This window comes from Hirundo rustica, chromosome 4 (assembly GCF_015227805.2).
Source record: "Hirundo rustica isolate bHirRus1 chromosome 4, bHirRus1.pri.v3, whole genome shotgun sequence".
NCBI classification, from domain to species: domain Eukaryota; kingdom Metazoa; phylum Chordata; class Aves; order Passeriformes; family Hirundinidae; genus Hirundo; species Hirundo rustica.
In genome coordinates, this window is record NC_053453.1 from 53,998,440 (window position 1) to 54,070,106 (window position 71,667).

At 40.2% G+C, this 71,667-nt stretch overlaps 3 protein-coding genes across 4 annotated transcripts; 1 reads left to right on the forward strand and 2 right to left on the reverse strand.

Moving 5' to 3' along the window:
• Positions 1 to 7,120: 7,120 nt before the first annotated feature.
• CSF2RB (colony stimulating factor 2 receptor subunit beta) lies at positions 7,121 to 22,159 on the reverse strand. Of its 2 annotated transcripts, XM_040063326.2 has the most exons (14): positions 22,031 to 22,159; positions 21,017 to 21,373; positions 18,768 to 18,891; positions 15,252 to 15,436; positions 14,775 to 14,923; positions 13,732 to 13,903; positions 13,509 to 13,641; positions 13,249 to 13,409; positions 12,234 to 12,379; positions 11,959 to 12,133; positions 10,877 to 10,967; positions 10,536 to 10,605; positions 9,648 to 9,751; positions 7,121 to 9,371 (listed from the first exon to the last, which is right to left on the reverse strand). In XM_040063326.2, exons 2-14 carry the CDS (start codon positions 21,078 to 21,080, stop codon positions 8,183 to 8,185), a joined length of 2,763 nt encoding a protein of 920 aa, XP_039919260.1. In that variant the 5' UTR covers positions 21,081 to 21,373; positions 22,031 to 22,159; the 3' UTR covers positions 7,121 to 8,182. The 2 variants fall into 2 exon arrangements, with proteins under 2 accessions (XP_039919260.1, XP_039919263.1); XM_040063329.2 differs by lacking the exons at positions 21,017 to 21,373; positions 22,031 to 22,159 and having other exon boundaries at positions 18,757 to 18,876.
• Positions 22,160 to 23,862: 1,703 nt separating this feature from the next.
• On the reverse strand, positions 23,863 to 35,127 carry NCF4 (neutrophil cytosolic factor 4). Its single transcript, XM_040061642.2, has 10 exons — positions 34,917 to 35,127; positions 32,943 to 33,027; positions 31,620 to 31,773; positions 31,181 to 31,251; positions 29,680 to 29,807; positions 28,645 to 28,702; positions 26,927 to 27,025; positions 26,052 to 26,182; positions 25,893 to 25,958; positions 23,863 to 25,068 (listed from the first exon to the last, which is right to left on the reverse strand). The coding sequence occupies exons 1-10, from the start codon at positions 34,946 to 34,948 to the stop codon at positions 24,840 to 24,842; spliced, it is 1,053 nt and encodes a 350-aa protein (XP_039917576.1). The 5' UTR covers positions 34,949 to 35,127; the 3' UTR covers positions 23,863 to 24,839.
• Positions 35,128 to 58,737: 23,610 nt separating this feature from the next.
• PVALB (parvalbumin) lies at positions 58,738 to 68,550 on the forward strand. The gene is made up of 4 exons (XM_040061643.1): positions 58,738 to 59,107; positions 61,056 to 61,188; positions 61,586 to 61,695; positions 66,980 to 68,550. The coding sequence occupies exons 1-4, from the start codon at positions 59,047 to 59,049 to the stop codon at positions 67,006 to 67,008; spliced, it is 333 nt and encodes a 110-aa protein (XP_039917577.1). The 5' UTR covers positions 58,738 to 59,046; the 3' UTR covers positions 67,009 to 68,550.
• The last annotated feature ends 3,117 nt before the right edge of the window (positions 68,551 to 71,667 follow it).

Consider the following 71,667-nt stretch of genomic DNA (forward strand, 5'->3'; position numbering starts at 1 on the left):
CTTGTGTCTTGGTTTGAAAGACAGCTGTCTGCTAGGGAAGGCAGGAGCCTCCCTTAGAATGGAGAGCATATACCCCCTCCCTGTTAATTGTAATTTTGTAATTAAGGGGTTCTCAGGCAAAGATATGATAGGAATAACAGTTCTTTACTAGTATGTATAACAAGGCAAACAAACAACAACAACTATGGCATTAACAACTAACAGAACCAGGAACCACATGACAGCCTTCTTGGCTGAGATGGGAAGGCATGGAGGAAAGGCTTTGCTTCACGGAACCCTGGGGGAGTCTGATCCTGGTGCCCCAGCAGGAGCACCAAGCTGGAGCAGCAGGAATGAGCAAAAAAAATTGGGGTGGTGGACAAGATGTATCAGAAGGTCAGCAATGGTAGCTGGAACTGCAGGGACATCCCAGCAGGTCAGGGAGTGCAGGGCTACAGTGTAGAGAAACCCAGAGCAGTGCCAAAAAAGCAGCGAGGGTGGGATAGCGGCAGCCCGGCTCCCAGCAGGGCAGGAACAGGCAAGCTCAGGATCCCGAGCACACAAGCAGATGGTGATACGTCCCTGTTTTAGTGAGGTCCCAGTTCAGTGCCTGCTCTCATGAGCAGAGGCTCATCCCACAGAAGAAGAAGCTCTGGGCTGCATTATGACAGTGGCAGCGAATTCCTTTTCCCAAGCAGCGGCAGCAGCTCTGACTGTCCTCCTCTGAAGCCCCAGAGTGAGAGAGCTAGTAGCTGCCCCAACCTTCCTTTATCTGCCAGTTCCCGTGGTACCTCCCTGCCTTGGAGGGAAACTTCCAGTGCAACCAGATGCGCTCCTCCCATGAGGCTTGGCCACTTTGTTTTCTTAAGTACCTAGTTGTTAAGGTTTCCTAGCAAGTTATGGGGAAAATTCTATAAGTAAAAAGGAACAAATGGAAGAAAAAGCCTAACCCCCAATTGTTGGGGAGGAAGAAGCCAAAAAACCCTATAAATATGATTGCCTCTATTCTGAGAATGAGAAACCTGTAAGTGAGATAGAATTGAAAGTAAGTTTTGATGTTTGAGATGTATTAGATACTGGATGTCTGGGAAAACAGTTATGTGACCATCTGAAGGTTACCTGCAGCCAGACCCAGAGGTCAAATGGAATGTCCTGTCTCACCCCTCAATGTTCATCCCACACCTGTACCCCTCCCCTGAAGTATCAGGTATCTGTAACCCCATTGGCACAAGGCTTGTTCCAGCCCACCTTGAAGACCCCTGATAAGGGGTCCCAGGGGGGCTGGACGCTCTCTTTGCTTGCACCCTTTCCCGAAGACTTTCCTCTCTTGGAATCTCCTCTCCCTACTTCCCCCTTCCCCCACCTTCCTAGGCCTTGCCACGAGCTGCAGCCTGGCAGCTCAGAGCAAGGCCTCACATCCCTTACAATAAACTTCATCTTCTAAAACCTAACTTCAGAGATCTCTCGTCTACATTTATCTACACCGTCCTGGAGTCCTCAGCAGCAGGAGGAAGCAATTTCTACACCCAATAGTTTGACACCAACCTCATACCCATGCAGCTTTTACTGCTCTCCCTAGGGTTAGGGTTATGTCTTGGGTTAGGATTCAAATCAGAGCTCCAGGGACTCTGCAGCTACAAAAGGCATGCCAAGGGGAGCACAGGACTGCCACAACATGGCCCCCTCCTCACCTGTCTGCTTTACACCAGCCTCATCCCCATGTGGCTTTTAGTGCTCCACCTAGGCTTAGTGTTACACCTACAGTTAGGGTTCCGGAAATCGTAAAACCCAGAGCTCCAAGCACACTGCAACTGTAAAAAACGTGAATGGGAACACCCAACTGCCACAACATGGCTCCTGCCACTCCTTTCTGATTGGCACCAGCCTCACCCCCATGTGGTTTTTACTGCTCTGCCTAGGGTTAGGGTGACGCCTCTGGTTGGGGTTCAGAAAACAATAAAGCCCAGAGCTCCAGGTGCACTGCAGCTGCAAAAGGCACGTGGATGTGTTGCTTTGATGTCAGAGACAGGAATGTGACATAACACACCGAGGTTCATACGTAACAGCCCACTTTTATTGAGTTCTCTCCCCCTTATATGGGTCAGAAGGTCCGTGCAGTCAGTCCCTGTTGGCGGAACCAGTTGCCACCCGGCCAACCAGCCAATAGCTGCTCATGTCCCCAGTGGCCCAGGCCTGCTCTCCAACAGTCCACGTGGGTCAGGTTGTATAACTAAAGTACTTACATAGTTACATTTCAGTTATAAAATAAAATTTGGATTAATTATAATCATGAGGCCTTCAGTCCAGCTGTTGGCCACCACAATACGGATGGGAACGCAGGACTGTGACAACATGGCTTGCTCCACACCTTTCTACTTGGTACCAGCCTCATCCCTAGGCTGCTTTTACTGCTCTGCCTGGGGTTAGGATTATTCCACAAATACAGAGATGAAAAGAGGTGCACTGGAAAGACAGAAACTTGCTAAAATTATTCTGATTAAAATCCCCAAATCTGGGACAAAAGGAAAACAAAGTGAGAAGTCATGGAATTCAAGGGTTGAATCTTCAGTTAATGAAATAAACTCAAAAATGTGTGTCAACATCTTATGTAACTTTGAGTGCTGCAGAAGGACAAACATCTTAGAAGATTAAAAAGTACTCATCCCAAATCTTTGCAATATATATGCACACTGCAACAAGGAACTGGAAAAATTTTAAAAAGAGAATAGGAAAAGCTGTCCAGTTGTTTCAGATAGCTTTACAGCTACGTCTCTAGACAAACAAATTCAAGAATTTGGACCTTCAAGAATGAGGACCAAATGGTTCCCTACCAACAAGTTGGAAAGAACACAACCAACCTACAAAGGTTTTGACCTAAATCTCGTTTATGTTGTACAAATTTGTGGAGGAGTTTGGGTTCACTCACTGAACGTCATGGTGAAACATCCCTTGTGTAGTATGAGAAGCTGTTAAGGTCAGGGTTGGAACACAGAGAATCCTGGAATACTCTTGAAAGAACTTATAAAGGGCAAAAAGAGGCATAAAATCATAGTGTTACTTATTCCCCATGTACAGAATGTGACAGATAGAGTTTCTTTTAATGGAAATTTCATCTCCACAGTTAGAGGGAGGAGGTTGAGAGTGAGGAGAAGAGATAGAGTGGAATGGGAATAAGATTGTGTGTACAATGTGCTTGTAAACAAGAAGCTAGGCAGGGACTGCAGGATGGGTTGGTTTGTTTTCCATTACCCAGCAGTTATTCTCTGAAATTCTCCAGCTATTGTTCTTTGAGGTCTTAGAGGGCTTTCCACCACAGGTTTCTTTTTCTAGCAAACTATTCAGCCCCATTTTCCTTCCTTACATAGGAGACAACCCCCAAGCCTACAGAGATACAGCAACAGACCAGTTCAGCATTGACCTTAATTAGAACTACTGAGGTCACAACAAACTTCCTACCCTATCCTCATGCAAATTCGAGTAATAGGTTTCTGGTTGATGAAGATTATGATAAGGGAATAATAAAGTGATTACTTGAGAACAAGGAAAAATGCTTGCTGTTATAACATGGGCACAATCTTTTATATTTGCGTATGCATTAAGGAAAGGGCTGCAATCATCCCATAACTTGTTTTTGGACTATATAAGAAACACTGGTGACTCATCATGCAGATATACAGGCTGAGGAGCTGGAACTACTTAGTAAGAAGCCCTACAGAGAGGAGCATGTCATAATTGCCTCCTGAATCATCAGAATGATGATACCTCTCCTGTATATCAGTACCTAGCATTGAGGAAAGGAGCAGCAACTTGCCTTTGCACAGTAACTTTGTGGCTCAAGCTAATAATCAGGAAGTTGAAGACATGGGACCCATGACTGCTCCTAAATCTTGAATCACCAGGCTACAGGAGCGTAAAATGCTTTTTACCACCCTCACTGCATCTGGACTGCATGCAGAAGAGAATGGAAAATTCGCAGGATCAGCAACAGGAGAAATTTATAGAAATTTTGATTCCAGTAAGAAGTGGATTCCTCTGGCAGAGAAGAACCTTAGATTTTAAGTTCTGTTTCCAATTTTCATTACATATTTTATTTAATGATACTTAGGTAGATATTTGTTGTTTTGTGTTATTTGGGTTTATATTGTATTTCATTTTTCTATTGGGTTTTGTAACGGTTTCTTCTGTACTCCCCTGTTCCCCTGGAAAGTGTACCATCCCGAAGTTTGTCCCTGCTCCTTTTCCCTGCCCACTCCCCCACACTGGAATGTAATCCAACTCTGTTCCACTCCCACCTTGTCCCTGATTGGGTAGTGGCTTGTCCCCGGCTTTAGCCCCTTCCCGTGGATATAAGTCAGAAAAATCGTGTGGAACCTGTTTCGGCCAGGGGTTGGGCACCGGGTTCCTGCCCCAGGCCGGGGCAGGACCACAGGAGAATGACTGAATAAAGCCATGATTTCCCTTGGATCAAGTGCAGACCTTCCTTTGCCATCGACAGAGACCTGATCTCTCTAAAGGAAAAGGTTCACAGCTACTCCTGGGATTTTTGGGGCCCTGAGGGAAAAATCCTTCCAACTGTGGTTAGTCTCTCGAGCTAGCCAGGGCTCTGAGAGAGAGACTGCCACAGATATTGAAGAAAGAGTCTCTAGAGCAGAAACTCATTCTGCTCTAAATGAATTGTTATAGCTGGAAAGCAAACTGCTGCTCAGCGCCTCTATCCTGACAATGGCATGTTACTCTGCAAATTCCAGGCTCCTTCAGATGATAATATTGTCTCTGTGGGATCGTAACAAAAGTGCTTTTATCTGTAAATCCTGTCTCCAAAATCAGCCTCTGCAAATGCCCAGTGAAGTGCAGAGGAACAGAAGGAACAGAGAGCTGTCAGAGTACTGATCACAATGCAAATGGGCTTTATCTAAAGGCCACCTAGTTGAATAAAACTTCTCCCACTCATTATTCTTCTTGATTATTAAACCCCAGCAATTCAAGGCCCAGTAAAGTGATATATATCTAAGATATTAATTCAGATACAACATTTGCACATTAATTTGAACATCTCCTTTTAGGACATGCTTTGATAGAACACAGTTATACAGCCTGGAAGAAACTAATTGTGCCACCTATAAAAGGACAAAGAAGGGATTAACCAAAAAAATAAAAATAAATCCATTGATTACAAAAGGTCTAAATTGCAAATCTCTCAGAAAGCGTTCATCACTATTCTCTATCAGAGGCTGCAACTGCCTGCCTTCTGCTGTGAAGAGTACCAAGTTCAATTTGCACACCTTTCAGATTTAAAATGGTATTTACAAGGAATAAATTCTCAAAAATCCAAATAATTTCACTGTCATTTCTGAACCAGCACAGGTCCATTAACCCAGCAGGAGGAATTGGGAGGCACAAACATAGAACTCATTTTCTCTGTCAAGTAATACAACAAAGTCAGGAAAAATGTCCTACCTCATATGGCATAGCTGAACCTATAGAATTGTAATGGTTTTAATTTAATAAAACTGGGCGGAAACACCAATTAATGTAGGGGTTTTAGTGTTAATATTTTTGTGGGAGGGAGAGATTAGGAGAAAAATAAACAAAGCAGGCTTAATCTTAAAATGAACAAAAATAGTTTATTACCATATATTAAAAGACTGAGAAAAGAAAAAAAAAAAAAAAAGTTGAGAAACAAGGAAACTTAAACGAAAACAGAATGATACCTTAAAACACGCTTCTTTCTTCTTACAAACTATTAACCTTCTTATTGAACAACATAGAAGACACAACTTAGGATTTTCAGTCAGTTTCACCACTTAGACATAACTACTCATTACTCTAGGAGAAGAGTCCTAAGATCTTTTTATGAAGATGTTTGCTACAAGACAAAATAGTCCAGTGCTCTCATTGTTACACCTTCTGCTGCCACCCAGAGTTTTCGCAGACTGTGACGTTCTATCCGCAGAGCTTCTCAGTGTATCTGGGGTATTATTTACGAATACTTCTTCTGATCTAAAATTATCTTTGTCTCAAAAGGCTGAGACCTCCTTTTGACCCAGGAGCGGGGGTTTCAAAGTTCCCAAATAAATCTCTATTGCATCAGTCCTTAATTTTTATTAGAATAGCATTCTACCCAAATAATACTAAGATGCTGTAAAGAACAGTTCATTTCTTCAAAATTTACCTTAGAAAAGTCTGGTTAAAAATGTCCACTTCTTCAATCCTATTCCAATATTATTAGTTCTTTCACTTCTCATCTAACTGACTTCATGCAGTGTCTGTTCCATGTACCTTCTGTTTTTCTTTCTTCTTTCTCTCGAGGAAGAATTGTGCTTTAAAAGTTCTGTGTTGCTAAGAAAGGGTTAAATTTGCCCGGGCTTGCAAAGGCCAGGTGCACACGCCGGGCTGCAGGGCTGAAGAAAAAATGCAAGGCCGTGCTGATGGAGGAAGCTGGTAAAGGTCCTTTTTTCCACCCCTCGGTCTCATCCAGGGCGGTCCAGCTCAGAGTTGTTATGGAGCTGAAGGCTTGCTTTCTCCACTGCCAGCAGTGATTAGGCTGGGCCATGTTTTGGCCCTTTCTGCCATGGTCTGAGCACATGGCCCCGCACTGCTGAGCTGCAGCTGCCCCTCTCCCCTGCCAGCAGCAAGGGAAAGGGGCTCAGCCGGCCCAGGCTCTCTCTGTGCGGGCAGCGGCCCTCAGACCCCCGGGCAGGCCCGGCCCAGCCGCCCAAAAGGGCAGCGAGGCCGGACCCGAGGCCGCCCGCCACCCCCGATGTTACCTCATGGCTGATCCTAAAGCGAGAGAGCCGGCGGTCAGCAGCAGATCAGTTTTAAATGTTCCTTCCAAAGGCGCACTGACACTTCTCATTGGTCAACTTGGCTGTCAATATCCCAGCCTGCTTTCTGATAGGTCCTTGTCCTCCTCCCCCCAACCCACTCTACGGTCAGGGCAGGGAAAAACATTTTACATTTCTCTATATCTAGACAACAAAATTGTGCTAACCCATGATAAGAATTTTTTGAGACCCAAGCAAATAAGCTAATAGTAATTTTATTGTAAACACAATATTTTTAACATATGAAATGAAATACTTATAGGAAGAAATAATATGTTTACTAATACAGACTTTATATTTCAAATAGAAATCAGATTTTATATTTCAAATAGAAATATGTTTATTTGGAAGTCAAGTCCACCTTCAGGTTGGAAACCAAAGCCTTTCCACTGATTACAGAGTAGCAGTTCTGGACAAATGCTCCTACCTTGCACCACTTTCTATACAGCAAAACTTAACTCTCATTATTTAAGGAAAAAACCAACCTAAGAATCAATCAACACATTAGGATGAAGTATGTAATGCATAAACCTAAAGAAAATCATATAGTACTTCAACACTTAGAAGAACCCTAGGAGTTACAGGCTAGTGCACCTTTCCAGCATCTCTTACCTGCCATTTTCTGTTATCTACCCCTCTCCCTCTCACTGAACTTTAGGAGCCCTTGGGTTTTCTTTCAGTAACATTTCTTCTTCCACATGGTTCTGTACAACTTGCTTCATGTATCCCAGTAATGTTTCCTTCTTATCCTTTGAATCCACCATGATATACTGCACATAAACATTAAGAAAGCTTTCCTGAATTTCAACAACTTTTTTTCTCATTTTTTATTTATGCTTTTATAACTGTCTGGGTTTTTTTCACCCTAGACAATACCTATTTCATGCCATAGTGGAAAGGCAGAGATGTAGAAAAGCAAGAAGTTCCTTGGTGACTTTTTGAGCTATTTTACAAGTGCACAGAAATTAAACAAAATTGCTTTTAAGGATAGAACTTTTCTTTCCAAGGTTTCCAAGCTTGTCTTCTTCTGATAGCATTTCAAGCTGTTAAGTCTGCATTTCCTGCCATGAGTTTTGCCAAGCAATCTGATGTAATTGCAAGATGATTGTGATGGATCATGAGGATAAACTGTTCATCATGGATGGGCCAAAAAGTTTGAAAAACACTAAAGGGGAATATTTGTGTTGTCTTTCATGCCAGATCTGTGAAGACCACCAAGAATGATGTTGAGCTACTTCAAGTTTTTTAACACATTGGACTAAAAGCTTGAAAATGGAACTGGTATTTATTTGTGCCTAGGTTTGAGGGTTAATTTTCACCAGATAGTTGCAACCTCTTTCAGTTACCTGTCTCTTTGGTATTCATTAATATTAACCCATTTAACAGATTTCTTTGATTCTTAAAGATTGCTGCCAGGAAAAGTAATCATCTGATTTCAGGTTTTTGAAAAGCTGAATGGCCTGTATTTTTTCCCTGTTCCATACATCCTTTTCCTTGCCTGTGATGGATTCGTCATCACATACAGGCTGCCCAAGTGCTGTGTCACCTTCAGAAAGTTTCTGGACTTGGTGATCTTCATGACTGTTAGCCATCTTCGCAATGGATTTTAGGCTGTGGAAGCAATAGTCACCAACCTGGCAGAGGAAAACTGGCTCAGTGCTGTCAGGGTTTAACACCACCAAGTTATCTTCTGACAAAGATTCCTTTCTAGGAATACCATTTTCCTGCTGTAAGACAAGCAAAGAAATCTTTGTGGGTTTTGAATGTTCGTGGAGACTTTCAGGCACAGTAAGATAGTCGCTAAATGTATCCAGGTGCGATTCAGGAGATGAGGTTGGTGCTTGGCCTGAAACTGGGATCATGACACCTGTTTCCCCCAGGGAAAACTCATGGCGAGAGTGGTCACTGAGAGGCTGAGGCTCCTGTGAGCCACAAGGTGATTCCTCAGCTGTGACAAGTGGAGGACGAGCGGACAGTAATGGGCTATCTGTGGCGATGTACTCCAAGGGGCACTGTTGAGGAGGCGTGGTATAGCTGAGAGCCACTGGAGAGTTCTGCTCCTCTGTTCCCTTGTTGGTGCCTTCCCCACAAGCTTGTGAAGCCTGTGAGACTTCTTCCTTGTCATTGAGGTGCTGCATCATTTCCTTCTGATCTGAGAGCATGTACTTTGGAGGAGCTGCTCCTGGCTGTTCTTGCCTCTGTGGGGCCTGCATATAGTCTTCCCTTGGAAGAGTCACATACTGAAGGGAAACTGATTTCTTGCTGAGTCCCATGGGGGCCATTTCCAGGGTCTGATGTATATTGGGGTGAGAGGACACCACTGGACTGTACAAGTATGGACCATTGAAAGCAAAGCAAGGGATTGCTGTGTGGGAAGCAATACTTGCATCAGCACTGTTTCTCCTTGAGATGGGAAAGGAATGACCAGCACTCATACTTGAGCAGGCAACTGGGGCGTGCTCTGACTCATTTAAAGCATGGTATGAGTTCTGTAGGTCCCGTGTAACAGGGGAAACATCTGTCTTCTTGGTCTGCCCTTCAATGCACTCTGCCAAAGTCTTCACCTGTCTGAATGTGGGAAAGTTAAAAGTTGCTCGTGAGAGAGGTTATTGTTTTAAATACAAAACATAAACCAATCTTAGTTGAAAATACACATAGCAACAGACATGCTTAGAAAAAAAATTCTTGCAGATGCAGTTACCTCTGTAGTAAAAAATTTAATTTCCTCCTCAAAAGCAACTTGCATAGGATTTTTAGTGACAGAACATTTGATTATATTCTGCCATGACACAGTGAGGTCTTAGAGACCATCCACTGTGTCAGTACCATGTGCTTTTCACTCACCTGTCCAGAACTTGAAGAAGGCTAGCATGCTCCATCTTCTCTGAAAGGCTGTATTTGTTGAAGTCCAGCTCATTGTTTGTTGGCCAGCTTCCCAAATGTCCTTTCTAAAAATGAAAAAAGCAGACAAGACCAAAGAGCAGCATCTCACTGGCAGTAGAAGCAGGAATTGTACATTCCTTGTGGACAATCAAAACAAATAGAGAGAGAGCCTATAGCACTTGGTTACAGGGATATAACTTCACAAATATAACTCAAAGGTATGTTCTCCTCTCCAGAAGATGTTTTTTTCAAAGCCATATTGCCTTACCACTGACATACAAGTACTCAGTGACCAGCTAGGAAAGATGCCCTCCTAAACTTGTTATTTGTGAGTAGAGGACTTAAGGGACTTGATAGCAGGTGGTTGTCTTGGCCACAGTGATCATGAAATGATTGAGTTTAAAATTTTCAGAGTAATGGGAAAAAAGAAAAAGGAACAGTAGAGTTGCTACTCTGAACTTCAAGAGAGCAAACTTCGAGCTGTTCAGGGAGGTGCTTTGCAGTATCCTCTAGGAACCTGCTTTTGAGAGTTGGTGAGTCCACAAATGCCAGGCAGGTTTTAAGAATCCCCTTTTTAAAAGCACAGGAGCCGGAAATTTTAAAGTACTGAAATTTTTTCTACATTGATTTTAAATCACAGTTGTACTGACAAACACAGCACAAAGAGGTCTGCTAAATATAAGAGCGCTATTCTGTTGAGTAGAACCAGAACTTCTCTGAAAAACAAGTAATAGATAAATGAAGATATCTTCATTGTGGACTAGGAAACAAGAAGAGTTCTTAAGAGTTCTTGGAAGTCCTAAAAAAAAAGAGAAATAATGAATCCTTGAAGGTACAGTTCCCTCTTACCCCCAGGTAGCTCTGGATCAGGATACTCTTGCTGGGGTTTGGAATCTTTTCCTCCCAAATTTTTTTCTTCCTGCAGCAAGAACACAGTTTTCAAGATTTGCTTCTCCACATGGCTGCTACCAGAAAAGGCTGCACCCCATACACTGTGCTGCGAGGCACGGCGAGGCACAGCCGAGGCACTGGCACAGCACCACCCAACCCTCTCCCTTGCACAGCCATGCACAAGGCTGCCCACCAAGGCCCATCTCCACACAGACCTCTCTCCTGAGGGACAAGAAGTGCCTTAGACTTTTTGCCACCTGCATGGACTGCTAAGTCTCCATGTTGCAATGCAAGCCTACCTGAGGAAATACTTGGAGCTGCAATAAGCAACTATCAGCAAAACGATGATGAGAGCTGGGAGTGTCACTGGGAGAACCACAGGCGGCAGAACTGAAACAAAGAAAAGAGAGAAAGGTATCCACATGCAGAATGACTCTTTCCTGCAACAGGTTTTTCAGTCTGGCTGCTATTCAGGGAATTTGATACGTGGAGGAACAGGATCATAGAGCCTTCAAACTTTTTGAATTTCCTCCAAAGTGGGACAGGCCAAATGTGACCTGAACAACATACTGACCAAGGGATTTCAGTATTTCCTTTACTGATATCAGAATTAAACATTTTAAGCTAATAAAAAGATGGCTATGAACGTTACTCCACCATGAACAGGCATCACTAAAGATATCTTAAGTCTGCCTGATTCTGCACAGTTCTGAGGAAATGGGGTCTCAGTGATTTTCTAAGAGCTCCCCCTGCTAACAGTCACAATAGCACACTAATTTCTTCCTGAATACACACATCAAAATTTGCCCACAGTATAACCACTACAACCTTCCTCAGGACAAGCCATGCAAGATCATATTACTTTGGGCAAAAGATTGTATGATAGCAGACATTCTGTCTCTAAGTCCATAAACACCAAAAACATGTAAAGATTTTATCTCCAGCAGACTCCACTGTGTGTTTTACACAAACTTATAGTCACTCTGCAAATATAGAAAAGCTGATAGGTTGTGTTCTATCTTCTTAAAGTATCAGGCTCTTTAGTCAGTAACAGCAGAATGGATGACTGGAGTCAGAAACTAATGATAATCTTTCAGGCAGGATGTCTTTGATCCATTCTCCACATGGAAAACTTTATAGGTAGTTGTACTTACCTTATGAAGGCAAGTAAAAAAGAAGATTAAAAGATCACTCACTTCCTTCCCTAACGTTGATATACTGCAAGGATGTAGGAAGGGCAGCTGCCTTGGTAAGTGATTCCAACTAGGCCATGGCTGCACCTCACTCCAACCCCAGCTGAGAGAGTGTGTTATACTAAAGAGCCATTTCCAGCCATTAACAGTCCACCAAAACCTGACAGAAGCAGCTACATCAAAAGTACCATTCTCAGTCTTCCAGGTGAACTCCTCACTCCATTCACTCCAAGGTCCCTCATATTCCACGGGGCTATTCACCCTTGCACGCATTTTCCCCCTATATTCTGTAGATGCTGCCAGCATCTGCAGGGTGAAGGTGAAGGAAGGTTCATCATTGCTGATATTTAACTCCTGGAGAGTCTGGGGAGAGGGGAGGAGAACAAATGACAGAGGTGAGAAGAACTGTCTTTCCATTTGACCAGCAAAGATATATCCATGACACTTGGACTTTGTAAGTTACCTTTTCATATCGGTTGTTTTCCCAGTACTTGACTTGGTATCTCTGTGTTATGAAGTTGTAATTCATACTGTGTTTTATCCACCTTAGTTCATACTCTTGATTCCCCGTTGCTGTTACTGACACGTTTGCAGGCGGCAGCACCTGAACTGGAACACACTGAATGTCTCAGAGAACTTACCTACCTACTGGTCCAGTGCTTTCTTTCCACATTGGGAATCATTTCCAGTGACTGAAAACAAGGTTGTTTTGTGCAATGTAAAATGGCTCAGCTTTTTAACACTTCTTAACTCTCTGCATCTTCATTTCCTAGTCAAATACCACAGTAGACCACTAAATAACAGAAAAGCCATACCTGTGAATACGAACAGCACTCTCTCTGTACAGAAAAGCAGCAAAACAATAGTTTTTTCTGTACTTGTCCAGCACATTTCCAGAAATTTTCAGTTCTCTTGGAGTGACCTACTGATACTTTCACCCACTGCAGGAACTTGCCTAGTTTTAGAGTTTGAAAAGTCACCCAAATACCTTGAGATACATGTGGGCAGAGATCGCCTACGTGGTACACCTCACTGTGCAAAGGTTTCCTACTTCATCCAGCGTTCCAGGGGCCATTGCACAAATCTACAAGAGCTCACTGGCTTCTTGAAAAATCACATAGTGCAACACTCCTACTCACCACAAACACCTCTCACCACAGTCCCCTGTCACCTGGGACACTCAGGAATGTGAATCACAGAGAAGTTAGCAGGGTAACAAATGCTCACTGAGAAGCTCCAGGTCACAACTTGGATTTTGCACAAGTTTCCATCACTGTCACATTCCTCAGATAACGAGTGCCACTGCGGAACTCCACACCTACACCCCAGAGCTCTGACCATCCCTTTCTTCATCAATGATTGTTTCTTCCATTTCCCACTCACTTTTCCTCATCACCAGTGTCCTCAGCCCCACTTGCTCAGACAGGCATCTCTCCAAGAAACAAGAAGGAGAAGCAAGAAACAACACAGAAACTCACTGTTTTTGTAGGCTTCTATCACCTTGTCCTCTGTCTTGGCCCGGACAGACACATGGTACTGGCTCTGGCTGCTGGAATTGCTAACAGGAATCTCGCAGCTCTGGACCACATATAGGGTGTGAGGCAAAGTCTTCTCTTGCACAGGAGAGCACTCCTCTTCTCTGAGGGGAAGAAAGAGGATAAATGGAAATCAGGGGAATAGGACAGGCAGAAGCCCCATGGGAGAGGCACAGACACACTGCCATGGGCAGAGCACATACTCTGATGCTGGGGTGGCCCTGAAGAACAAGCCAAAGAGGACAGAGGTGGTGATCACTTTTCTCACTTCCCAGCTGCATGTCAGGCGATCTCCACCATTGAAGAGGCAGCGAAGGTTCCTAGGCTGAAGGCCACCTTCAGAGAACACAAGTGCAAGGTTAGTGACAGGGAAGTTCTGGCTACTCAGTTTCCAGCCCTGCATGGCTCCACTCCATCCCATGCTACCTTCAGTGGTCTTCCACAACACCTCCATGCTCCACTTGCTGTACTTCCCGGAGAAGCCACTGGCCTGCCCTGGTCTGGCTCGCACACGGGCAACGTAGCTGCTCCCTGGGACAAGGTCCTTATGTCTGAGACTGCAATGTGTGGTATTGGGGAGCAAGAGCGAGACAGCTTCCTGTTGTTGGGGGAGAGGAGGGAGAGGAAGGGGCAGAGGAAATTGGGACATTGGGGAACAAAGAGGTGGAGGGAAGACAGGGAAAGAGTGAGAGGAGGAGTTGACAGCCAGGCTGCATCTCCAACAGTCCCACAAATTTGATGGTCCATGCACATGCTGCCATGCGGTGCTTCCTCACTGCCACACAAGAAGGGCTCCAGCATATGCTGCAGCACAACTCAGAAAGGGCAAGGCATAGCCACTGTCAGGCACAATCTCCTCCTCCTCAACAAGTAGCAAACTCCTGCAGCTTGCAAAGTCCAGACTGTCTTCAGCTACGGCTACACATGTTCATAGCACTGCTCAGCACAGAATAATGCGGGAATCTGGCCAAGATAATTCCCTTAAAATCTAAAGATCAGGCTGACAGGTACAGAACAGAAACATATGCATATCTAGAGAAATGATAGGATGATAGTCGTAAATGATAGTCCAATGGGTATGGACTCCTAAAAACTTAAAAAAAAAAAAAAATTTACTGTTTTCACCACATGAACCCACAGCCTGCTGTTGGAACGTGATTTAATTCAGTTTAAGAGGGATTCAACTCCAACTCAAATCCAAGTACAGTGGTTGGTGGTTTCTTTGAGTGGCGAAAAAGATCTTTGCATTCAGTTCAGCATTAAATTCAGGAAAAATGGTATTTCACTGGACAAGTCACTTGCTAACAGAAAGAGAGCCCTTTCCACCTGACTCAAAACAACACTGGTTGTATCTCTTCTTAGTCCCTGAGAATGGAAAGACCATTCATTTGCACAACTTTTACCACAGACTTTCAGCTGCCCAAAATGGTTCAGCCAGAACCAGGACAGCTCAGCTCCTCTGCTCTTACCTCCCAGGACTCCAGCTCCCGCTTGTAAGTGACTTCATAGTCCAGTGCATTGCCCAACTCTTGGCTTCCATTGCCTGTTTTCCAGGTCAGCAAGAAGTCTCCTGATGTCAGTGAGCTGACTGAGAGGTTTTGAGGTGGAAGGGGCTGAACTGGAAAGTGGAAGTGCAATGCATGAGAGGAGATAATGAGAAAATTACACAAAGAGGGGAAGAAAACATCTAGGTAAGCTTCCTCATTTCCAGAGTATCTTATCCCTGACAGACCAAGTACCTCCTGCTTCACTAGCTCCTGAGATGATACTAGGTCCGGCTGCTCTCAGAAACTTGCCTTCTCCTCTCCCTGTCCAACCCTCTCAATGTGGAATTCTTCGGCAGTTTTCAGAATGGAAGTGGAATTCACTTCCAGATGAACAGGAAATACATTCTCAAAAATCCTTGAAATTCATTGGGAAATGAGAATTCGGTATTTAAGCCTTACCATTTTGGAAAAGATCAACATCCAGTTCTGTCTGAAGCTCCTTTTTAGGTCTGAAGCTGTAAGTATCATCTACCCCTATTCCAAAATAGTCTGTAGTCTTGTGGCAGACCCAGTGCACATACACATCTGGAGTTTCATGTAAGTAATTTTCTGTCTGGCGTTTGCAAAACATCTCCTTGTTCTCCCTGTGTACAGAGAAAGTCATCTATAAGTGTAGAAGATGTGTCAACGAAGGATGTTGGGACAACAGGCTACTCTTCAAAATGCTGTTTATTGCATAGACAATGTTAAAGCAGTCCTGGGTCATGGGTGACAGAGCCAAGCCTAAAACTGCCAGCTACAGCTTATAGGCATGCCTGAAGCCACCATAGTTCTGGTTACAATGCATTATATAGGGTTTTTTTTGCCAAGCATTTTAATACATAATAACCAATCAGCATCATACACAATACCTTTACCATTACCTACAGCCTGTCATAACTACTATCTTAAGTTAGCATGTTACAGTTTAAGCTTAAAGTTTTTTCTCTGTTTTCTTGCAGTGGAAAATTCTTACTTGGTAAAAACATGGGTTTTGTTTGCCTATGCTTTTCCTGAGATTTATCTTTACTTAGTAAAAACATCTTTTTTTCTGTTTCTGGTCAACATATCCTTTGCTCTAGCCATAAAACCTCCTTCCAGCTCGACTTAACCTTCGCTTTTTTAGTTGTCTAGTAACTACTGGATCAGCAGTCCTTAATTTAAACATCTTTTATTCTTCTATATCAAAACTTGCTTCCATCTCTATTCTGCTCACAAGTTCCACACTCAGAGAGCCTTCTGCTAAGCATACATGTCTGTAGTTTCCCCCATGAGATTAGACTGCCGCCAATGGTAAAAGGAGAGTCTTGACTCTCTGGCTTCGGGTTGGATATTTCTGCTTTTATTCCTAACTCCTGCTCAGCTTTGGAGACCTCTCCCGATGGCTCGCCGATGCCAGAGAGCGCTGGCCCCTCGCCTGCCATGGCTTTTTCCCCCAGGGGGCAGGGCCCATAGGCGAGACCCAAAGGCACCACCCAGTCAGTGATAAGTGGGAGGAAACAGGATTAGGTTTGAGGGGGATGGGCACTGCTGGGCAGGGACAGATAGAAAAGTACATTACAAATCCGATGGAATATAAACCCAATTAATGCATTACAACACATATCTGTGAAACTTTCTTGTCAAACTTTCATCTTTCCCAGCATCTAAAGATCTGATCTGAAGACCTGTAGTTAGGGCAAAATTAAACACCCGAAACCAATTTCATCCCATCATGTTGTTATAATTCATGAAGGCACTTACATCCTCTTCTCACTGTTCCTATTAGTCCAGGTTTGCATCAGTTAATACGAGAAACATTTTTAACACCAGAATTTCGCCTCCCCATTTCAAAGTCATGCAGCAGAATGTTACAATACCAGTTCATTTTTGTTACTTTTTAGCCTAGCTTTATGCAATCTCATATTTTTAGGTGACAAATAGTATGATGAAAATGAATATAATGTAAAGACACCTTTTACTCAGAATTAAAGGCCGTAAAATTTCTGATGATCCTAAGCTTCTTGAAGGCTTTCATTTTGTAGTACCAGAAAAACACTTAGAAAAAGATTCTCAACCAAAATGTACTTCAGTGTCCTTAGTAGTTCTGTTCTGCCAAGGGATCTTAAGTATTCATTAAAGATTTCATCCACAATGTTAATCGTCCTCGCAGATGGCCTTTCTCCAGGCCAAGGAGCATCATGAAAATTAGAAACAATTTTTAAACTAGGCAGGAGATGATAATCTTTGTGTGGTTACAGTAGCCTAAGCTGCTGGAGAGGTGCGTTGCTTCTTATATACCCTGAGGAACTTTGTTTGTGCTTATGGCTTCATGCCCAGTATATTATCTTGTTCCAGCTCAGATGAGAAATCTTAAGTTGTGAATACTTAAGGCCAAATACTCTCTTCCAGGAGAGGATGGAGTCTTCTAGCCAACTATATGTCAGCAAGCATTATTCAGCACTATTGCTGTTTTTCTAAGTTGGGTATTAGCAAGGAAACCAGGGATATTGCTGAAGTATGGATTGCACACTGCAGAATGTGTGTAGCCTTAAGCAAAAGAGTCAGCCCAAGGGATGTGAAGCCCTGAAGTTATCTACTCACCAGCATTACGTTACAGTTTGGGGTTTAGTCAACTATTCTTAATCTGTGAGCTGATCCTGTTTAATTGTTGGCTATTTAGATTTCAGCTGTGTGACTGCCCTATTTGTTATTATTATGTTTAATACCTGCTTGTCTGGTTAGTTCCTCTCAGTTATGTTTCATTATCCACAGGCTTCATCATGTAACAATGTTTCAGAGAATCCTTCAAAAGTCCAAAGAGCTTTACATCGTCCTTTCCCAGAAGTGTTTAACTTCAAGGTCCTCCTGCAAAGTTCTTCCACTGTTTTCATCTGCTTATAGGTCTATTAATTCCCTCTTGTTTGCAATAAAATAAAGAGTTCTTCCTTTTCCCTTTTCTTCCTGTATCTTCAGATTCTAAATAATTTTCTCCTCAACTATCCATCTTTGTCTTCCTCTCTCTCTTAACTATTCCTCCATTTCTGTCCTTTCTTATCCTCACCAATGATTCAGTCTGGTGATTTGGTTCCCTTTTGAAAAGGAAACATATGTAACAGAGAGATACTGTCGTAAACACACTAGTATCTCTGGGAGAAAAACTTATGGCACAGATAGAGAACTTAGCAGTTCTCTCTATCTCATAAATATACAGTCTACACATATTTCTCAAAAGTTATCAAAACCACACTCTCAGTGATGCTCCCAAATGAGCAAAATGACGGGGGGAATGTCTCCTCCCTTTAGAGTTTACAAACAATACTTGTTCTGACAACTCCTTCTCCCCTAATGCTGATTATTAGCTGCCTATATACCCCATCTTATTTCATATCAATGATCCTACACCAAATTATGGAAAATAACTGTAATAGGGATTAAAAAATCTCCACTGGCATAGTCTATTCATTCCTCTCTTCCTGCGGCCTCAGAGCAGTCACAGCTTTTGCTTAATTCAAAAAGAGAGGTGGATATGTGTGGATGCTGAAAGCTGGTCAGAAGAGAAAGCCAGATAGACTCTCCCAGGCATTGCTCTGGAGGAGCTGTGGGAAAGCATTCCAAACAATTTCTAATCTTTACAATTTCTAATCTTTGCATCTGCTGCTTTTCCAACTTGTTTACTTGCGAAGATGTTTACAAAGAGGCGTTGTTTTGAATGACCAGTCACATCCAATTGTACCAAAACAGTGTATAAAAAAGAGTGTGTCTTTTAATAAACATTGATAAACACTCTCCAAGAAGATTTGGAGTCTTATATCATTATTCGCCATCCCAAATACATAATGATAGATATGCTTTCTAAAAACTTGACTGCTTCTCCCCAGGCTTCCAATTTATGGTCAGTTTCCCTCTCGACTTTTATCTAGCCCAGCATATTTCAGGTACTTACATTTTACTTACATATTATCTTTCTGGTAAAGAATCATACCAACGAGGTCATGAGCCTCTGAATGCTCCATCCATGTGCAAGTCACCTGCGAACTGTAGTCATTGTAGCACTTCAAGCTTTTCATTGGGATACTCTCTGGGAAAGGAATTCAGGCAAAAAAAAAAAAAAAAAAAAAAAGCAGTGATTAAAAATATAAATGGTGAGAGATAGCAGGAGGTACAGAATGGGTAAGGCACTGATAACAGTATTCTCCTCTTGGCACCAGAAAATCATAGACTCATAGAAATGTTTGGGTTGGAAGGAACCTTAGAGATCATGTAGTTCCAGCCCTCCTGCTATGAGCAGGGACACCTTCAACTGCACCGTTTAACTCAGATCTGGCTCTGAACATCTCCTGGGATGGGGCATGGCTCCATGAAAATATGTGCAGAGTTGTGACCATTCTGCACATCTCCACAATACAGAAGTGTCCAAACCAAGCTACAACTAACAACAATTAAGTGAAATCTTAGTGCCTGAACAGCATACAGTTCTAGCCAAGATAGCACTTTTCACACACTGAGTATTTCCAAAGATTGGTAGATACCATGGTCAGCAGACACATGGTGATCTTTTCCTTCTTATGTGTTGCTGTGTGAACTTCCTTGCTACTAACTTCCTAGTAAAGTTTATGCTAGAAAGGTCTATTTAAAAGTGACATGCTCTGGGAGTAGCCTTGTTATGACTCAGAAGAATGTCCAAACTAATTTATTGGAACTAGATTTATGATCCAGAGATGGCCAGACCTCTCATCAAGGATATTTTTTTTTTTAGGTTCACAACTGTGAAGCTGAAAAATGCAGACTGCCTCTGGCACTTGCACTATGAAACAAGCGGCTTTCTTATCCTTTCTTATTTTCTCTGAAGGTAATATCCATGCTGCACTACTGGTATATTGCACCTTCAGATGACAAAGATGTCAGTGTGCATACATGAGTGTGCTCTCTCAAATAATATTTCTTGAGGAGAGCTATAATCACCTGGTTTGAGGGGCTTTTTACAGGCAAAAACCCCATCAGAACAGAATGATGCTGTCTTAGCAGGCATAAGAGGGATCTTACATTGATCTGCTGAAAACCAGTACAAAGTAAGTTCTACTGCATTCCTTGCATAACCAGAAAATCGAGTATCCCACATAGAAAAGGATGGCCTGAATGTGGGGCTAAGGCTCAGAATGCCAAGAACACAGTCTGACCTACACAGTAATACATTTTCCCTCAGAGACCTCCAAGGAAAACATCCTGTAACTGATGCTCGACCAGGCAGCACAACTCCTCCAGCTACTGCAGACACGAGGCATCTGCATTAGAAAAGATAGATGTCCACGGGGCACAACCCCTGACAGCACTCTTCTTCTGCTGTCTTTCAGATGGCTATAGGGCTAGTCTTGTGGCAGGTGTGGTGTACTACCTATTGCCAGCTCTGTTAAATCAAACTACAGGGCAGGGGAGGACAGGGAAAGGACAGGGATAGGAGGGGAGGGGAGGGAAAAGGGAGGGGAGGACAGGGAAAAGAAGGGAAGGGAAGGGAAGGGAAGGGAAGGGAAGGGAAGGGAAGGGAAGGGAAGGGAAGGGAAGGGAAGGGAAGGGAAGGGAAGGGAAGGGAAGGGAAGGGAAGGGAAGGGAAGGGAAGGGAAGGGAAGGGAAGGGAAGGGAAGGGAAGGGAAGGGAAGGGAAGGGAAGGGAAGGGAAGGGAAGGGAAGGGAAGGGAAGGGAAGGGAAGGGAAGGAGAAATTAGCTCTCATTGTATAAGAAAGGAAACACAAGAAATGGATATGGCAGATGGTCCCTTTATCTGTCAGCTATTCCACAAGAAGAAAATCAGGTCATCTGGATTTTGCTCTTGGTAGCCCCCACCACACTGTCTTGTGTCTGGCCAAATGTCTCTACTCCTGTGCACTACCATCTGAATTATGCAGCCTTTCATTTTCATATGTTTTCACTAACTGTCAGGGTCTATTGCTCCTTTCCTTCACTCATTATCCAATCAGCTTGTTAATCTCATGCATTTATACAGTATTTCACGTGTCCATACCGCCAACATACAACTGATTTGGCTGCACATGTACCTGCTACATGCTGGTTTTGATCAGGATATCTGTTCTCTTACAGCTTAGAAAACAGAAGAAGGAAGCAGAACAGCAGCAGAAAATGAGGAAGAGCATTAGCTGAAAGGAGACACATAATGGAAGGATAAAAGAGAATATAAATTTGAATCTCACCTTGAATAGCTTGAACACGGAAGACCAAATACAGATCCAGCAGCACGATGAACATCTCTTTCATGTTTATATCGTCCTTGGCACAAAGGCTTGATCCTAACTCAGAATTTCAGAGTTTTCATTGCCCACTGGCTACTCTCTTGCCCTGCTTACTGTGGAGCTGTTTGTTTTCGTTTCACATAAAGAGAAGTAAAACTGAATAAGGGAACTTCTTTAAGATCACGTTGAAGTGTCATTCAGGAAGAACTTCTACCAAACATTTCTTGTAGGACAAAATCCACATCTTGTGTGTTGTTGCAATGCAAGCAAAGGATGAAGTAAATGTACTTTTCCAAGGAGGTGCAGGGATTCAGTCAACTGAATAGCAACAAGAAGAAATCCTAATTTTTTATGAGAAGTCATCCTTAAAATTAATTTCATTCTGCTTTTTATGCTTAAAGCCTACCTAAAGAACCACAACAGTGGGTAATTTCCACAAAAATATGATCTGAACCACACAGTTCCTAGGAGCTGTAATCCAACCAGCAATCCTGGTTGGATTTCTGTATTCATTTGCTTTGAGAATTTCCTTCAACGTACTACTTTTGTAGGTGCCCCCCAAACAAGTTGCAAATTGTAGACATAGTACCAAAGAAATTAATTTATTTTTTTCCTGGTGATTGTAGAGAGTGAAAGTAGATTGAGCAGTCCCAGGACCATGGACCACACTGTTCAATACTGGAATTTAAGTCCTTTTGGCCATCTCTCATTGCTGTCTCAAAATCATAATACACACACCTGCTGAAGTACACCACAGATCTGAGACTTTTTGTTACTTCAGAGGAGCATGGAAAAACTCCTTTTAAATTCCTATCGACTTATAGATTCCCAAATGCCACTTCCTTGGACTGAAAACAGCTGGCTGAGCCCTTGAATAATCGTTGCAGCTAAGGAATCCCTCAGTAACTCACAAGTCCTTGTATGAGAGCTGACTCTGCCATTCTGCTTCCCCCAGAAAGGAAGCCATTCCCTTACCTGGATCCAGGGGTGTCTGTGAGGGAGATGATTCAACCGATGGGTGACTCTCCCTGCCTAGCTTCCCCACCAGCACCAGAATCCTCTGATGCAGAAATCAGCAAACCCACACTTGCCTAGAACTGGATACAGAAGTATAAACCAACCACAGAATTTTCTTGGCAACTAAGTCTTCAAAATAACTGCTACATCTTTTGTGAACCTCAAATGCCACTTTCAGAGAAGCTGACACCCCCCCTTTCAAGGAAAGTCTCTGCAATTGCACAAAATAGGAAGTCTGTACTTCCTATTTTAGCCCCCAAAGCACGCACTTAGATGGGACTGTTAGGTTAACTGGGAAGGGAGGGAAAGGAAGTTTGTCATTGCCAATCTGTGTGTTAGCAATTACCAGATCATGAGACTTACGTATTTTAAGAAAGAGAAAGGACTGACTGCACCAGAAGTAAGAAAGATGAAGAAAGAGTTCTCTTCAGTGCTGTTTCTTGCTTGACTCTAGGCTAGACAGTCTTCATGGCAGGGATCCCTCTGGACTTTCATTTGTCCATCTATATTGGGGGACAGTGAACTACCTCTTTATTCTGAGTAATATTTCCAAGTGTTACCCATTTCAACAACAATTAATAATAAATTATAAGTACTATAGTACAGAGGAAACAAAAGAAAAATGGTGAGAATAGTTGATCTGAGGTTATCCTACATCCAAGGCAGCCTGGTCTTTCAATCCAACCATTAAACTTAGCCCAGTAGCCATCAAAAATAAACCCTAGGAAAGTTAGGTCGCCATAATGGGGAGACATGCTCAGGTTTGTGTTCTCAGGGATGGACTGTGTAGGCTCAGATGAGACCTTTGATACAGAATATAACTGCCAGAGTCTGTCTGTCCTGAAGCACTACTCCTCCTCTCAATCCCTATGCTACTGACCAAAACCACAGTTCGCACAGTTATTCTCTCATCAGAACTGCATCAAAAAACAAGGGGAAAAAAAAAAAAAAAAAAAAAAAAAAAAAAAAAAAAAAAAAAGCATGTGAATAAGGGAAACATGCAAAACAAGATCAAGAATATGGAGAATATCTGGGGAAAGTGTGTGTCAGAAGGTGTCCATATAAAACCTGCAGACAGTTAGGGGAATATGTAACTTGGCTGGGTGGGAAGAATTTATATTGCATTGCAGTTTAAAGACAGAGGGGGACCATCCTGCTTTGATTTTCAAAGGCCAGTGTGCTCATGTTCTTCCAGCACCCTTATAAGAGAGGACAGCTGCTTCCCAGCAGACATTTTCCCTCCCTTTCCTTTCTCATTGAAAATGTTCTTCCATTTTGAGAGAGATATGCTGAGTTGCTGGTTACATCACGGGATGTAGCTGTCAGTGAAAATCTCAGTGCCACTTGCTCTGTTGAACTCCAGGAACAAGTAACAAGGAATCCTGCACACCAGAAGCTTTGCAGGCCATACATGCTGTTAGGTTTCAAACTTACAATGCTTTTTCTTATGTATCACAACATGTAGTATCACTGACACGATCATTGCTATTACTACATCTCCTTTCTAAACTGCATTGCTACAATGCCTCTGAAGCAGGAAGTTACATTTTGTAATATTTTAGTAATGTCAACAAGTCATCTCCCCCCCCCCAAAAAAACCCCCCCACTTTTAAATAAAAATTGACAAACTAATATTTATCTTTATTTGTTGAATAATCTGACAGAGTAATTTTGTCACCCTAGTTTTTCTGAATTTTTTAAAAGCTTTTTGATTGTTCATAAAATGGAGTCAGACTTTTAGCTACTGTACAATATTAGGAGCAGTTTCTGCTCTTTCTCACACATGTAATATAAACAAATCCTTTGTTTTTCATTCCCTGTCCTTTGTTTGCATATTTCTAACCTGAAAACAATTGTAACTGACAGTTGGTCTGGCCATTTAGCTGGAAGGTGAAAACTCCAGAAGCCAATCCACAGCCAGACCCACAAATGTATAAAAAGTAAGAAATAAACAGGCAGAGGGGCTCTGGGCCTCTGCTCAGGCTTAGAGCTCTCTCGGAGGAACACTCTGCCCTGTGAAATATCTCGTCTCCGTGTGATTGCTTTGCGTATCCCGATCACATAATTTCTTGTTAGTTCCACTTTGAAATGCAGTGTCAGAAAGCAGAAGATAGGGAAGAATTTGCTTTTTGAATATATATCCTACACATTTTCCCAGAACATGAAAATAAGTAGATTGTACAATTATGTAAATGTCTATAAGGAACACCACAGGTGTACTAGGTTTGCTTCACAGAATTCAATATACTGGTCAGTGGAAAAGAAGAAAGCTAAGACGGGATGCAATTTCTTCACTGAAATCCAAAAAAGTTTTCTTGATGCTCCTAGGACAAACTGAACACCCAGTCAGACTCCAACATGAGAGAAATAATTACACACTGGCACAGAAACCTTCAGATCAGCAAATGGAGAGAAATTCATTGGAGTCTAGGAAAAAAAGAAAAGCTTATAAAGACATTCTGGACAAATAATGAGCCTTGGGAGTGAGAACAGAGACTAGAACAGGTCTGAGGGCTAGGGGGCCTCTACTGCAGGCTAACACTGACTTGCTTTGTAAACATGGTCTGTGATTTTATTTTTCTATTCCTCACCTTCTCTGGTTTCTATGTAGATGTCTCTCTTGCAGATCAGTGCTAAAAGCTGAAGAAGTTAACAAGTACAGATTTTACACTAAAAGGTAATATATTACTAAAATTTACTCATTTCAAGGACACTTCAAAGACATGTTGAAGGAAACTGCCTGCAGAGAGGGATATCTATATAGCACTTATATTGCTCCTACTGTTTGAGTAGCACCTGTTCCTGGACTAGTGTTGTAGACACTCAAATCATCTTTGTGAGTGATGTGCAACTTCCAAGGGAAAAAGTACTTCTCAGAGGGACTTCTTCTGCTCTGAGACACCATGAGTTCAACATCCTGATCAGAGAGCAAGCGGATCAGATCACCATCAGGGTCCCGGTAATTCAAAGCAATGTCATCTCGGTTAAACTCCTTCCTGGGAGAAAAGAAATGGATTGATCCCCAACAATCAAGGAATTCCTGGGAGGTGCTACATGATGAACAATATACTGACAATCTAATTAATTTTGATAAAAGCCACACATAGCCTTGGGTGTCTTGGCTTTCTTGATACAGCTAGAAATCATATAGGCACATTCATACTCTGTTGTGTTTAAGGTAAGAATTCATCAGAAGCAAGAACTGTTTCCAGTAACACCACATAAATGGCACAATTAATCTGTGTGTTTGATAGAATTACCATGCAAAAGAGCTGGCTGTTGTTGCTACCCACTTTTGCCTACTTATTTTTGCTCTTTCTGAGGAGTGCAAGAATATTAGTACAGGTGTTCTATTACCAATATATACTTTATATTTAATGTTCTAAATTGTTGATGTTCAGCACCTGATTAATTTAGTTTAACACTAGTTTAACAAGTGCTAGAAGGCCATGTCCTACATCCTGAAGAAATGTACTAGACAAAAGATGCTTTTGTGGGGGTATGGCTCTTATCTTACTACAAGAAATGGAGATTTCTAGCTATCACAGTCTGACAAAAGAGTCAGAAGTCTGTGCCTACACTTCTGAGCCTACACTTCTACACAGAAGTCTGTCTCATTCCCTACTCATTGACAATCCCAAGAAGGACTAGTGTCTGCAGAGATGGCCCTGAGTGAAGTCAAAATGCAACTTCTTCAAGACACTTGAAGAGTATTTCATACACAAAACGTGTTGATGACCAAGTAGAATCTGGAAAATCTCAAACTGGAATGAACTTGACTGTTAAGCATCAAACATATAACCAAGTGCTTGCATTGTACCTCATCAATTCCATTAGATCTTTGAAAGATGGAATGCTGCTTAGATCCTCTTCCACTGAGATATCCCTGTATTTGGAATACATCTAATCATTACATGTCATAACAAGAGAATTGTTGGTGTTTCTTCAGCAGTAAACTGGAAGACTATTTTGTTGCTACCTGATAGTGCTCACTGTCTCATCATAATAATAACAGCGAACTTTATTAACTGTGTCTTCCTGCTGTGGTAGATCTTTTATGATCTTCACAAAAGCAGATGGGAAAATCCCAGTGGCACCATCAGCAGTTCCCTGGAATGATAGGAAATATTAGAATCAAGAAAACAACGCCATTTTGGCCACATGCAATAGGTTCTGGAATTCAATTAATTTACATACAAATAATAAGACTAATTTTTCCAATTCAAGAATCAAGAAAAGAAATTCTATGAAAGTGACCTGATGGCACCCTACAAAGAGATTATACAATTACATAGTCAAATACCAGGCAGGGGAGTGAAACTGTGTGTAAAAAATGAAAGTCAGATGGTTAGCAAGGAAGGCTGTGGTGTTTGAGCAAGCAGAGATATCATAACAGCAAACACACAGTATGTTCCCCTCATCCTTTTTTCAGAACACTGCTGCATTACCCAAGTTCTCTCTAATCAGGCTGACGTGTGTTGTGGTATGAAGCATGAAGCATACAACAACTCACCCTGAGGCAAGAAAACAATTAATGACTGAAATGGAGTTTCCATTTCCTTTCTGTGTCCTTTCTGTGTTCTAATCACTTCCAAAGAATTAAAAAACATTCCAGCAGAAGCAAATGCAAATGAAAACTGAAGTCTGGAGAGCAGAAAATTTGTGAGGTAAAAAATTTGTTCCATCAAGGAACCAAACAATTACTAATTTGGAATCAAGGATTTATTCTTGACAGTAAGATCAGATACAGTTTCTCCTCGAAAGGAAGAGGCAGGTCACAAGGACCACGAGAGCCATTTCTACTCATATATTTCAAGGTATGCTAATAATTCAGTACTGCTATTGCAGTCTTACCTCCAACCAGTCTTTGTTTACTTTGCTGAGTAGATAGATCAAATCTCCCTTCTTGAAGCTGAGTTCCAGTTTATTGGTTCCAGGAAAATCAAACAGTGCCTGTGGAAAGTAATAACCTCAAAACTATCAATTCACAGAATTATAAAAGCAAATCTTTCTGTTGTGTTCTTGAGGAGAAAGCATAAAGCAGCAAGGTAGTGTGCACTTTGTCATCACATATGTATTTCTGGGATAAGGTCACATGTATTTGAATGTAGTCTTCTCCTACTCAGCACACACGAAACTGCTTTGCAGAAGCAGTGAAAGCACTAGGATAAACATGGCCCTGAGAGAGCCACATACAAGGACTCCTAAAGTGGCAAAACACTGAACACCAAAGAAAGGAAATTCCATAAGTTGAAAGCACTTAAGAGCAAGTAAAACAACAGACCTGAAGGCAACTGACAGCTTGAAATCCAGAGATTTGAAAAAATACATTATTTCTCGTTGCAGCTTTACAGCTTTTAGATTTGCTCAAAATATTGCAGAGCCTTAAAAAATTTGTAGAAATGTGTCTTAATTTAAGGGTAACTAACTGTTGCTTTTATGTCTAGCTTTCAGGTCCCTATGCTGAACTGGGAGATATGGGAAGGCCTGGGAAATTGACATATTGTTAAAATGGAACTTAGATGCCCTCTTCATGAAGAAAAAAAAAAAAAAAAACCAAAGAAAGAGAAGTACATGCTATCACCCTAACAAAAGCTTGGATAGTTAAAGTGGCTGAGTTATCAAAAATGCACATTTCTCCCTTAGAGACTGTACATTGTCCTTAGAGAACATGGTAGCCATTTAAATGGTCTTAGAGGAGCAAAATGAGAAGGTGTTCGTTATTCTGTGTTGCAGTGGTTCTTTTGGTCTTGTTAATGCCAAGAGTTCTTATAAACATAAACATAAACATAAACATAAACATAAACATAAACATAAACATAAACATAAACAGCTAAACGATGGCTACTGTTGTAGTTCATGTGTCTACTTATCAGCTCTTTCAAAAGCCTTTTTTCACCTATTGAAAAGTTCTAGTAGGTATACTCAATATTCATAAATTAATAGATAAACCCCAGAGATATGACTGTTCCAAGACCTGTAATTCTCTGTGTAAAGAACAAAACCAACAAAACTCGAAGCTGATGCATGGGGTTTTTAATCTTATGTAGCAAAGTCACATGTCTCAGGAAGCAAGACCCTGCTCAGATAAATACTAGTTACAAAGCAGTCTCATGTGCCTAATACTGAGAAAATATACCACAAAAGACAAGAGTATGGGCATTTTTCAGCAGAACATTTATGTTACAGAAAATACTAAGATGCCTCACCTGCAAAGCTTTTAAACATAAGCTGAAGTCAACGAAGCTGAAGCTTATGCCTGTTTTAGATTTAACTTATGGGTAGCACTATGCAAATGTGGACCATTTGGCAGTAAGCTGTACATGTCTCAGTTTTGAATCTCCTGTCATTCTGATTTCACTGTGGACCTTTGTATTACTCAAGTGATGAGAAGCAGAACACCTCTCTCTATGCTTTATTTCATTCCCTGTTGTTAAAATCAATTGTTTTTCTCTGTTGATTTCACTTTCTTCCCCCAAGCTCTAATTGAAAAAGGCAACTTGATGGATGAGGTACCAAAGTAAAATAGAGTTTAGCCTCCTGTCCCATGACAGGTTGTGCAGAGTACTCACCTCAGCCCGCGGAGCTGCGGTGCGGTCAAAAACAGGCACTTGATCTGAAATGCTCTTACTGCAAATAAATTATACAACAGGGAGGTAAGCATCCTTCTAAGTCATTAAAAATGCTACACAATCAGTAGTGCAGTGCCTGTGTTTTTACAGTTTAAGGGGCATGTAAGCCATAAATCACTGGAGAAACTGCATGAGAATCTGTGTGCAGCACTGAAGTACATAAATATGCAACAACACTGCCCTAGTTCCCTTGGTTTCAGTGCAGAACAGCAGCAATCTAATGGTGTCTGCTGCTGAGAACAGATGGAGTTTACCATACAGTCAGTATTCTGGACCTCTCTTCCACAGCACTGCTCAGTCCCCCTACTCTGCCTTCCGGGCACCACTGTTTCTAGCATTTATGGCTTTTAGTTGAAACTCTGCCATCATATACACACATGCAGTTTTTGCACTGCTTCAGGTAGGTGAAAAGGAAGCAAGTCCATCCTTGGAATGCTGAAAGGAGAATTAATTTATCTAAAGGGTAATGAGGTATGACGTCTACTTAGCAGTTCTCCAAAAGGGTGTCAATGCTGCTATGTAGGACAGGCCCCTGTTTAGACAAAGAAGAGGAACAAATTAAGTATTCAGTTTCATTTAGTGTCTGAACAGATCTCACTGAATTCAGCACCAAAACTCACATTGACTTCAGTGGTGCAAGCCTATGTCCTTAAGCTTGGCCTGTATATTCTGCACATTATAACAGAGATTACCATTAAAGAAATAGAGGCAGATGGAGCTGGACAGTATTTTTAAAAAGCAAGGTATACTCAAATTTTGAAATCTTCCTTTAATGCAAGTACTACATCCACTTTAAAAATCTGAGATTGTTGAGAACAAGAAATACTGTGTTCACTCCACCACAAAGACCCTCGCATTAGGGCTTCATGGATTCACTTGGAAAACACAGTGGTGATCCTCATCTCTCACTCCCCCCAAAACTGGACAGCATCTCTTATATCAAGCAATGCTGAAAGACACACGTCAATCACTTACACTCGGCGTGTCCGTGGGCGAAGCCGTCTCAGTCTGTGAGGCACCTGCTCACCATCAAAAGTTGAGTGGTAGAAGAACAGCCGTACGTCCTCATCCATCAACACCCAAGCAGGGAGGCAGAGCAGGTTCTGTGCCAAGAGCAAGCAGGAAGCAGAGTGTAACAGTGGGAGAGTCTCTATTTATTTACATGTAGCAAATATGCCTCTCTGACCTACAGGATCATGAGAGATATTCATTACTGCCAGAAATCTCCCTCCTCTCCCTTCTCACTCAGCAGGACACAACTGAATAGCTGACAGTCTCTCCTCTTTACTCCTGGAGTTGGCTGATACATTGCTTCGCTGTTTTTTGTACCTCATTTACTGCAGGAGTAAATTGTTTTTTGCGTTTCTCTTCAGAACATGACTGTGGAAAGAAGGCAATCTTAAGTAGTGGAAGTCTTGGCCAGTGCTTCAGACTTTCACTGAGTTGAAGTTCAACCCTTCAGTTAACCTGCACACAAAGAATCTCTCTCCTTGATGGATGCTGCATCTTCACTGTAATTCAGGTATTCTCAGAAGCCCACCTGTCCTGATTCTACCTGTGAGAGAGTCAGTATTCTTCTTAATAGCTGGTACAGTGCTGTGTGTGGGATTTAGCATGAGAATAATGTTGATAACACAGAGATGTTTTAGTTGTTTCTAACTAGTGGCTTATTAGTCTAAGCCAAGGGTTTCTCTGTTTCCCAAGTCCTACCAGTGAGGAGCTGCACAAGAAGTCAGGAGGCAGCATGGCCAAGACAGCTGGTCCAAACTAGCCAGAGATATTCCATGCCATAGGACATCATACCCAGTATGTGACTGGAAGGAGTTGCCCAAGAGCCACTAATCACTGCTCAGTGGACTGGCTGGGCATCGGTCAGCAGGTGGTGGGAAATTGAACTGTGCATCATTTGTTTGTTTTCTTCAGTTTTATTTCTCTCTGTCTTTTTGATACCTCCATTCTAATTATAATTATTTATTAGCATTATATTTTCCCCTCTTTCAATTATTAAACTGTTCATATCTCAACCCATGTGTTTTACCATTTCCCGATTGCCCTCCCCATTCCATTAGGAGGTGAGGGAGTGAGCAAGAGGTTGTGTGGCACTTAGATGGTGGGTGGGGTTAAAGCACAACCCACACACCATTCTCCTAATCCCTTGGATGCACACACCAACTCTGTGTTCATGCAACACCGGGAGATTCACCATTTCCTCATACACCTTGGGAGGTTTTGGTAAGGATATCTATCTGTATATGAAGACAGAGGACGAGCCTTTGTGAACTGCATACTCCAGCAGATCCTACAATCAGAACAATCTGGGGAAGAGGACTTCAGGTTGTACCACAGTGTAGGCACCATGTCTTCAAGAAAGCAGTACAGAGAGAAGCAGATACTTAGAACTGTCTGTCTTAGTTGATTTCAATGGCCAAGTATCTGCAGTGATCAGTATATTCTTTACTTTAAAATTAAGTTTTACCTTCATGTAGACATTTAAGATAGGAATCCTGTTCTCGGCAATTTCCTTTTTGGCACCAACAAAAACTTTTCCTGGAAAATATAAAATTTGTGACAGTTATTGAAGGGAAAAAAAAAAAAAAAGAAAAAGAAAAAAAAAAGAAAAGAAAAAAAGGAAAAAAAAAAAAAAAGGGGGCTGTCAGAGAAATTAAGCAAATTAAGCAATCAGGAAGAAGTAAGAAGTAGAAGCTCAAAAATTTTACATATTTTCTAAAGGATTTTAGGTTTCTAAATGAACTTTTCCACAAGTGAAGGGACTGTCAATAGAACGTGATTTCTCTGGCATCCATAGGCAGGAATGAGTCCTTGTCACAACTACTCCTTTCACTGCATTCCTCTTTAGGACAGCCTGGAGCTGAGAAATCTGCTAATTATGCAAAGGTTTGGTAGTAACAACTTACCTGGCAGTACAGGGAGTGTGCAGGTAAATGGGCTGTTATTGCTCTCTGGACCATATCTCTCCTCTAGTTTGGTGTGCAGGGCATAGAACTCACGATAGCGCCGGAAAATTAGGTATCTGCCACCACCTTTAAGCTTTACTTCAATAACAAACATCTGAAACAGAGAAGAGGGATTCAGGCTGATGTTCATACTTACAAATACTCACCAAATGAATGTGAGGAATAAAATAGGAACATAAGATCAATGTTCCATTAGTGCGAATATTCTCTTAGGAGTAGAGAGGAAAGCAAGCCTTCAGTTAAGCATCTGCAAATTCAGGAACTAGGAAATAATAAGGTAGCACCAGAGTGGTATTTGTGTGGGTCCAGCTTGCATATGAAGCAAACTGCTTTATATTGTATAATAACTGTGGCTGCCTTATATTATATAACCTTAAAAGGAAACATGTAATTACTAGATTCAACTTTATGCTTGCACACTTTCTCTCACTGACAAACAAAATACATTAGGGACATAAATACAAATATTTTACAATAAGATGCCTTGGACATCTAAATCTAGAGACAGACATCTGAATGAATTGATTTTCAGAACTGAAGGCATTCATACTTCTTTTTGACTTTAATGTACACAATTGCAGAAATTATGGTCTGACCTCCTTCAACCACTGTATTATTTATCGCTTGACAAAATTGCTTTGCTCTAAAAGAACCCCAAATTTCCATGTACTGACCTCTGAGTCACATTGCAGCCAGATTCTTCAGCAAAGATAAAGACAGAGCAACCAAATATCACTCTATTCCAGAGTAAAACCAGAATTCTGCAGTGGGAAGGTTTTTATGAGCAATGTCTCCAGCAGAAGTCAGACTGAGCTGGTCATATTCAAACCTTCAGAAAATCTTAGTGCCTTTCCCTACTATTCCCCTCCTATGTGCTCTTTTGTGTCTTAATATGCTACCTTCTGTGAAGATGGGAGCATCCTAACTTGACAATACCAGGAATAATGAAGCAAGACTCTGCCTTTCTACACTCTGAACTACTATTTTCACCAACAGTACAGCACTCCAGCAGGAAACAAATCAGATATTAGGAAAGAATTACTATGTTAGAGGATATCTCCCATATTTCATTCAGACAGTAAATTTTTAGACTGAATCTGGAATAACTATACCCCATTCCAGAAAAATAAAGGACTGAGAAGTCTTCCGCATGGAACTACTCATGCCAAAAATCAATTATGCCAAAGTGACTGCATTTTGTTTCCCACAACCAACCAGTCGCAGGGGAAGGCATATAGAGGCAGGATAAATCTCCCTTCTTACATAGTAATTAGTAAAGCCTTTCTTCTCTTCAATATCTGCAATATTAGCTGAAACAGGTACATCATCTGGAAGCTGGTCAAAATCACTGTGAAGCAAGAACAGAAGTTTTAGGTTACTCATACTGATAATAGCCTTTGAGGTATCCTATGCCACACAGAGCAAAGATAGTCAACATCACATTTTCTAGTATCAAAATCAAGATGTTAGAAACTCATGGTGTCATTCTCTTCCTCTGGAGGTCTGATCTTGAGGTGTCAAGTTTCAGTAAGTTCAATAAGCACAAGTCAGTGACCATTGTGAAGATCCCCCATGCCTGAAAAATACCCCTCCCATTCCTAGGCTTGCTCAAGGAACAGGACTGCAAAGCAAGCACTTGAACTGCTAAGCTCTTCCTGAGAAATGTGATCAGCTGTGGATGCATTTTTAATCCTTCCCTAATCTAGGAGATTTACAATAAGAACTCTGCATCTGTAGGTCTTATTCTAAGGAGATCATTATATATCATGATTTATGCTGCTATTATTACTGCATTACTGTAGGGAATAGGAAACAATTCTGAGAAGAGCTTGTTATGTGAGGCGCTGTAGAAACTGACAGAACAAAGCTAAATCCTAAGAACTTTATACTCTGTGCAAGATGTGTAAAATGTACCACACACACAGAAGAAAAGAAACAACACAATAAGCATAAACAGAAAAATAACAAAGAAACAAAAGCATAGAATTGTTCTATATCAAAACTAGTGGTACCTAAACCAGCTGTCAAAATGTTGTCAAGTTTTCTTGTAAAAAAGCAAGTTCTTAAAGAGGCTTGGAAAAAAAAGACTAGGCTATCAAATATTTGGAGAGAGACTGCCCAGTCACAGCAGGTAAGATACAAGACAGAATCACAGAATATTTGGAGCTGGAAGGGTCCCACAAAGATCATCCAATCCAGCTCTTAAATGAATGGCCCACACGGGGATTGAACCTATGACCTTGGCACTTATCTCCCTGTCACAACAGATAACCTGAAGAAAGCACAAAGATACTTGCTTGAAAATGTCAAAAATTTGTGAAGGAACACATGGTAGTAGGCAAGGTTAGAATAAGCTTTGCAGATCCTAGAAGAATTGGATTTGAAGTGAGAAGGATAGACCCCTGCAGGAACACCTAACAAGCAGCCATATGACCACAGAGTCATGTTACTGGCCTGTACTGTCTACACAACAAAAAAGCATGGCTTGGCAGGTGCTTTTTCCTCTATGACCTTCTCTTTGGTGCAACAGCTTTGACAAGCAGCAGACAAATTCACCTTTGCTTCAATCTTATTGATGTGTTATTAGAGGGCTATTTATATTAACATGTGAGTAAAAAGCATCTAGAATGAGGGAAAAATTATAGCAAATGAGATAGAGACTTTAAAAAGGATCATCATCAAGAAATGCCAAGCTGACAAAATATTAAATGATAATACAAAAAAAAATGTTAGTTTCCTCAGTTTATTCTGCTAGGAGGCTATCCCAAGCAGGGGCTTCCACAAGACGTAGCCCATTTGAAATGCTGAAGTAATGATGCAACATCTTGCAATAGTTTGCTGTACGAGGAAAATGCCATGAATTAGCACCACCCACAGTACTGTAAATACTACCCGTTATTGTGAAGAGGGATGTGGTTATGGAAACTAAGAGATATAATTAGTCATATCACAAACACTCATATCATAAACTCCAGTAAAAGGGAAACTGTTTTGCAGCTATAAAAGAACACAATGACCCACTATGTCCTAGGTGGTGACTATTCCCCACAAAAAGAAGAAAGTCCACTCCTGCACAAGAAATGGTCTGCTCAGCCCTAAGCAGCCTAATAGTGTGGAAGTTATGATAACAAGAAGCCTTTTAGGATCACCAAAGATGCTTGCATCCAAATTAACCAAACAGATCACAGGAGTTACATGAGGCTTGTGGGAAGGCAGGAGCGGGGAGAGACACATTACCTCTTTTCTCGCAGCTGTCGGGGAAGAGACATGGTTCTTCTTAAATCCAGATGACTAAGATCTATTCCTCTACTTCTTGGGCAGTTCCTGGTTTAATAGGATGAGCACAACATCAAAGCAATTCTCCTTGCATGAAACAAGACCCCTCTGCAAGGCCTCAGAGATCTTTTTTTAATGTTTCACTGTCAGACGATTTCTGCTGTACCTCCCCACCCCCACGAGTTTGAGGAAGTACCAGGGGAAAACAGTAATAGAGACTGTTCTGCGATGTCTGTCATGTCTCAAAACTGCCACAATTGAGAAACTGAAAGCCCAAGAAAAAGCAGAAACTATGATCCACATACGCCATTGTCCACCCTCCACCAAAACATTTGCCTCTGTTAAAAGCCAGTATGAGTGGGCTCAGCACAGTCTGTTTTGCCTCAGCTAAAATGTCCCCATATACACCTCTGCATTAATATTTGTAAACTAGGATGTATACTTCTGGTCCCTTATTGAGACTCTGTGATTCCCAAGGATCCTCATTTTCACAGACCAAGAGCCAGGAGGTGGAGCTAAAGAATAAATTTTAAAATGGGAGCAGAACATATCATCAGGAAAATCATCCTTGTCAAACACCAGGGCATCAGGCACAGCTTTGAAGGATGGATCAATGGAAGTAAGACAGAAGTCCTTTAAAGGCCACAGATCTTTTTGGCTTCATGTGCTCAAAACAACCCACATTTGCCACATACAAAGACAAGATAATGGCTCACACTGACTTTTACTCAAACTGTAGTGACAAAGCATTTATATAACATCAGTTGACAATCTTTCAAGAAGAAAATAAAAGGAAGAAAGTGACAAGGAAACCATAATTTCTTAACGATATGGCTAAGTTGCAACACATCTTATCTGCCTTGGTCAAAAGCTGTTATGTGCATCCTCGCCTCTCCATTTCAGTCTTTGACTCTCTTCCATTTTCACGTTCAATAAATATTTGCCTCCTTCTCCTCCTTCCGCTGAGAAGAACAAAAATTCCCATCTGAATGGAGCAAAAATCAACCAGCATCCTTCAGAATAAAACTCTATTTACAACTGTAATCACCAGCCTTGAGAGTAACTGCATTCCTTTGCATTTTAATGAAGTAAATCCTTCACCCATCTCCTTTCCATGGATAACTCTAGGCACAATGATAGAATTTGAGAGGGGATATAGTGTCTCTTGATCAGAAGGGACCAGGACAACAAAATTCTGAACTGTATTTTCTGAGTGTATTTTCTGCTACTCTGCTACATATCATAGCTTTGACAAGAAAATCATAGAAAGGGCATCCTAATTTTTTCAAATGTCCTGAAAGATAATCTAGATAAAATGCAGGTACATCTTTTCATAGACAGAGGTTATGACACAATGCAAAAATACACGTTCATTGTTTATCTAAAGACGTGGGTTTTTTTGAAAACAAGTCAACAGAAACTCTCAGACAAATTGTCTATGCAACTGCTTTGCTGTAAGATGGGTAAAACAAACTGAAAGCAGCTCAATTCCCTTGCTCTCTAGTAGAGATTACAGCTAGTAATTATACTAACCTGACAGAATAATGCTAAACCTACTAAGAATATTTATGATTCTGCAGTCTTTTCTTGTTCTGAACTCAACCAGAAAAAAGATCTGCTTTTCTGACAAAAGGCAGATTTCTACCTCAGAAAAGTAGATAGCTGATTAGTTAAAGAGATCAGCAAGGCTGTGAGACTAAGACTGGAAACGCTGCTTTGCCTTGTTCTTCTGTGCCTCAACTACCATGTTTTCTTTCCATTTCTACTATTGAGTTACTAGAGTAGAAAAAACAATTTCTGTTATTTGAGCTGAGAAAATAGGCTGTCTCTAATCAAATACACATCCTTTCTCTGTTAAAATAATTACTTTATGAATAAAATCAATATCCGTTACAAAACTGATATCCTACTGACAGTACCTATGTCAAGAGATATGACTGCACTAGGAAAATACTCGATTTCATCAGCTGACATTGCCAGCTCTCAGTTTTGAGAAAACCCATCCATACACGATGGCTGGAATCGTCATTGTGGTGCTATGCACCGACCCAAATACATGTGCAAGAGAAAGCAGGAATTCATCCAAGTGCAAGGAGTACAAAACAAAAATTGGTTCATTAAAACAGACCACTAAGAATCCTCAGATGACTGAATCATGACCATATGCTGCCACCACTATATGTCTCTTCACAGTTCACAGTCTGCTCTATTATTTTGGACATGCCTGTGAGCTGTGAAACTGTGGCCTTCTGTCCAATGCACCTGTTGTTAGAAAACACGTGTACAAGGATACATAGTACCCTGGAAATCTGACAGTATTAGCTAGAACCAAACAAGCAAACTCAGTGAGGAATTTTAATGAAAAATAGGAATGTAGTCCCAAATCACTAGAGATACATGAACCACTAACAAAAGGTAAACCAAAAAGTATAGCAGAAATACTCAGCTGAATCAAGTTTGGATGACAGCACTGCGTACCACGTCTGCTAGGGCAGCAGCTAGTGTATCATTTTGCACGTCTCCATAGAATAATGGCTTCTCTCTGATGCACCTGACCTTACAAAAGTGCTGTGCAGCTGTGTTCAATCACCAGCTACAGAATAAATATTTTAAGTGATAGGAGAAAGTGAACAAGAGTAATATTAAGATGTCTGCTCTCATCACAGATTAATCTGCAAAGGAAATAACATTTGGCCATCACTTCAAGGAAGCTGAACATGAAATAGAAACACATACAACAGAGTTGGCTTGCAAGATACTTTCATTCAACCTATTGTTTTAAAAGGATATGTGGAATATTTGTTTCTGTAGCATATACATCATTAGCAGTTAAATGCCTTGACTCCTGTGGTTGCTTGATACAGAGCTGCAACTGTAATAACACTGATTTGGGAAGACTTTGGGGATCTTTTCCATTTTCCTTTAAATAATATTTGTACAGACCACCAGTTTTACAGAATGATTTAAAAGACTTTTGCAATATTTATTTTCAAATACAGCTGTGTATAAAATAACTATTATTTTTATTATATCACATGAATAATTAATTACAGTTCTGTAAAATTTCTGGACAAATTTTCTTTCTGGACAGAAGTTACATTAGATAAGCTATTCTTGTCTGTCCTGCAATCTTTGCAGCTCTTTTGGAGGTAGTGCTACAAAATCCTTAGGAGGCAGTTGGCACAATGGTAAGTAATAAGACTATTTCATTCCTGTATGCTTTCAGGACAGTTGAAAATAAAACCATTAAAAAAAAAAAAAAAAAAAAAAAAAAAAAAAAAAAAAAAAAAAAAGTTTGAAGTTGTCCTATCTTTCTGAACTTGAAACTTTGAAAAAAAATCCAAAGAGGGCATAAGGTGAGAACTGAGCTAATTGGTTTTGTATTCTTCATTTTATAATGTTTCAATTCACAGTGTCTGAATGTATGGATATTCTCCCTGTCATGCATTGTGTTGGGATTAAAAAAGCCACAGGAGTATGGATTGATAGAATTTGGAAATGTGCTTTGAATTAAATCTGGACACATTTTTCATGACTGCTTTTTTAGGGTGAAAAGTAGCTAGCATGTATTTGCAGAAAAATACTCTTCATGCCCTGCTGATATAAACACAACTAAATAATCCATCTTGGACTGAAGAAATTTAAAGGTCAGCGTCTACCATTGTTCCTGACAGTGAATTTAATGGTGTCATTTCCAGAATAAATCATTACTCAACATGGAAGAGGTTTACAGAACCAAATGTTAAAGGGAAGAGCAGCATTTTTTAAAATTACATTCTTCTCAGAATATCAAACTAAATTATATACCTGAATCGTGGCTTTTTCACTCTACTACATGAGCAAAATAAGGAATAAGTACTGCAGGAAAAAAAAAAAAAAAACACCCTAAAAAGTGAGATTTTTCTTTTGACATTATCAGTTAGTTTGGAAATACACAACCAACAATATCATTCTGAGGTTTGATAGATCATGATTCAATAGGCAGATCTCACCAGCTTTTCTTATGCAGAGCAATATCACAAGCAATATTATGATCTTCCTCTCTGTGGAAAACAATTCTTCTTTTAAAAGAAACCTGCTTCCTTTAAAAAGCTTTTAAAAATATACAGTATTTCTTCCTGATAGAGTAGAATCACTTAGATTGGAAGAGTTAGAAGAAACTTCTTTACGAGCAATGGATTTTTTGCTCTTGTGGAGCTCAGATGAATATTTGATGTCCACTAGACTAAGTGAGAAAAATTGAAGCTCAGAAACAACACGAGAACATTTCTTCTTCCAGATCACATATCACTTCCTGGGTAAAAGAGGCAAATGCGGAAGAAGTAGGGCAGAGCTTGTCACTGCTATTGTGCATGACAGACGCGGGCTGGAGGTTGAGCCCTGTGCCCCAGTCAACTTCTCCAGTGTCAAAATCAGGTAACTGGCCACTGCAGACAGAGAAGCAAGGAAGATCCATCCAAGCACTCCTGAGAGAGCTATGCCTACAACCATCCCTCCAGAACTTTAAAGCCTAGTTTTAGTGCACAGCAACAGTGCACCTTCAGGGCTGGAGGGTTTTTGTGTTTTAAATCTCCCAATCATCTTGAGAATCAAAAATCTGTCAGAGTTATTGCTACTCAAGACAAAGAAAATTCTGCTCCATCTATTTCACAAGTTCAAAAGACCTGGTAAAATTACTCAAAAAATTTTCACTGAACTTCCCCTTCTGCAGCTTCTGCTGCAGAAATGGCAAAACAGGGTTGGGATTTACTAAAATTTGTGCAGTAATGCATTCAAATCAGCCTACACTGTTCCTAACAATTTAATTTCCCCATCCATTTGAAGAAATCCTGTGACCAAATTCCTTTTACCTTATTTAGAAACTTCAGATAAGTGCCTGTAGTTAAGTAAAGTTTTCTGAAAAGTAAAGAGATACAGGCACCACTGGCCAGTAAATAAGACCTCAAGTGGGCCAATTCTCCCTATGAAGGTTTTATATTCTCCTAGGAATATACATGAATTATGAAATGGCTATATTCCCAATTTTTATTCCTCAGGTTTCTAAAGGTAAAGTAATAAGTCTGTCCCTTACTGTGGACCTAGTTATTACTGGTACAAAGGTACATTCTCATTTGGGATTCAGCTATATTTGGATATGCACTTTTACACTTGTATAATTGTCTTTACCCTAGGGGAGTTGTACTACTTAAGATACACTGATATAGTCAAAGAAGCACCATTTTCTGGTGCAGAAATATCCAATCTGCTCCTTATAGAGAGTTTATGGCTCATTTTCTGATGGTTCATAAATTGGGACAATATTTCTTAATAAAATCAGGGGGCAAGTCGGCTAGAGATTAGGATTGGCAGGCAAGTGGCAAATATTGAGGAAATAAATAGCAAAATCCTGTGATTTTCAAAGTTCTGTTCTGTCTATTCCTCACAGCTTATACTTACACAGTCTGCCTCTTCTGCTGCCTCACCTACTGGCCATTTATTACCTCAGCCTTCATTCTCTGAAAGATAAACTTGTGGAATTAATGCACCAATTAACATTTCAGTAAGCAATTCAATCCCAAACCAATGGCTATACTGTCCATTTCAAATGTGGAAGGCTGGAGTTCCTATCTCCCATACCTCAACAGGCAGAAGGCTGCCTTGTTATGTGAAATTGGGTCTGAACAAGAGACCTCTTAATTAACTGCCATAGCAAATTCAGACACTGGCTTGCTGTGTGTAATTCCTTCTGCCTTAGGTTTGCCATCCGTAAAATAGGGCTGACTAAGACTTTTCTCATGAAGGGGAAGATGGGAAGGAAAAATGCTCAGTAGAGGTATAATTCTTGGGGAAAATCAGTTAAAAAGTAAGGAACTACAACTATTATCCTTTGCAACCCACCTGCACTCAAAATCCCCTTCAGTGCAAACAGAAAACAATATAAAATGTTGTTCTTTTAAAATGTGCCGGTAATGCTCTGATGCCAGGCCTTAGAACAGATTCCCAAACCCTCAGAAAAGACTGTAGTGGCTAAACTATCACATATGTTAAACAGCAGTAGCCAACAGGCCTGTCCTACTACAGAAAATAACAAGGAAAGGAACCAAAGAGTAACTTTCTGCCCAGAGTGCTATTTAATCTTGGAATACATCATCATGCTTGTGGGTTGCTTCAATAATCTGAGCCAAACAATGGTACTGGAGAACTCTGAAGTTGTGATTTCAAGAAATGAGTACATGGTAACAGTAACAGCTTCAGAAATTCCCTGTCTTCACGTACACCTGCTTTTTTCCTGCCTCACAGGATGGCACATCTGAGGCTATGCTGCAAAATATGTCAGCTAACTAAGCCAGCTGTAAAAACACTTTTTTAAGCCACAGATCAATTTCCCAGCCCAGCTCACAGTGCAGACATCAACATGATGAGCAGAATGAATGGGGAGGAATACATTAAACAAGCACTGCCTGATATAATTTTTTTCTTACAAAAGCAGTCTGGTCTGAAAACACAGTGAGTGTATGTGTGTACATGTACAGCCCCAAATAATTAAGTTTGTCACCTGACAATACATCTCCATGTGCAGATACTAATGCAGCCTCTTTCACACATATGCTTCAGGCCAATCTAACAGTGATGTGGGAAGAATATTACCAATTTTATGATGTATGGAAGAAGCCAAAACACACCCCCAGACCATGACCTTTGCTGTAATAGCTTTTCTGAATGAGACAGCAGCTACTGAAGTAGTATCTATAGAACACAGTTTTTGATTAGCTGCTCCTCTCTCCTTTAGTGCCTTTGCCCTGTTTGCCATCACTTTATTCATTTGCCACCAGTTTATTCATTTTTCCAGATTTCACTACAAACAACTTGTAGTAGCTGTTGCACGATGTGAATGCAGTGCCATAACAGTGGGTTTCTCATCAGAATCATAACACAGGTCTGCTGAAAAATAGTAAAAGCTAGAGGGGAATTGATGTCCTGTTCCAGTTCTTTCTGTTCCAAATCTCACCTCTTGAGTTCTGCTGAATGTGACATTTTTCCCTGGCATCTAATACACAGAGCTCTGCTGCTAATTTTGTGCACAGAGTTCTCATGCTGTGTAATTTGAGGCCAGAGACTCCTCCAACAGCATGCCAGACGAAGTGCACACCCTTCAACACTGCTTCTGCTGCAGAAAAAGGGGGGATGGGACAAGAAAATGAGCCAAACAAGAAACAAGAAACAAGCTTCCAAACTTGTCTGAGACGTTTAGCCAATTTTTGGCTCTTAGATTTACCAGAGATCTATCTCCAACTCTCCCTGTCCAGTTTGTCAGATGATCCATCCAGTGGATTTGCCAGCAATTGCAAAGAGTCAGTCAACTTAAGATGCACACTTTTCCCTTTTTTACCCCGTATTAGATTCTGTCTGACTGCTCTAAAACTAATTCAGGCCGTTGGTCACAAGGCTCTTTTAATACTACCCACATGAGATAGTATAAAAACTGATTTCCGAGTATAAAAACTGATTTCCACAATATTGTAATCAAGGATTTGAAAGATAATCTGTTTTCTTTTTCTCCCCACCTTGGTTAACATCTCTGCATCCCACAGAGATAGTCTGCAGTGTAATATATTCTACTAAAATGAGAATGGTCAAGTAACCTTCAAAATATGGGCTGATATACTCAGTAGGGGATTGTGTTGGATGTATTCCCATTAACTAACCAGAAAAAAAACAGACTCCCCTCTTTGCTTCCAGTGCCTTTTAGTGGAATCATCATTTTCCACACTATTGAATTAGAACCATTTTCAATACTACTTATTTCTTCCTTGGTGCTGATATTGCTCAAAGTAGAACACCTCACACCACTGTATTCTCTCCAATCTTCTTTTTCTCAACTGTATCAAAAACAGACAGTGAGGGGACTGCAGGATAAAAAACAAAACAAAACAAAAACTTTTGATAACATAATTATATCAATAACTTCTACTGTAAAACAATTTATGTTAGATCTAAATAATCTGCACTGCCTAAAGATTTCTTTGGATGGTACAACATCATCTTCACTAATGCTTCTTTTCTGATAATTATTTTGACCAGCAGTATCAAGCACAAACCTAGTCTGAAAAAAAAAGAAAGAATCTCAGGCCCAGCTGTACAGTGAATGCTATGATAATCCACAGATCCATCTGAGACTAGTTTAGATCTTTCTTTAGAATTTGAGAAGAGCTGGGACATCTCCTTCTACTGTTCACCTGCAAGAGAGCATCATGATCTTTGACATCCAGAGAACTTTCTTTGAACTTTCACTGCAGTTCATCATTGTGAAATATGTGCCTCTGTGGAGAGAACAAGGGAGGGAAGGCTGGGAAGAGGAACATAGTCCTTTATTCTATATCTGGGAAGTCAGATAAACAAAAGATTACACATAAAAGTGAGATAACTTCATATACTGATCTACTACAACCACTAACATGCTCCACTGAAGAAAAATAACATAATAAGAGAAAAAAAAAAAGGGACAATGCACAGCTGGCAAAAAGAGTAACATAAAAAGTACAAATAGAGATATGTGGAAACACTTAAATGGAAGGAAGAATTGGGAAGAATCTATCCTCTCTCTAAAGAAATGCAGTGAATTTCCAAACTGGACCCACATGTGCCTGGCTATCTGATTTATGAGATGTGAGGATGACCACCCAGAAGGTTGGTTATAAATGATATCTCTTAGATATGCCAGTATGAATTACGTTAGGAGATAGGAAGGGAAAACTGATGAATAAGAATCTTGACCTTACACTCTGGGGAACTGCCTGGAATATACTCTGTTGGTACCTGAAAGTCTGTAGATGCCCTGAAGTAGTAATATTCCTTGCCAAGACCTCTGCATCATAAAAGGTAATAGATCAGAGCCTTTTTTCCACTGTCTGACAGAATAGCTGCCTAGCACAACTACAGTCTCAGATCCACAACATTTGCAATTTTGTTGACCAAGCTTTGCTCAAATCCTTGATTTTTCCTCTTCTGTCATAGATCTTCATTGTTTATAGCCTTTATTTCTCTCTATATACTTCTGCTTCAGTTTGTTGGGGTTTTTTTTGCAGTAGCAGAACAGCAGCCAGTAGGTCAAGAGTAATTATTTTTCTTATCTAGCAAATGCTTATCAGGCTGTATCTGGAATACTGTAAGACTGTATCTGGAGTACTATCACTAGTTTTGGACCCTCAAAAACAAGACAAATAGTGACAGTCTGATAGAGCTCCACCAAGGACAAATAAGGCTGGACCACATGATATTCAAGGAAAGGCTGAAGTAAATGACTTTGTTTAGCTTAAAAACGAAAAGACTGGGAGGGAGATATAATTGTTATTCCAACTAAACAAAGTGAGATTAAAGAGCAGATACAGCTAGACTCTTCTAGGTGGATAATGAAAGGATAGGAGACAGTTGCACAAGCGAAAAAATCTCAGTGGAGATAAGAAAACATAATTCAACATGACACTGGAACAAGGGCATAGAAAGACTATGGGATCTCTATCATGGGAAATCTGCGAACTTCGACTAGACAAGTTTAACCTATCCTTCATACTAGGTCATCTTTGAGCTATTCATTGCATATATGACATCTGGTGGCCCCTTCTAACCTTACTTATTCTATGTTCAGATACCAGATGCTATTTTCAGACAACCAAAGTCTACATCAGAGTTACTGGTCAGCCGAGACAATCTGCTTGACCTAAATTAAAATCTCACAGGCGTTTGGCAACTGTGAACATTTCAGACAGTCTATGACACAGTGCTATAAAATTAAATTTCTCATTAAAAAAAAAAAAAAAAAAAAAAAAAAAAGAGATGAAACCCAAATTATCCTAAAATCAACACTTCTAAAATCATTACCTTTAATAACATCATAGTAAAATGTATTGATGCATATTCTCGGACTGGATTGACAGAAAGAAGAAATCAACTGATATCCATGCCTTGCTTATATTTCCTATCTCATTCATCTGCAAATTCTTTTCTCTTTGATCACCAACTTTTCCTGCCTCACCATTTTCTCCTGGTGACACTCATCTCTCTCCAAGCCCATCTTCCTCCTCAACCTACTTTTCTCTTCACATAACCTTTTATTTCCTTTATTGATCACGACATTTGTTCTTCTAGTCTTTAACCTCTGAGCTGGAAAATAATTCTGCAAGGCACCTCTAAATAGCAGCTAATTATTTGGCTTTGGGCCTGCTCCTGCTTTGTCAGCTCTCTTGTCATCAAGTCTATCAAGTGTGTGGGGAAATTTTGGAATGACCAAGAAACCTATAAACTGACCTGGTAATCCCAGGGAAAATGTGGACTGCCTTAATGACACTTGTCAAATAATCAAGAGAGCTTCATGCATAAAGTACCTTTGAACAGCCTTCCTCAAAAGTTTCCTGACACATCAAGTATTCAGTGCTCCAAAAGGAGGGAGGAGGGAAATATATCTGCCATGAAAATGAATAGAGAGACTAAAACTATGTACAACCACTAGACCTGCACTTATTTTATTAGCAATTAATACATTTCTTTGGGTTTTCTTTTGCCTAAGTAGTTTGTCTCCCATTACTCTCAGTCTCTTTATTCTTGCAAATGCTGTGGTCTTTAGACATCAAGAGTTTTAGTACCAAAAATAAAACAGTTATACCATTCACCATGCCTGGCGTGCTGATACAGTGAAACAAAGGATGAAGAAACATTTACACAACTTGAAATTGGGGTCTTTAGGCTGTTAACTAGTGAGCAGTCAGAAAGGCTGCAGAGTTTTATTAATAGACCTGATTCGGAGAACAAGAATCACAGAAAATAACACTTTTACCACATAACTACATAACTCAGACTGGTATTTTAGAGATACAACTTGAAAAGGCAGTGACATTTTGCTCTCAGTTACAGAAAAGTTACTGTTCACATATTTTGAATGCAAGATGTGGGGCTTACCAGTCCACCTACATCATCATGTAAATATACAAAGAGTTTATGAACGTAATAGAAATTTTTATACCAGAAAAACTGTTAGTTTCTCTCACTCTTGAATTCATATTCCGATTCATCAGAGCAGACCTGTATTTCTAATCTGACCACTTTATTTTCAATTGTTGGTGGAAAACACAAAAAAAAATTTGAAAACCAAACATACTGGCTTGACTTGGCAATATAGCTCCCATTCTTACAGATGACTGTCTTATGCTTTCAACGCCAGATTTAGCTAGGCTAACAACAGACACTCTGCTTTTACATATAATCCTTCTGCAAATCTCAATAAACTCTGCTGAAATAATAGCCATCCAGCTGCTAAACCCACAAGATAATTAAACACTCTATGAAAGGACATTTCTTTTTAAACAGATTGAAATGTTATCAAATGATTACTCCCTCTTAGTTTGAATAATAATTATTCAAATACTTTCTTCTTTTTAACCTTTTCTCATGTAAGTTCTCCCTGGAGGCCCTTGGGCAATAGGAAAACTAAAGATGTAACTGGGATAGCTGAAGGATATGTGAAGAAGGCAGGAAAAATAGGCATTAAATAGTTACTTCATTCTCATTTAAGCTCCAAATCTAGCTTCAGAGGGACTATTCATAGTCTAAAAGTTAAGGACAAAGAAGACTGTGCAAGATCACGGTGCCTTTGGCGTAAGAATTGTTTCCTGTTATGACACATCTAAGTACAATACTTTAAAAAGGCCCCAATTACAGCTGGATCTAGAAAATTTGATGCAGTATAAAACAAGTGAGAAAGAAGCATCCGGGAAAATAAACATTTAGTAATTTCCAATAAGTCTATTCTCCACATAAATACCTGACTGAGTTTTCTTGTACTGATTTGGTTTGAGTCTCCATTTTGACTGGACATATGAAATACTGCTTCATACTACTTTACTAACCATAGAGAAATTTAAGAAGGTGGTAGCCTTGTTTAAGAATGTACACTTGAATTAATGCTGCCAAAGAAATCCAAAGACTATACAAACATGACAATCTTTAAAAAAAAAAAAAAAAAAAAAAAAAAACCAACCAAAAACATAATGGGGAAAAGAAGTTAACAATAGCTGTTTTTAAAGGGCTAGCAAGCCATCTAGAATGACAGGAGAAGGGTGTTTGCTATATACTACTGATTCCAGTCAAGATACTCCCTCCTTCACTTTGGAAAAGGAACAACTCCCTTAAACACACATTTGGCTTTCTTTCTCCAAGTGTCTATATTTACAAAAATCACTTCTTGCCCAAAACCAACCGATTTATTTCTCTAAAATATGACTGTATGGTGTGCTATCATTCTAAGGGAGAGTCTAGCAGATGTTTTTGTTTTGCTGTCTCATCTTCAGGCTCCTTTTAAGGAGCTATTAGTCTTCCTAATCCCCCAACTAAATTTATCAGCAGTTGTTTGCAGCCAAGAGTTAAGCTAAATTAAACTTTGAAATCCCTGTACAGTGTATCAGATGCACTTCTGGTAGGAGAGCAGAAAGTTCCAAATGTTCCACTTACCGAAACGTAGGAGAACTATGTTCTTCTCTACAGGTTTCTCGAAGCTTCCACATATTTTTCAAGATGACCACAATTTCCTTGATTTTGTAAGAGCAGGAACTCAGCTATTGAAACAACTTTTCATTTAAATCATCAGGTATGTAATTGCTTTTTTCACAAAGGTACAACCTTTCCTCTACAAGTGTAGATTATTTAGGGAAGAGGAATGTAATACCCACACACGCTTATGTTAAGGCCGCATGCATGTTTGAGGCATCTGTTCCAGCTGATACCCACACTGAAAAGGTATTTATCTACATCTCTCTCTCTCAGCATGTATGTATCTGTTCCCCAGTCTTCATCTTCACACAATCAATCATTCCCTTGTTTGCTTGTCTCACGTACTTGTAAGTACTTACCAGAACAGATATTCCTCCTGGTAATAGTGAGTAATTAAATACATTGTGTTTTAAAAATTTATATGGAGATACTTGGTTACTTTCAGTGACAACATGTGATAATTCCCCATTCCAGAACTGTGGACTTCTGTGGTTCTTCTGTGTCAGAAGATGGACAATTAGGTATCCTTACGTACACACACACACACAAAAACAAAACAAACACTACAACAACAAAAAACCTTCAAAACAAAACCACAAAACAAAACATAATACAACAGTCCAGTATGTACTTTTTCTTATAAACAAAAAGTGCATGCATTAAATACAGATGCTTAAGAAGAAACAGCATAAGAGACAAATCTTTTACCTGTTTTTTCTGCCTTTAGATTACAGTCTAAAACATAAGTAGTTTTCAGCAGTCACTGATATCTAACAAGAGATCAGTACCCACACAGATTTATGGTGTCAATGAAACTAACCATTTGGCCTTCTCTCTACAAAGTAATTATTCAGTGGTACTAATTGATCCCCATCATATTGTAGTTCCTGAGAAAAGCTCTAGAAGAGGACCATGGTGAAATCTCCATTAAAAAACACAAGAGTCTCAATGACAACTGTAGAAGATGGTTCAGACCCTCAAAAGACAAGCTGAGTTGAAACTGCAGCTCTCTGGATGTAAGAGCAATTCTTGCAAACCAGATTACACTAAACTAGTGAAATAAAAACAAACTTCCTCTCCCAAGACTTCATAGCATTTACCCTCAGGCCAAATTAAAGATTTGTTCACAAAATCATTTGTCTATCCTTTCCACCAGTTTTGGGTTTTTTCAGGAGAGAAATTGCATATGAAAAGTGTGATTTCTGCTGTCTTTATTCCCATGGCTACTAGAAACTGCTAGAGAGAGAACTGGGCACATCACATAAAATGTCAGGTTAACAAATACCAACACAACAACGCAGAGAAATAGACACTTTCTCACACCTTCATCCTCCTGTATCACACTAAAAGAAAAGGAAAAAAAGTCAACAGAAAACTAGCCAAAACCATTAAGGGCAAACAAATACATTCTTCAGAAACATAAGCTCATCTAAAAATAGGATGAAAGGTTAAGCAAGTCACTTGGTTTTACTCATAGCAGTAATAAAGGTCTTTGTAAGGGATTTGCACAAGTTCTGTGCTGTTACAGTACCATCTGTCTCCTCATTGCTGGAGAAAAATGGTGGCAAGGATTTAGAGCATGTATAAACTGAGAGAGAAATCATCTGTCATTCTCTCATGGGGCATTAGCAAACTCTCCCTCTCCTGGGAGAAGGAAGAGCCCCACTCCCCCTGTTTCTTGTGACCACAGCTTTAAGCATTTTTACAATATGCTTATGAATACAAGCTTATGAAAAATATTATTAATTGGAAAAAAATCCAGCTCTATTTAAAAAAGGTAAAAGAAGCCTACATGAAAAGAGAGAACAGTCTGTGCAATAAACAGGGTGAATATGGTAGTGAAGAAGAGGTCAAGTAACAAACAAATCCTCAATGTGAAAGGAATGATCTCTTTGCTCCACCCCAGTGAAACTGCTGTCACAAGCGACACTTCTCACCATCAAGACCTAGAGCAACAAAAAAAGAATAGGATAGTCCATTTTTTAAGATACCACCCCTCAACAGGATGTAACATGGAATTTCTTGTGCCACTATACTGTGTGGTCTCATATAAACAGTCAATTTGTTTTTATTTCAGTTGTCTGCCCTTTAACAGAGGAAAGTGTTGGAAAAGTAAGTCCCTAGGCAGCCAGGCAATAGTAAGAGAAGACATGGAAGTACGCTGCCTCAGAGATCAACAAGATTTTTAGTATGCCCTGATATTTGATTTTTCCTTCACAAATTACAGAGCAGAATTGTCAACAGAAGTGCAGAAAAATAACAGATAAATTTCAGAGGCAGAATGCTGCCAACCAGCACATCAGTTGTGTCTAGTGAGTCTCTGCATCATCCACAAGCAAGTTATTAATGATAAATTTCCTGAAATATCTAATTCTTCTTCAAGACAGCATCTTCAGTGTCCCAGTGAGATCAAAACTCAAAAGGCTTGGGAGGCTATTGCCTTTTACAACCAACCACCAAAATACCAAAGCACGAGCCGAGGGTGCTGATGCATCTCTACCAAATGTATTGATGCTCTACTTCTAGATTACAACACACAAGGAATATATATAAAGTTTTGAAAGAAGGAATTCAAAAAGGCCCTGCAATAGGATGATTTCTGCAAGAGATTGCCACTGTGAACCTTTTGGGGAAGGAGAAACAATACAAACATCCAAGCAAAAAAAGTATGCCCATAATGAGGATCAATTCAGATGTGCAAAATAAAACATAATGCAAGTTTCTATAAAAATGGCTAATCCAATAAACCTACTTCCTTTTTGCAAATATTTTTTTTAATAGTAGGAATAAAATTTTTCACATTCATAGGAAAATAAAGGAAATCCCCATACATAAAATTATTAACAATGCGATGATTATCAGAATACACATCTAAAAGGAAATTATAAGAAGTTGAGATACAGTGGAAATGGCAGACAAAATACACTTCCTTTAGGAATATGCCTGTGAGTCTTTCTTAAATATTTTTTCTCATTAACACAGAGGATAAGGATGTTACAAGAGATAAACTCAAATTTTCATTTTGACATTTACCTGAGGGGATCCCAGGTGAATGCTGCTGGACAAGCTAACACTTGAATGTCTGTCCATTCTCTTAAGAAGTTCAGAACAGGTAACAAGAGCAGAGATTTTCTTCCCATAGTCTTCCATTTAGGCAACCTAAAGATATAGAGAAGTGTGAAAGCACAGGAGAATTCAGTGATTGGGTCAGATTCAGGCCATGAACAACATGGAGATATTCTTTTAGTCCAAATAAGATCATTTTGTGTGTATTTGTTTATTATCAACTGGACTGATGCTGGTCAACTCATTTCATCAGGGTGACTGATACAGCACTACAGAAAAAAGACATTTATTTACTGTTATTCTCCCTAGCTGGATTAAAATCATCACTTAAATTTGAGAAGATATCTCGTTTACCAATTTTGTAAATGGAAGAACTGCTTTCTAATGAGATATTAACAGTAAGTAAACAGGTGACACACCAATGCTCCTGTTCTGGTAATAGCTATAGACTTCCTTATCTAGCAGTTTCCACTTGGGATGTTGGCAGCAAAGCCCCAGCTTGCCATTTGAGCATCACAGCTATAACAGTTAACTTGCTGTTAACCCAGAAAGATATGACTCTTTTACAAACCTTTGACTTTTAAATCCATTTCACTAGGCACTAACATCTCTGAAATGAATTATAAGTGCATTAATTAATTTTTTTAAAAAGGGGAAAAAAGACAACAACAAAAAAAAGGAAAATAAACAAAAAACCCATACAAACACACAAAACCCCAAAACAAACAAACAAATGAAAAAAAACCACACACACACACACACAAAAAAACCAAAAACAGAACAAAATCAAAACCAAACCAAAACCACACAACCACTCCCCACAACAGATTAATTGAAGAATGACTATCAATATTTGAGTTACCGTAGGATTCCAGATGATAAAACTAAATTCCAATTTCCTCAAAAGCTGTTTACCCTGATCTAAATACTTTGACTGTTCTCCTACCAGCAGCCTAGTATAAATAGGAATAAGTAATAAAAGCATCTTTCTGCTGTGCTAGTTTTTCCGGAATATAACCCCTGTGGTAATAATTACATGGGGCTTATCCATCCCAGTGTGAACACCACCAGAGTGTCAATTATGACAAATGTCTGATACCCACAAGTGTCTGTTGCAAAGAAAACCAACTGTTTCCATTCTCTTAACCTTGGGGTCAGGGTTTCCCACTGGGACTAACAACTTTTTTTCCTGCTGTAAATATCCATTTGAAGTTGCTAGGAGGTGTTAGGATACACAGACCTACTCTTTCAGCACTTGCTTTTTTCTTGTTCGGTAATTTGAGCCTAACTCTCACCAGGGGTTTACACCTAACTCTGTTTCTTATATGTATTATCCCCTTTGGGTGAGACATTTCACTTTATTTTCCACACCATTTGCAATACAAGCTGTGGAGTCCCCAAAGCTCACTGGTAGCATGGACTAGTAGTGACCTATTTCTTACCACTGGGATACCTCTTGCAGCTATCTTCAGCTTTGGAAACAAATATCAGAGGAATGGAAAAATCAATAAAAATGGAACCACTGAGCTTTGGACCTAGGAATACAGACTTCCCTCAGGCAAAACCAAGAGCAGGCCTTTGCAGAGGAAATTACAATGAGTATATACAAAATAAGGGACATTTTCAGTAGCATGAACAGTGACAGTGGACATAGATAAAAGTGTTTGGAGGAATGTAATTGCAAAGGCAGTCAGATTTTGACACCTTCCCCTAATCTTATCCCAAATCACAACCATTTTGGCTCAGAAGCTTCACAAGCTGGATGTGGCCTGTAGAAGTTTGGTAACTTTCAGTGGATCTCTCTTCCATGAATTTGTCCATTTTCCTCTCCAACACATATAAGCGCTCATCATCACAACATCCTTGGCAGACTAAAGGTTCGGGTTGGTCACCTGGAAGAATTTCTTCTCTGAAAGGGTGGTTAAGCATTCGAATGGGCTGCTCAGGAAAGTGGGGGAGTAGTCATCCCAAGCAGTGTTCAAGAAACAACTGGGTGTTGCACTTAGAGCTGGTAGTGTTCAGCCAAAGCTTGGACTTGATGATCTTGAAAGTCTTTTCTAACTTTAATGATTCTGTGATTCTATCACATCTTTAACAAATAAGGAAAATCTATGGGAAGCAAAAGATGGCCGGCTGGTATCCTTGAAGACTGAAGTTGCTTGTCACAACACATAGTAGACAGGAGATAGCAGCAGGGCAAGCTTCCTGTTTTAAAGTGCAATGCTAGTGCCATGATACCATCCCAAATTTTGGATACATTGGCTGATAGGGACCTGGAGCACCTTATTCAGATTACAGTTATTTATGTGTGGTGGGAAAGAGAAAAAGAAATTATAATGGATGAGCATCCCCAACTCCACACTGGATATGTATCCTAAAGTGGAAACCCAGCCCTAATCTTTTTGTGAACTCACCTGATTGAGATGATAGTAAATATGCAACCACATTACCAAAACTGACAAGTGCAGTAACACAAACTTCCTCCCTAAATTCTACCATTTCACATAGGTGAAATCTCAGAATCTCAATGAGTCTATTACCACAACTCTCCACACTTTCCAGCTTCAGGGAGATTTGTACAAATAACCTAGATGCGTCAGATTTTGATTGTACTCTTCTTACAAAACAAAACAAAACAAAAACCACCCACTTCTTAATTAATTAAATTCTTGATATATAACAAAGACCTCACTATACAACCAATATGGTCATAAATCTGCTTCTCTCTTTGCAAATAAGCCTTAGTAGGAACTAACTAAAAAGGTAAGAAGGGATTTCCACTAATCAGCAATCAGAATTGCTTTTACATGGCTAAATTACATAGAGGAATCGCAGTGACTGGCCCTGGACTTGCTCTCCTTTCACCAGTGGACAAATGCAGTCATTCCAGTGGAATAGACAGAAATGGAAGTCACAGTCTATTAGCCAAAAAGACAGTCCTACAATCCTTATCCTCTCTAAGCTGCCAAAAGAAGGAAAAAGGCAAAAGTTGCTCTGCCAGCTACCAAATGGAAATGAAGCATGCAGCTAACAAACATGAGATACTGGTATCTCTAAACCAGAATCTAACCTTGGTACTACCCCAAGGGTTTCTAATATATGAAAGTGTAATGCAAATACAACATGACTGAATTTAGCAAACTGTGTACAATGACTTACACAATTCCAAAGGAAATACACCATTTGGTTGAAGCATCTGGACCCACAAGAGCCAGCTAGCTCACACTGTAATTATCATCTGCTCTGAGCTAGGGTATGGACACAGTGTTTGGGACAAATTAAGAACACTGCTGAAAAGTAGTATTACTTCCCATACTACTGTAGCACACTGAAAACTCAAAAACCACTACAGGAAGTGTAATAGAAAAAAAAAATAAGAGAGAGAACATAGGTGCTTGAATTAACCTTTGTCATGATTGATTCAATAAAACTGCCTTTTTAGAAGTTATCTAAAGCTGCTGGAGTACTTCAAATTTTTCACAGAACCCAGCATCTAAATTATACATGCAGCAGAAAAATATTTTTGAATATTCCTATTCCATACATACATCAATTATCTTTCCTCCTTCTAGGATCAATTAATCAAGCTAGAAAAATCAGAGCTCACTTTTGCAGCACCTGCCTTTCCAAAAATATAATTTCCATTGTATCACAAAACCTTGGTTGTTTTTTAACCTTAAAAATGTTGGGTTTGAGTGCTGAAACAGTAAAAAATCTTTTTTACTTTTTTTTTTTTTTTTAACTCGTAAATGTACTACAGATAAATGCAGTGCATAATCTTTTATAAAATATTTTCCATTGCCAGAAAAACATTAAATATCAGGAAACATGTCCCCAAATGGATTACAGAATGGGAAATACATTTCATAGGCATTTTTATTGTTGTTATTATTGCTTGACGGAGTGAAAATAGAAGTGTTTTCAAAGGTGTCTTTCCTGGGAATAAGCAACTCAGCATAAAGAGAATTGATATGCTGAAAAGGTTACAGTCAATGTATTATGGCTGTATATATAGGATCTCTTCATTTACAATTCCCTGTCTCTCCCAAGAAAGCTCAGGTAGTAAATTTTTTTAGATTTCTACAGCATCTTGCCCACCTGAATTTTGCATGCCCCTGTAAGTATGAGCAATCAGAATTACACAATTGAGTTTGCTGTTGCCTGCAGGGAAAAAAATATATATTTCTCACTTCCTTCAAAGCCAAGAGGTAAAGCTGAATGTTGTGGCTTCAGGTGCAGGAGGCAGTTTAGAGCTGTTCTAGTTTGTTTCAAGTAGTATCTGTCAGAGCTAAAGAAAGAAAAGGGCAAGCTCCAGGGTCTATCTTTGCTTTCCCTCACACTGATCAGGGGGTTACATCTCCCTATTCCCCTCAGGAGCAGAGTCCCATCTCTCGAACTGAACTTCCTAACGCATCGTGATCTCCCCGATGCTACTTTTCGTCTGATGTATGATTCATGGTCCTTTGCAAAGCGTTTTCCCTTGCCAGAAAAACATTAAATATCAGAAAAAGAATCCCTAGATGGTTGACACAATGGACAAGAGGTCTCAATGGCACTTTTAGCGTTGTTATTTTCCTGTTTGTCCCTTAACAGCTCACTTGTACTGCTTGCCTCTCCCCTTAACATTCAAGTTTCATGCAGCCCATCAGTTTGCCAATGTAACGGGTTTTCACAGCCAGGGGAAGGTAAGCGCCAAGGATTATTAATAGCGTTCCTCGATTCGTTAAGGGAAAGATAAATGTGACACCACCAACAAAACCCCTGAATATCTGATACCAGTGAGGAGTGGGTATCACCTGCCGAAAATAGAAAGAGCGAAAGAGATTATATAAGTGGGGTTCCTACCCCGAGTTCCACCTCTTTTTGACCACCTCCCTATCTAACACCTTTTCAAGCGTGCTAAGAGAGATTCAAGAGGTAAGTAGCAAGAAAATGCTCAAATTTCCACAGCAAACGTGGGTTCACCAGCTCCAGGCAAGAAGCGGGACCTTCGCAGATAAGGGTATCTTCCATCACTCCGGCCTCATCCCCCTTTCCATAAACAAAAGCCCGGAAACAGATGCAAATCTCTCAAACACTGAAGAATGGCCTCTGGCAGAGAAGACTCCAAATTAGAAGAAGAGATCATTAAAAGGAGAAAATACGTGAACTCATTGAGGGGGAATGAGGAGAAAAGCAGGGGAGAAGGTGGAAATGACAAAACTGGGAAAAGGAGGGAAGAAAGTGAAGGGGAGTGCGAGCAAGGGCTCGCGAAGAGATTTTACTGAAATAGCCAGCTGTGAACCGAAGACAAAAAAACCACGACATCCAGAACATGTCTAGAAATGGCACCGCTCTTTCTGCACAGGTGATTGTAAGCAATGGGATGAAGCTGCTCTCTTTGGTGTGGTCACTAGGAAGCTAAAGGAAATGTGTCATCCTTTTTGCAAAGGACTGCCATCTTTCTGCTTCAATTCTTGGTGTGAAGGCTTCGTGCTGTTCAGGAAATTCTCCCTGAATTGTTTGCTTTCGGCAAGGGTGGGCTGATTTCTACTTAGTTTATTTGGTTGTTTATTTAGTAACAATATCATCATTCTGGTGCTGGTGAAAGGGGTAGTTGATCTATACAAGAAGTTTGGTGCAGACAGCTTGGAAATCTACGGTGTGGATTTTGCAAATAGTTCGTGCAGGAAAATTGGCAAAATCTCAGAGATAAAGGAAAACGCGTCATTCATCTCGCAGGGATGATGAGAAAAGGATGAAGGGTCGAGTGAGAAACTGTCAATTCGTGAAACGCCTTTTTTATTAGAATAACAGCTCTGACTACAGGTTGGTGGTTAACAGCTTCTGGAAATTTGCTATCTGTCCTTAAAGAGAGACACTGCTGAGGCTGGATCTGGGCCTCACCACTCCTCCATGTCAGATCCCAGCCGTCTGCTTCGCAAACCCTGTGTCGCTGCTTTCACCTTTCTGGCTGTGGAAGGTACACACGGCTTCTGAGCTGGGGGAAATGTTGTTTACGCTCTACAGATGGCTCCACCTGATCTGAAGCCTCATTTTTCTGACACCTCTCACTTTTCGCCTCCACAGCATGATTAGGCCGTAGAGGGCTGACAGATCCGATGACGGAGGGAAAGCGGGGCAGTTCGCGCATCGTTAGAGATGTGGAGGGAGCCACCGGGCTCCCATCCCCAGGACGCAGACCTGGAATGCGCCTCTGGCTGGTTCGCTTGGCATGAGGCTTGTTAACCTCATCAGCGTCTGCCAGCACAGCAGGCAGCGCTGTGCATCCACTCTGCCAGCCACGGACTCGAGTTACCCCTGAGGGCAGCCTTCCAAATGTGCTCTGCCTTGTCAGCAGAGCGGGGTTAACACCGAAACACGAGTCACCCGCTAGGAGAGCATCTTCACTGGCGGGTGGGCAGGTGCGTTCCTGTTTGTAGGGACCTAAAAGAAAGCTCCGTGACTCAACAACGGGTTTGCAAAAGATTCGTAAGAAATGGGGAAAAACCTGTGGAGACTGAGGCCCAACTCCTCTTCAGACCGCACCAATGCTGCACGCAGCAAAGCAGAGAAAGCAGAGAGCGATGTAGCATTGGGCCGGTGGTGTCGGCACTGGGAGCAAGAAGAGATTGTCCTCTCTTCCCTCAGTTAAGGAAAGGTAGAGGGATGTCAATTTCATAAAATATAGCACATTGATCTCTGGCATGTAGCTGCATATTGATGTGCCTGCATTTACCCTACGTTTAAAATAGGACTAACAATAGGGTTCTAATCCTGAACTCTTGCTAAAGCAAGTGACCCCAATAATCTGAGAAGGTGTCTTCTGCATCCTTCCACCTCCCAGCTCCAAAACAACAGGGGCTGCTGAGTGAGAATGACCCATGCGGGAAGGTGCGCAGAGCTCTGTCTTCTGTGGGGCTGCTGTTTATCTCGGTCCAGCATCCCGGCGCGCTCATCTTTCCCTGTAAAGCACGGAAAGATGCGTTCAGCCTAGGCAGAGGGACTTGGCTCCACCAATCCTTGTTTGTCCTGGAAGAAAACTAAGCATCTCTTGCATCTCGGGAAATAAATAGAAAAGGGAGACCGGGGGTGCAAGTTCCAACGAGAGAAAAATGACAGTTCCTTCCACAATGAAGAGATGACCTTTAGGAAAGGAGAAGAAAATAAAAGTGGGGGGGACTCCAATGTCACCTCCTCCCCCGTCCTTCTGCATTCAGAGTCATGGTAATGATTCACCCATTGTAGCTGAACTTAGGCCGTGGGGAAAAAAAAAAAGAAAAAAAAGATGGGGCTCGTACTTTTCAAAGCACCAAGCAACTACTGACAGCACCAGCCACCCCCTTTTTGAGGCTGCTCTTCTGCTCTTCGGCGGCCCCATTCAGAGGAGAGGTGTGATTGTGACAGTGGGACCAGGCCGTACCCGTCGATTGCACCCGGGGATCTCGCTGCCACCGCTCTGTCCTCCCCCGTCTCTCCTGGAGCAACGATGCCAATCCTCCTGCAGAGATTTGCCCTACTACTGGGCTCTAACCTTGGCTACCTCAGCCTAATGGCTCCTGCCCAAACTCTGAGAGCAAGTTGGACTATTTGCCATATTTTGTGTGGAAAATGGGCACAGATTCTTGGAGGAAAAAAATACCCCTAGAAAACACATTACAAATCCTAAATGCTTTCTTTTTTTGACGCTAATGGGAAGTGCCTGGTCCTGCCTGAGAAACCCACAACTGCACAGGAGCTCCTCACGAGTTGTTGTCATCTCGCTTCTTGTTTTGCCATACCCTATCATGGTATATTCTGCAGCATATTGTGCATTACAAACGGGATCTGTAGGGTTTGCTGGGATGTGATAATTAATTCAGTGAGGATGATGCTTAATATGGACTGGCCTGAAAGAAACAAGGTCTAAAAGGAATATGTGTGTGAAGGGGGGGGCAGGGGGGGGAGGGAGAAAGGAGAAGGGGGAGATGTTTAAAGGGGTTGGAAGATAAGGCAAATGTTCAAAACCTACATTACATTTGCTTCCTGACCTCAAGAGCAGCTTGAAGCTTGGCATATGCTGCAGTTCCTTACTCATCACCGAATATAACTGGTAAAGCTCATCCTGACTTACTAAAGGAAAAGGCTCTGCTCTGCACCACTAGTTTGTCCACTGCACCTGAGGACTTGACCTTGGCAAAACTCTTTCTCCAGGCAGTATCACAGCAGACTCTGGCACTGCTCCAGTAAGGCTTAGGCTCCAGCCTCCCAGGGAGCGACCCCCACCTCCATCCTCCCCCACCCCAGTCATCCCCGTGCCCTCGCTTTAGCTGAACCCTCGAGTCTATGCACTACTGGGAGCTCTGCAAACTGGAGAACGACAGCTCACAGCACTTATCCACACAGAGCTATAGAGCTGGCACGGGTCCAACCTTTCCCGGTGTGCCATCCCCACACAGCACTGCAGCTTTGGTCATATGAGCAGAAATGATGAGAAAAGCACTTTTTAATCTTTTCGCACTCGCTTCCCTGTTCAAACAGTTGCAGGATGGCTATGACTGACTTGCTCAGCGCTGAGGATATCAAGAAGGCTGTGGGAGCCTTTTCAGGTGAGTGCTTTTTTCTATTTTTTTTTTTTTTCTTCTCTCTTTTTCCTCCTTTCATCTCTTCAGCTCAGAATAGTTGTGCATTTATTTCAGCTACAGGAAGATTAGAGGAACTAGCTAGACAAAATTTCAAATGAGGATGTGTTTTCAGATGTTCGATGAATGCCTCTGACAGGTTTATTGAAGTACAAGGCTGCATCCTCAGCAAAGTTATCCTGCACGTTACAGAGGTAAAATATTTATTTTAAAGGAAAGTAAGCAGTAACTGTGGACAGACTTTGCTTCTACCGAGAGCATACTTCCAAAGGGAACAAACCCCTCAGCGAACCAAGCTGTATTCTATCTTGGTGTGGGATAGAGAAGTCAGCAGTGGATGTCGGCAGCTTCCCACTCATTCCTGAAATTTAGTTTCAGATGTTACAGAACTGCTGTTCCCCCTTCAAGGATATGAGAAATCACTCTTGCACTTCCTATGCAGAATCCTCGGGTGGGCTTTGCTTTTCGCGATGGACAGAAGGCAACAGCATAGCGAGCGGGTGCACTGCTCGACTGCAGGGGCTCCCTGCAGGTCGAATGGCTGCAGTGGTCCACACTTTCCTCTTAGACTTCTCCGGGTATCAGATGTTCCCTACCCCTCTCGTTCATCGTGACCCCCAAAACTGACAGCAAACCCTCTTCGTGTTTACAGAGATTCATGTAGTTAAGGTTGCTCTCAAAGAAAGCCAGAAACCGTGCTCAGGAATGCACGTTATCCCCCCTCCCCCAAACTACCTGGCTGACCGCACCATCCCGGGGAGCCGCCTCTGTCGTGCTCTGTGCGATGACCTTCCCGAACAGACAGAAGCGCAAGACCCGCTGCGCCCGGCTCAGCTCAGAAGCCGGAGAGTCAGAGGGAGCGACAAATTGCTTTGCTAGATCCAGCAGCTGTTTTACTCATTAGCTTCCTTTGTTTTATGGCCATCTCCAAGTCCTGGAGCAGATGCAAATAGCAGCAACTAATGACAAATCTCAGTCAGGCAGATCACGGAAGACTGAGTCTCCTTAATTTTATGTAATGGGAAAATTTACTGCGGCGGGAATAAGAATGCATGGGGAAGGAGGAGGGGGGGAAGTCCACCGCACGTTTTGGAGGTGACTGTGTGGTATTTCTAATCCACATCACAGTTGTTAGGCTACCTGGGTGGGACAAAAGCATGTGCGGTTAAAGGACAAAGGAGGTGGAGCAGGTAAACTCGGCTCCGATTTCAAGGACTCTGGGTTGTTTGTTTTTTCCTCCCCGGAGAAAGCTCCTCACAAGGTCTTGCAGGCAGCGCACCGTGCAGCACTCCCTTGCAGTGTCTGAGCTCACACACCGCGATTGCACATTCCTTTAGCGGCTGAAACGCAACACTGATTTCTAGTAAGTCTCCAGGAAAACAAACAAACAAACAATGCTCTGAAACATTTCTCACCAATGCTTGAGCAAGAGCATTTTTGTGTTTTTTATTTTTCCAGGGGTGGAAATATGAAAAAGTGGCAGCTATCTAATAGCCAGAGTCTGCGCTCAGATGTCTGCTCTAGTGTAAAACTTTGGGGGGAGGGGGGAGAAAAAAAAAAAAGTTGAAGGCACTGAAATGAGACCAAGCACATTAGACCTCAGCTCCCACAGCGCCCAAGTCTATCACAGACTTCTGGGGTGACCTTGGGCAAGTCTCATCCTTCTGTAGCTCAGCTCTTAATCTGCAAAATTGAGACATTGCCCCCTTGCCTCTTTGTATATTTCCTTTAGCACCTGTGAAGCACGGATGATTGTACTAAGTACACCCAGCCCCTACCACAGCTGGGCTCCACTGTTCCTCCTAGGGCAGGAAAAACAGCAATATGGAAGAAAACCACGAGTATTTGTTGGTGTGTGTGTTTCAATGACTTTTCGACTTTTCTAAGCAGTTCTCTGATTTTTCATCTCTTATAGCGGCTGAGTCTTTTAACTACAAAAAGTTTTTCGAGATGGTAGGATTGAAAAAGAAGAGCCCAGAAGATGTGAAGAAGGTTTTCCATATTCTTGATAAAGATCAGAGCGGTTTCATTGAAGAGGAAGAATTGAAGTAAGTAAAGTTACATCCTTTCTCAAATATCTCCGCCTTAAGAGTCTAATTTCCTGTGGGTTATTTTTACAAGACTCTAGGTAGTAACATAGAGCTCAATCTCTTGACTGGTATTTTGTGTACTATGCCAGTTGTTTGCTGAGCACATGATCAAAAGAGTGTTGGAGATAGTTGTCACTTGGATTGCAGGATCCCTGAAACACAGGATTGGTCAATACCTTACAGCTCTTCAGCCAAATGCAGTTTCAAAGTAAAGTGCTCCTGATTGTTAAAGAAGGTCAACAACAGAAGACACAATTCTGGATTCCAACTTGCGTCTCAAATCACTGGAATAGATAAATATGAAGTGTAACCCCAAAAAAAAAAAAATTTTTTTTTTCCTATCCCTCCTCCTTAGGTTTGTCCTGAAGGGCTTTACCCCAGAAGGAAGAGACCTATCAGACAAAGAAACGAAGGCTCTTCTGGCTGCTGGAGATAAAGACGGTGACGGTAAAATTGGCGCTGATGGTATGTAATTAGAGGAGTAAACTTTGACAGTAACAACTGAATATTACCCTTACACACAAGAACTGAGGAAAGCTAGGAATCACTGGGAGCTGTGACCTTCTGAAAGGCACAGTTCGGGTTTAATGAAATGCCAAGTCCTGCTCCATCTGCAGTACCTTGCTTGGAGGCGTTAGAGGAAGAGGAGCCGAGTGGTGACACTAGAGGGGGCCGGAGCTTACAGAACCCCGCTGTGGGTCGGGCACTCCGCAGGGCAGGACTAAGTACCCAGCCAAACGCTACTTCAATCACTGTAATTTGTCTGTTACTAGCAGTGGAGTAAGGATCAGGACACTGCGAGTTGAGAGACCGAGGCTTGACTATAAAGCTTGAAAAGAATAAAAGCTGAGCGCCAGCATTTCTGCTTATGTTTAGTTAGCAGGAAAGTAGTGCATGACTTAGCAAAGCAATGCTCTTAAAAATCAAAGTACACCCATTTTGCTACAGAATTTCTATACAATAGCAGGCTACCCAGCTTCTGCTAGTGTTTACATGGGTCTTCACACCTAAGAAAGCTTGTCGCTCCCTTTTACTGAATATGAGAAATACAAGAAAAGAACAACTTTTCCTCTCAGCATTGCTTAAGAAGCTCGTGTTGTTTTCTATTCCCCCTTGGGATGACTCAGCTTAGCCCACATACAAAATTTCTCCTTTTTACTTTTGTTTTTGGAGGTGAGAGTGAATGAAACACACTAAAAGAGACAAGAGATGCAATTCTATACTAAAGCTCTCCTTATTACAGGAGATAGAAGTTTGTGGCCAGAGTATTAAATCACCTAGAGAGCAGGCAATTTCTAGGGTTTTGACATATCAATAAGCCATATAATAAGTTGAAATCTAAAACATACCTAAACCTCCTCATATCTCTCTGTATTATCTAATCACTACAATTAAAAAAAAAAAAATTGTTATCTCAAAAGAAAAAAAAAAGTCAATTAAAAGAGAAATAAAAAGCAAAGTTAACCAACACAGTCTCCCAGCTTAGAAGATGACACACAAAATCAGCCACTGACATACCAGGCAGTTGATGCACACTGGCATCTCAGTGACTATGGCCATGTTCCTAGATCAAAGCCTCTTAATTCTCCAGTCATGACTATATTATGGTTTAGGTGAAGCTCCTGCTAAACTTCAGCAGTGCTGCTGAATCCAGTGTGGGTGTCATTTCTTGAAACTTCATATTCATTATTATATGTGTCTTCTTTATACACACTAAAATTAGTGATAGTAGTACTAAAATCACTGGGCAAGTTTTTCAAAAGGAAACTTAATTCAGGTAAGTAAGCTTACAGCTGATCCACCAGCCTCATAGCAAATAATTTTTCAGCTATTCCACAAGGTTGCAAATCAAAAATAGTCTTAATTGGAATAAAAGAACAATCTTGCATAATGATTTTGGCTTGTACAAGAAAATACAGCATTAACCTTTATATTTAAGACTTCCATAACTTCTTTTTTTGACACAAAGCGTGAAACCCAGTACATTGTAATAAAGCAATATATGGAATGCCTCTTCTCCTTATCACTTTCTTCTGCAGCTTTTACTGTTCCCTAACTTTGAAATGGAATTACTCTATGAATATACTCACTTTATAATAAGAAGAGAATGATGTGCTTTTTTATTTTGATTCTTCTGACTATATCCCTACCATACAACACTACCAGTTTCTTTTCCATTTCTTAAATTTGACTTTAACTGTGAATTTTTACAGCCAATTTTTACAGAAAGGCTTGAAATACATACAAACAAAAGTTAACAGCTGGGACTGTGACTAAAGGACAAGGAGGACAGATACTTCCCAGCTTTTCATTTTGCCCATAAATCCCGTTCAGGAATGTAACTGCATATGTAAATAAAATGTAAAGTCAGGGTGTACATCGCATTCATATGCAGAATTGTAATGCTGTGTTTCTGTTGGAAACCAATTGTGTTTCCCTGCAGCTGAACTGTCAGGCATTACTTCTATCCCTTGTTTCAAGCATCAGCTTCCTAAATCACTAAACAACCACAAACAAGCAGCCTTTCACAGGGTTTAATGTTAATTCTCCTGATGGCCCTTGAATGCTGTCCCTCAGGAGCCCACAGCAGTTGTAAGAACTGATCTTCAGGGATTTTTAACACCACAGAGACAACTTTCTCAGTTGTATCATCACAAACATTAATCCCAACCTAATCAGCCTTCATCTAGCTGGGGTCTCACATTACAAATTTTCTCTTAAGTCTCTTGCTTCAAACTTTTTCTCATTCCAGCAAGACCATTCAGCTCTGAAATAGTTTGAGCAGTTTACCTCTTGTCCGATCACGATTTGAACTTGTGGCTGATCAGGCAGTTTCAAAGGGCTGAAAACTTGCAGCCAGTTCCTGCAAAACATGATCATCTTCTGTGCAGTGTCAAACCCCCTCCATATTCCACCACTGTGGTCAGAAGATGATGAATCTGAAAAAAAAATGCAGGTCAAGTCCAGGCTACCTCATAACACAAGCAACCTTAGCTTCCAGATCGGGATAAAAAATTATGCTGAAGCAGCTCTACTAGCTTCAGGAAAATATTTATAAGAAAGATGAGAAAAAAATGTGAAAATTTCTTGTCATAATGTTGTTTTAATTCTATTTCATGTATTGGCATTGGACACGCACATCATGCCTTTCAGTTTCTTGATATTTATAGACTTGAGAAAGAACATAGAGAACTTTCAAAGATCATGTACTGTGGGCAGCACAAATCCAAATTTTTATCCCTGTAAATCAGAATGCTGCAAAAAAGTGACATTAAGCATGCAAAATTACTGCTATTAAATCATGACCTTGCCAGGTGAAAGCTTTAACAACAACAACAACAAATTTGGAATTGCTATCTTTTCTTGTCCTGCTTTGTGCTCTTCTATCTTCTAAAGTAAATTAGTGAAAGTCATCACTTATAAAGTTCCCTAAACAGCTTTGCTGTTGTAAAGAAAAAAATGTAAAAAACACAATCTGATGAGAGAAATCATGAGCCTACAACATGTCCTCTGTAATCATGCCTGTTGTTTCAGTAAAATACTAGAGGGCAAGCATTAGGCTGGTATATAATACTAGACTGTACTGAACACAGTGAAACAGTCCTCTCCTTTTATATCAGAACTTTGACACAAAACACCTAGTAAATTATTTTACATGACAAAATGGTCTAAATCCTTGCAATTTAAAGCCACTTTTTTTTCCAAAGAGAGTTGTAACAATTTTTTTTGGAAGGGTAACTACAACTGGGAACAAGGAAGTAGTAAATCACAAGGATTCCCTCACTAACAGGCCAGTCAGAGGCAATAACCATTTACAAGTGACTGATATACCATGCCCTATCTCAGAAGTTTTGCGTATATGAGTACACTTTGTAACAATGCTTGTACAAGCCTCCTGTGGTTGGATTAACCTTCATACAAAAATAAGAAGTGAACTAATTTAGAAGATTATTCACATGAAACATCTTCAAAATATTTAAAATACATTGAAAATCCTGGGAAAAGTGAAATTGTTGCAATTATTCAAGAAGGAGTATTTTATGGTTTGCTGGCTATCAGAAAGTACCTATGAAGTATATTGCTCTTAAGTGATAATAACACTATCAAAATGTATTATAGAAAATATTTGGCTGCAAGTCTGAATAACTTTTTCCAAATGTAATCTGTAGATAAAAAATATTATAAAACATTAAATAGATTATAAATTATGTAGATTAAATCATTATTAAAATTATTTTATTTAATTTAGCTGTAATAAATATGACAACTTGTTTTAACAGTATATGCATAGTTTGTTTTCCCTTTTGGAAAGGTTTGATTCATTGCAGTTCATGTTTCTGCGGGACTTATTCACACAGAGATTTAATAATCATAGCCTTTTCTGCCCAGAATAGTTGGGGTTTTTATCACAAACACTTTATGTTATCTCTTAAATTCAGTTGCAACACTTTCAATCTATGTACCCACCATGTACAGGATTTATACATGTTTTGTGTTAGGTAATCTACATCACTAATCCTAATTTGGATTTACATCTTTCAAAACAATAGATAAATTTGGAATTAATTTAAACCTTCTTGTATTAAAAAATATATTTTTTTTTATTTCTCAGTCAGGTTTCTCTGCATTTGGCAATGTGTTTTCTGGATAGGCCATCAAAAGTGCTGTTTGCACACAACAGTCAATTAAGATCTCACTTGTTTAGAGCTTAGCATTTTTCAACTGAACACCAGAATATTCTTTAAAATGCTTAATTTTCATCTTCTATCTTTTCCAGTTGCCAGACTTTACTCTTCATTGTGTCAAACTTCAGTGCTTTTTTCTTGAGCCTTTACAGATGACTGCCTCCCCTATTTGTCATTTTGCTCTCAGCTGATTATGTTAAACCCATAAACCACTCTCTCTGCATACCCTCTAATCCCTTTATCGTCTTTGTTGCCCTTCTTGGGATTCCCTCCAGTCTGTCATTTTCAGTGATGTGTGGCACATACGACTGTGCAAGGTATTCTCATGTGCAACTCTTCCAAGGTTAGACGGAGTTAGGAATTATAACCAGGTAGCTATTCACCAGGACACAAATGTGCCTTTTCCATGCTTTATCTCCCCGCTGAAAGGCATTATATATACTAAAGCATAAAACAACCCCAAACTGCAGATAGATATTTTTATGTAAATGTTATGGGTGTACCACTAATAAGAGCCAGGGGTAAAATCCTGGCTCTCTGACACCACAGGATTTTTTCTCCTTCTTACAACATAGTCAACATTGTTACATAGGCTGGTATCAGCTGTCATTTTCCCTCAATTTATAATTACAAAATTGAGTTTAAATGCAATATAATTATAATATGGGACACAAATACTTTGAAAGACTCATTAATTATTGTCTCTGCCAAACTCTGATATAAAAGATATATATCTCACTGCAAGATTAAATTTCTAGCTCTTGCCTTCATCCCATTGAGATTTACAAAGAAATAACCAAGAGCTAATCAAGTTCTTCAGATGAATAGTGGAAGTCCTGCATTCTGGCATGTATAGCATTTCTCCCTTACTCTCAAGAAATCCTTTCATTTCACTGTAAGATTTCCCAAATCATACTTTCTCTTTAATTAACGTGGATTTCTTTGCTCTTCTGTTATTGTGATATTTCTGCTACACCAGTGATTCTGTATTCATTGTAATATGCTTCCTCCTTCGTTAAATTTTGTTTCTTTAAATACTTTTAAAAATTCTTTCCTTTCTCCAGAATTTGCAACTATGGTGGCTGAATCATAAAGGCTTTGACCAATGCAAACCCTTCACCCATCCTTCACTGCCCAATTCCAACCACCTCCTGCTGACTGCTTTGGCTCCTGTTCTATTTATTTATGTTATTTTATACTCCAGCTCTGTTCTCCGCTATCCTGCAACTCTGTAATTGTGCTGAAACACTGTTAAAATAATAAAGGTCACATCAATCTGGGCTTTCTTCTCTCACTACAACTTGTTTCTTGTTTCACGTAGGCTTGGCACACGCTGAGAAAAAATGTTACTGTTTTTTTTTTGCTGACATCCCTGCTGCTTTATCCCCAGCTAGGGTAAAGTAGGAAGAAATTTTAAAAATTATTTGGGATAAAACATGCATATAATGAGTCATTCAGTCCAAGTCCTGAACTGTGGCAAAACTGACTGCATTATTTCTAAGCCATCCCTGCTAAATGGATGCATACTCACAGCCTGGAAAATCTCTAGTGATGGCAAATCTCTAGTGATGGCAATTACCCAACTTCATTTGGCAGTTTGTTCTTTCAACTTAATCAGTGTTATAGCTAAAAAAGTATTTCCTAATATTTAAACTATCTCCCCTGCTGCATTTTGGTGATCAGTAAATTGATCGTTGTCTGTATAATTTGTTAAATTTGCCTGGTGCAGGGGGGTTTTTGGATAAAAGGTTTGACAGGAATATCAGTTGGTGCCAATCATACATGAAGATAACTTCGTAAATTATTAAAAAGCACTCACTTCTGAAACACAGGGTATGTTTACTAGCAATGTTATACAACTATCTAGGACAGAAAGAATGGCATACTCACGAGAAATAACAGTATGAATTTCAGGAAAAAGAACACCAAGATTCAGGGGAGACACTGCAGAATCCCACTGTTAAAACAGCAAATCAGAGAATCCCATAAAAAAGAATTTATTCTAAAACTTTACCAGAGAAGTGAATATCCTCTTTGGAGTTACATATAGGAAATTGAGACTTATGCTAAGGAAATGATTACCCAATAGTAAGCCTATGACAAAGCTCAATACTCATTTCCCAAATCCTGTTCAGTAACTTTGGCACCAAGGTTATGCTTTTTTACCTGTGTTGTTGGGGGATGTTTTGCTTTTAAAGCAAAGACTAAAGCAGGGGGAAAATCCTTTCAGGCAATATCTTCCCCACATCTTGACAGGACATTGATTATTCCTGCAGTAAAAAGGAAAGGTACTTTCCATTTCTGTATTTCAAACTATTCCCTGCAGCAATAATACCTTATTCAATTCAGATTTATTATCACCAATTTAGCAGAGACAGATAAGACTGAAACCCTGCCATCATCACACTGTACAGAATACCATAATCTGCCACAGAGATTACCCAAAGCTACTCGGGAAGCCAGTAAACATTCCCTAAAGCCATTCTAGATCCCCACTCCGTAGTAACTCGCAAGGAAGACTTTTTGCTGAAGATGCTGTGCGTTCAAAAGAAATCCTTTGGTTTTGCACACTGTATATACGGTTCTGAAGGATGTATTGATTTTTAAGTATTCTAAATAAAGCAGATGAAAACGGTGCGGCGAGTTTATTTCCTGCTTTTTCCCGGCAGCTGCTGACCTCGCGTGGCAATAAAGCCTCATTACAGGAGCACACGGGGCGTCCGAAAAGGCATCAGTGGCATCAGGCACCCGGCTACTGCAGCCAGAATGGAGGTCCAGGGAACTCGAGAACCGACATAAAATCGCCGTATAAACAAAGCCCTTTATAGTCCCTTTCTATTCCCTGAAGATGCAAGGATTTGTATTTTAACGCTTCACTGAATGGCACAAAAGCTGAGATTTTTATCTAGGGCTTAAAAAAAAAAAAAAAAAAAAAAAAAAAAAAAAAAAAAAAGACAGTAGGACAAATAGCATATAAAAAATGTCATTGATTAGTCTAAAAATTATAGCAGAGTACATGAAATAAATCAAGTTACAGCAATATCAATGTGATATTTCACTAGCATAAAAGTCTGAATACCCCAATGATCTTCACTTCAGTCTTTCTTCCTGCTGTTACCTAAATCACTCTAGAACAAGCAACATGAGTGCCTCATTTGGCCTGAAAATTTTCAGCCATATAGTAAGGGAGAAGGTGAAAAGAAATATCCTTTATTTTCGAACTGAAAAAGTTACAATGGAGAGAGAAACCTCCAAATACCATCTCTACTTTTCATGCTGATAGTATAAGATCTTCTAAACTTGCATTTGGTGGGTTTATTCAAATATGCAACTGGTATACTCAGATCCTGTGTTCCGAGATCTTATACTGAGACTTCTCAAACACTCTATTAAAACACATTTACCCCCCCCAACTGCATCTTAAATTAAAAGTTCAAATTTCAATATTCATCCATTGCCGAAAAATAGAGAAATTCAAATACAAGTGTAATATAAGTAAATCTCTGCCCAGAGACAAAATTACTGCATTATCATTTGCCATCAAACTACTACTTTCTTTTCACTGCTGGATCTTCAAGGTTTCTTTTAGACTTCTGTTTCTCCCACACAAATTTCTTCCAAATCATCTCTAAATCTTCAATTGTTTATTTTCAAAGTTTTTTAAAAATTTATTACTTTCCTTTTAGTTGGATGCTATCTAGACATGACTTAAAATACAGCAAACAAATGCAAAATATGAAGTTACAATAAAATATAAAACATAACATTTCATATACAAAATATTCAATTATTCCTTTTTATATTGCTCTTGCTCTAATGTCTTTGAGACTGTCACAGAAACCACTGTAAAGTCTGAAGAAAGCAGAATTTGCTACAAAATTTAATCAGGCTTTCTGCACAGTATGGATTACAGTATGCTTGACAAATACAAAAAATCCACACTACCCTGCAATTTACTGTTTCATGAAGAAAGTTGTTTTAATTTTCAGGTGCATAAGCAAAGGAGCAAATTACATTTCTCCAAGAAACATTTACCTTAAATTTCTGAATTGTCATGTTACATCTTCTTTGCTCTGAAAAGTAGGTATTCCATAATTTTCTTCCCTGTTGTAATATAGTAGAAGTTATGAAAGAAAAGGGGAAGAAAAAAAAAATAAACCAAAAAACACTTCAGCCATCCTCTGTTGAAGACAAATTTTTAAATATTCAGTACATATCTTTTACTTAGATTCATATCCAATGGTTTGCAATGAGACACAATTGAATGACAAATAAAAAAATAGGTGCTACTTGTTCATATTGGTATTCTGTACTGCTCGAGAAGAAATTGCTCACTCTGAGCTACAATTCAAGGGGAAGAAGAGCCAAATCCTCAAGTCATAGCTGAACCATTACTTCTTGACAAATGACATTAGCATTTAACAGAAAGAGTTTACATTAGCAGACTGTCACCAACTCTTAAAATTTCTCCAATCATCATTTACCATTACTAAATCCTTAACCAACAAATGCTGAAGTGTTTATGCTTTAAGGGTCCTGCCAAGTTCTTAATGGAGTTTCATGGATCAGCAATTTTCCACATGTCTTATTTTGGGAATCAATGGACTGAAGGCCATAACACCTGTTCACCTTGCAGAAGCTGAGCTAGGATTTATATTTACAGTCTATCCACCAAGTCCTGAGACCAACACTGCCAAATATCCTGCGATTGCTTCCACACTCCTTTCATTTTATCAATGCAAAGGTTGTTTGTTTGCTTCTTTTGCCTTTTCTAACTAAACAAAATATTTTTGAAGACTGGTAATGCAGTTCATGTTTCCCTTTCCTGCAACACACACACAGTTTTAGCTGAGCCTCTGTGCTATAGTAGCTAAACATTAACAACATTCTGTTTAAAGCAGAGTTAATATTGTTATAGAATTACAAACTGCAGCATTGCACAATATTTGCAACAAGTCTTGCCTTAACAAAATAACATCAAAAATTGTGCCTAAAGGTTCACTGAAGTCATAAATTAGTCCACAAAATTTTTATTAATGAGCATAATGTACAAAATAACTTCATTTGACTCTAAAATCCTAGATTGAGATTTAAATGGCTGGCTAATAGAGAAACCATTCTTTTATTTATAAAGCAACTTCAAAAGAAAGATAAATTATAAGGCATGCAATAGCACACCAAAATCCAGCTGTTAAATTACATGCTGACATCCTTGTTCTAACTCAACTCAGGAGCCAAGGGTAACACAGAGAGAAGAGAACTGGCTTTAGTACAAGCCGGTGATTAAACACCTCCTCTATGTCCAGGACTCTCTCATTGCTAATATGGGCTTGAACCTGAGCTCCTCCTTCTTCTTTCTGAACAAGCATTTTAGCTGATTCCCTTTTACAAAGAGACACACCCTTCAGAAATCTTAACACCCTCTAGGGCTAAGACAGTCAAAATTACATTTCTCCTAAACACAGGAAAGTGAAGCCAAATGTGTCTAAACAGGGTTAGCCGTCTGCATGACAGATCAATCATCACAACTTCTTGGACTGTAGAACCTCCTAATGTGGTATAATTACTTCCCAAGGGAGGAAGTACATTTCTGGCTAGTGCTCTTCTGGTTAGTAAAGCAGCAAAGCTCAACAAAGGTTGATGCGCCTTTAAAAACACAAGTTAAAATAAATCCGAATACTAGAGTCCCTTCTCCCCTTCACCCACCAGAAAAATAGAAGGAACTGCATGAGCAACAACAGTAAATGGATCA

Bases quoted from the DNA above. Each gene is read 5' to 3' on its own strand.
- NCF4 (XM_040061642.2), bottom strand. From the start codon at position 34,948: ATGTCTCTTCCCCGACAGCTGCGAGAAAAGAG. The intron at 33,028-34,916 runs GTAATGTGTCTC...CTTGCTTCACAG, and splicing joins CGACAGCTGCGAGAAAAGAG to TGATTTTGACCAGCTTCCAG. The intron at 25,959-26,051 runs GTAGCAACAAAA...TTCCAAATACAG, and splicing joins GAGACAGTGAGCACTATCAG to GGATATCTCAGTGGAAGAGG.
- PVALB (XM_040061643.1), top strand. From the start codon at position 59,047: ATGGCTATGACTGACTTGCTCAGCGCTGAGGATATCAAGAAGGCTGTG. The intron at 59,108-61,055 runs GTGAGTGCTTTT...CATCTCTTATAG, and splicing joins GGCTGTGGGAGCCTTTTCAG to CGGCTGAGTCTTTTAACTAC. The intron at 61,696-66,979 runs GTATGTAATTAG...TCCTTTCTCCAG, and splicing joins CGGTAAAATTGGCGCTGATG to AATTTGCAACTATGGTGGCT.
- CSF2RB (XM_040063326.2), bottom strand. From the start codon at position 21,080: ATGAAAGAGATGTTCATCGTGCTGCTGGATCTGTATTTGGTCTTCCGT. The intron at 14,924-15,251 runs GTAAGGCTTAAA...TCCACTTTCCAG, and splicing joins TGTTGATCTTTTCCAAAATG to TTCAGCCCCTTCCACCTCAA. The intron at 10,968-11,958 runs GTACTTTTGATG...TCTTTGTTTCAG, and splicing joins CACCTGGAAGACTGAGAATG to TTCTGCCGCCTGTGGTTCTC.